Source organism: Syngnathoides biaculeatus, chromosome 12, assembly GCF_019802595.1.
Source record: "Syngnathoides biaculeatus isolate LvHL_M chromosome 12, ASM1980259v1, whole genome shotgun sequence".
Lineage (NCBI taxonomy): Eukaryota > Metazoa > Chordata > Actinopteri > Syngnathiformes > Syngnathidae > Syngnathoides > Syngnathoides biaculeatus.
Window position 1 is genome coordinate 24,259,201 of NC_084651.1, and position 72,089 is coordinate 24,331,289.

General features: G+C 42.2%; 1 long non-coding RNA gene and 1 other non-coding gene across 4 annotated transcripts; both read left to right on the forward strand.

Annotated features, from left to right (window-relative positions):
• Window positions 1-3,385: 3,385 nt before the first annotated feature.
• LOC133510029 (uncharacterized) lies at window positions 3,386-41,606 on the forward strand. 3 transcript variants are annotated; one of them, XR_009797497.1, is made up of 6 exons: window positions 3,386-3,482; window positions 16,498-16,606; window positions 20,815-20,914; window positions 28,533-28,643; window positions 37,751-37,898; window positions 37,978-41,606. It is a non-coding gene; the product is annotated as an uncharacterized LOC133510029 (long non-coding RNA). The 3 variants fall into 3 exon arrangements; XR_009797498.1 differs by lacking the exon at window positions 28,533-28,643 and adding an exon at window positions 15,593-15,850 and having other exon boundaries at window positions 3,399-3,482; XR_009797496.1 differs by lacking the exon at window positions 28,533-28,643.
• A 12,358-nt stretch (window positions 41,607-53,964) lies between these two features.
• trnas-gga (transfer RNA serine (anticodon GGA)) lies at window positions 53,965-54,037 on the forward strand. The gene has a single exon. It is a non-coding gene; the product is annotated as a tRNA-Ser (tRNA).
• The last annotated feature ends 18,052 nt before the right edge of the window (window positions 54,038-72,089 follow it).

Genomic DNA, 72,089 nt, shown 5'->3' on the forward strand with positions numbered 1-72,089 from the left:
GAATGCACAGAGCCTACAACTGAGTGTAGGGACTTTGAATGTTGGGACTATGACAGGAAAAGGTCAGGAGTTGGTTGACATGATGATTAGGAGAAAGGTTGATATACTATTCATCCAAGAGAGCAGGTGGAAAGGTAATAAGGTTAAAAGTTTCGGACCAGGGTTTAAATTATTCTACCAGGGAGTAGACGGGAAGAGAAATTGAGTAGGGGTTATTTTAAAGGAAGAGCTGGCTAAGAATGTCTTGGAGGTGAAAAGATATATAAGAAATATATTTTGTGCAGATGATGTAATCTGAAGGAGATTACTGACTGTAAAGTAGTGGTAGGGGAGAGTGTAGCTCGACAGCAGAGGATGGTGGTGTGTAGGATAACTCTGGTGGTGGGTAGGAAGATTAAGAAGACAAATGTAGAGCAGATAACCATGTGGTGGAAGCTGAGAAAGGAAGAATGTTGTGCGGCCTTTCGGAAAGAGGTGAGACAGGCTCTCGATGGACAGCAGAAGCTCCCGGAAGACTGGACTACGACAGCCAAGGTAATCAGAGAGACAGGCAGGAGAGTACTTGGTGTGTCTTCTGGTAGGAAAGGGGAGAAGGAGACTTGGTGGTGGAACCCCAAAATGCAGGGAGTCATCCAAGGAAAGAGATTAGCGAAGAAGAAGTGGGACACCGAGAGGACTGAGGAGAGGTGAAAGGAGTACATCGAGATGCGACGTAGGGCAAAGGTAGAGGTGGCAAAGGCTAAACAAGAGGCATATGAAGACATGTTCACACGGTTGGACACAAAAGAAGGAGAAAAGGATTTCTATAGGTTGGCCAAAAAGAGGGATAGAGATGGGAAGGATGTGCAGCAGGTAAGGGTGATTAAGGGTAGAGATGGAAATGTGTTGACTGGTGCCAGTAGTGTGCTAAATAGATGGAAAGAATACTTTGAGAATTTGATGAATGAAGAAAATGAGAGAGAAGGAAGAGTTGAAGAGGCAAGTGTGAAGGACAAGGAAGTGGCAATAATTGGTGAGGGGGAAGTCAGAAAGGCACTACAAAGGATGAAAAATGGAAAGGCAGTTGGTCCTGATGGCAGACCAGTGGAGGTATGGAAGCAATTTGAAGAGATGGCTGTAGAGTTTTTGACCAACTTATTCAACAGAATACTAGCGGGCGAAAAGATGCCTGAAGAATGGAGGAAAAGTGTTCTAGTTCCCATTTTTAAGGGCAAAGGCGATGTTCAGAGCTGTGGGAATTATAGAGGAATAAAGTTGATGAGCAACACAAAGAAGTTATGGGAACGAGTAGTGGAGGCTAGACTCAGGACAGAAGTATCTGCGAGCAATAGTATGGTTTCATGCCTAGAAAGAGTACCACAGATGCATTATTTGCCTTGAGGATGCTAGTGGAAAACTACAGAGAAGTTCAGAAGGAGCTACATTGTGTCTTTGTGGATCTAGAGAAAGCCTATGACAGAGTACCAAGAGAGGAACTGTGGTACTGCATGCTTAAGTCTGGTGTGGCAGAGAAGTATGTTAAAATAGTAAGTATGATGGCAGCAGAACAATGGTGAGGTGTGCCTGAGGTGTGATAGAAGAATTTAAGGTTGAGGTGGGACTGCATCAGGGATTAGCGCTGAGCCCCTTCCTGTTTGCAGTGGTAATGAATAGGCTGACAGATGAGGTTAGAATGGAATCCCCTTGGACCATGATGTTCACAGATGATATTGTGATCTGCAGTGAAAGCAAGGAGCAGGCAGAGGAACAATTAGAAAGATGGAGACATGCACTGGATAGGAGAGGAATGAAGATTAGCCGAAGTAAAACAGAATATATGTGCGTGAATGAGAAAGGTGGAAGGGGAAGAGTGAGGCTACAGGGAGAAGAGATAGCGAGGGTGGAGGACTTCCAATATTTAGGGTCAACAATCCAGAGCAATGGTGAATGTGGTAAGGAAGTGAAGAAACGGGTCCAAGCAGGTTGGAACAGCTGGTGGAAGGTGTCTGGTGTGTTATGTGGCAGAAGAGTGTCCTCTAGGATGAACGGCAACGTTTATAAAACAGTGGTGAGGTCCGCCATGATGTGCGGATTAGAGACGGTGGCACTGAAGAAACAACAGGAAGCAGAACTGGAGGTAGCAGAAATGAAGATGTTGAGGTTCTCTGAAGGAGTGAGCAGGTTGGATAGGATTAGAAATGAGCTCTTCAGAGGGACAATAGAGGTTTTGGAGACAAGATTTGAGAGAGCAGACTTCGATGGTTTGGACATGTGCAGAGGCGAGAGAGTAAGTATATTGGTGGAAGGGTGCTGAGGATGGAGCTGCCAGGCAAAGGCATGAGAGGAAGACCAAAGAGAAGGTTTATGGATGTGATGAGGGAAGACATGAGGGCAGTTGGGGTTAAAGAGGAAGATGTAGGAGATCGGCTTAGATGGAAAAAGATGACACGCTGTGGCGAACCCTAATGGGACAAGCTGAAAGGAAAAGAAGAAGATATTTTGTTGTCATTTTTATTGTTTTTTTTTTCATTTTAAATGATTTATATATTTGTATTCAAATCCTTTTAGTCCTGTAAAGCACAGTGAGTTACCTTGTTTAAAATGCACTATATAAATAAATTAGCTTTGCTTTTCTTTGCATATTGTGTTGTCTTTGTGATACTATTTTTGAGTAGTATGTATTTTCTGACATTAAGTGTCATTCATGTGCGGAAAGGTTATAAGTCTGATTTTTTTTTGCTCTTCATTTTTTTTTTGTCATCATACATAATGCATGTTATGTCCAGAACAGAAAGGGTAATTGAGATGTAAGAATAACACCAGAGAGCAGTAGATGAGAATGCATAATGAAACACCAAACTGGATCGTATGTTAAATATAATGACATGACTGAATATGAAGCAAGCACTGTCCTCTTCTTCTGGACTGCAACGCACACGTGCGGACACAAATGGACACGCACACACAAATTGTAAGCCGGCTGAGGAGGCCATGGTAGAGGTCCTTGCACATGGTTTGGCAGTGTGAAAATATACAGAATAAACTGCAGACAGGACTGGGCAGTGATGGTTTTGTTGTTCTGTACAGTTTTGCAAACACAATCAAACACACACAAGCACAGGTCAGAGAGCCCCAGTGGCATCAAAACTGGCAGGCACACTTCCGCTGTGCTCCAACAAGCCAGCATGCTTTTCTTTGCCACACTGCCAATATGCTTCCCCCTCCTCACACAAACACACACACAGCCCACTGGTTTTCCTTTGTCCCCTCCAATCATCCAATACTGTAAGCCCTCACAGGCATTGGAGACAATGAGAAGTTCAATGGGAAAAAGTGAGCTAATTTGTGGACATGTGCTTTGTTACTCTTTCAATAAAAATTCCCTATGAACATGACGATTACATAACTACAACAAAGAGGTTTTTGGCAAAACCTCAATCCCGTCTCCCTTGCACCCGTCCCTTTAGAAATTCTGCAGTGGATCATCAGCTTGGTAAAAACAGGTATCACTTTGGTAATTTAATATTGAAATAACTTTTTGTTGTATTATACACTAGTTTGGACAACACATTTCCCATTCCCCTGCGTTCCTTTTGACGCTATATTAGCCGCTAGTTAACGAGAGCTGTTTCAGGGCGTACATGAAACGTTTGTGGTCACGGAACTATACTGATGGGCACGTGATTGTCTTAAATGGAAATGGTGGTAGCTGCAGCAAAATGCGTATATTGTTTAGCAGATTCTGCAATTCAACCTTTCATTCTATATTTTTGATGCATTATACATAGTAGCTGTTTGGTTTTGCAGGGTTCGGAAATGCTAGACAGGCAGTCTGTTCATAGGCGTGGCTCAGTTTTGATCTAAATGGTGCTTGATAGCTTTTGTGCTTTGTTGTTTGTTTGTTTAATCAATGCGATAAAACTGAGAATTTATGACATTTTGTCCTATCTTTATCATCAGTTATGACCCACATTTGCTTAGAGTGGGCCTTTCATTTCCTTCTTCACCCCCACCCGCTTTTCTGCGCACGCACACACACACTTGCGAGTGTGCGCACATGCACAAATAAACACATACTTTCTAGGCCGGGCAGCTCCTGGCATTCACTTCAGGGTTTTGGCTTGTACCCCTTGCACTGTGGCACATAGACACGCACACATTCACTGTAAGATCCTGTTCATCAGCCTTTATTGTCCCAATCAAAGCCATGCCTTTCTGACCTCTTTTAATATTGAACACTGCAAGCTGGTACATAAGTTTGCCTCAGTCTATAAAAATTAGGAGCATTAGTGTTTTTGCATTTCTGTGCATAGGGATACACGCTTCTACTCAAAGTGGAGCTGGATTGCTGTGAGTTGCCCCTGACACTAAACTTAATTCTCTGAAGCAGGGCTGGGGATAAATATTTCAAGGTCATTCTGTTTGCTCTTTGTTGTCTTCTTCCGGGACTGTTGACTTTAATAGGAATATATGCATGCCTAACTAGAGGCTTTAGAAAAGAATCACCAATCCTGCTGTGTCTCCTCTGCCTATAGTCACAGGCTAAAAGATGAAAGATTACTTACAGTGGACAAATAACCATGTGTTCTAATCTGAGCGAGAGCAAACACAAGCCCTAACCCATGTGGCGTTTATTTGAATGTCATTGTTCACTTTCTCCTCTAGGGATAGATAAAGGATTACAAAGAAGGATTGTTTTATTAGGTCTAGCTATCCTATAAGATTTAACAATTATGAAGCATCCCAAATTTCCAGAAAAAAAATTGCCAAAATGTCTGAGTTCAAGTCCTCATCATGATTACAATCATCAGGCACACAGGTTTCCTCCCACATCCCAAAAACATGCAGCATTAATTGGGACTCTAAATAGCCATTCAGTGTGAATGTGAGTGCAAATGTTTATGTGTTTATATGCGCCCTGCGATTGGCTTCCGACCAGTTCAGGGTGTACCGCTCGTCTCGCCCAAAGATAGCGTGGTGAGGCTCCAGCAAACCTAGGGAAGATAAGCGGTACAGAAAATGGCAAGAGAGATTTCATACTTTTCATAACTTTTACAGGGAAATGAGATTCACTGCCTACCTCGGCTGCCTCATCCTCTCACATTCGGTATCCCTCATTTTCCATTCACGTCAGCTGCTGTTTTTTCTCCCTTTTTAAAAAATCACAGAAGTGCCAGGCACAAATAGAGATAAATAAGGAAGAAATGTGAAACCGGGTAGAAGTTGCAAGAGGGCCGTAAAATATGCAAGTCTCCCATGATAACCGTTGAGGTGCGGCAAGTTTATGTCTTGTAAGAAAATTTCTTTCGGCTTGTCCCTTCCGGGGTTGCCACAGTGTATCATTTCAGATGAACGCACATATATGTCTGGCACAATTTTTACACCGGATTCCCTTCCTGACGCAACCCTTGTCAGGGAGTGGAGGCCCCAGTGGGATATGAACACACAACCCCTGGTTTACCAAACCAGTACTCTACCCACTGAGCTACAGGGCCTCAAATGTCAAACTGAGACAGAAAATTTGTAGACTCGGTCTTAATTGACAAATGATGACGCAGATGCACCTCATGAATCTAATTTTTAGGTTCTTACTTTTCTATGTATAAAGATGTTAAAAACATTGTCTCTACCGAAAACAAAGATTGTATGATGATGAACCTGACCCATGAATAGATTATTTTATTTTCTAAGTGGTAAACAAGTGTCCTCCTGGTAAACCATACATCATAGTACGTGTCACTGTATACTCAACCTAGCTAGTTGGGATCTTTTCTTTCCAAAGTTAGTGAAGACAAAATTGTGAGGATGTATCTCAAGAACATGTTTAATGTATAAGAAGATATGTCATTTTGTCAGATAATGTAACATAATGAAGTTGATGCAAGTGTCCACTCCATTAAGTTGGCTGGCATGGATCATTACAGGCTGTGTTAGAAGACAGCCCAGAGCAAAGGACCCCTCATGATACATTCGCAAATGAATGCATGTTTACAAAAATGAAAAGAAAAGAAAAACAGTCTATGGGCATGGATGTGCATTTGGTCTTTGTGGTCTTTTCCAGAGTCTTGTCTGTAGTAACAATCATTCATCAATGTGTGTTTCTGAATTTGTGTGAGCATTCCATTATGAATAGAAAACACATTCAGGTGCATTCTTCACTGTAATCTGTACAAATTTCAATGATCCCTTGGTGTGTTGTGCTGCCATGCATATGCAAAGGCTTCCTAAGCTTCTATGTGTAGCAGCAGGAATGTCAATGCATGAAAGTGTGTTTCGGAGCAATATGGTGGCAGCCTCCATTCTGCGTCTCAGCTTGTCAGGGAAATATAATTTGCGCCTTCAGTGCTTTTCACCTGGCTCATATGCAGCATGCAAATTTATTTCTCTAATAATCAGACTGTGCGACGGCCCTCCTCCAGGATTAATGACAGCATTCCTGGGGCCTTTCCGCCACCCCAGACCACAGAAATAATACCACCATGCACACCCACAAACACACGTACACACACACGCACACGCACACACACGCACACACACACACACTGACGTGGAAAAATTGTGTTAGTTCTACATAGAAAAACGTCAGGGTATTTGTCCTGCTAGACATTATAATGGGCTGGTGCATCGTCAGATTGCAATGTCATTTCAAAAAACCTTGAATACAAATAATGGGCAGAAGGGTGGAGGAGGAGGGAAGGGGAGCAGGGGCACGGAGGATAGATGGTGCGTTCCCTAATCCAGTGGGCTAGTTATCCTTCATTTCAGGGAGAGTGGTGTAGTGGTGACACACATACACACCTACACACATAGAAAAGAGAAACACATGGCTCACTTATTAAAATAAAGTGTACTGCATTGTGCAGAGCTTGCTGCTTTCTTGGGACTCATCCCTTTTCTCGCCTTCTTTCACCGTTAATTAATCTTAGAGATTTTTTTTGCACCCCTCGTACTCTCTCAGCCCTCCTCAGCCCCAGCTTTCGTTTTTTTTTTTTTTTTCAAAGCAAACAGCCTGAAATATGGATACAAGTATTAATTATAACCCCGTGTGTGGGTGAGGATCAGTTTGCGTCTGCGTGTTTTTGCTATGGAAGAAAGAGAGGTGAAAAAGAAGAGGAAACAATGTGCCAGCGCCACCACCCACTGCCTGGATCTGTCACAAGTGCCTCGGAAGAGAAAGACGAGGAAACAGCGGGTGGAGGGAGATACATGTGGAGATGGTGTGAAAGACGAAAGAGAGGAAGAGCATGTGTTGGCACGTGTGTATATTCTGCTCTACATTTGCTCTGCTCCCACCTTCTGAAGACTGAATCCATTCACCTAAAAATGTTGTGTGGCTCAATCACAAGCGAGGTCATACAAAACCTTCACTGAGCGCGTTACTGTGCACTACCATGCGCCACAAAGCTGGTGAACTCCAGTTATGATTCTGCACCCTGACACGCAGCCACCGTTGGTCACTTATCTTTTTAATTAACATCTCACTCCCTCCTCAGCCTTTTATTCACTCTCCTTCCTCCCTGATTTCCCCCTTTTCCCCTTTTGTGGCTGTAATTCTTAGCGGATTTAAATGACGATTTTGGTCAATGCGCATTCATCTTCATCACTTGGAAGATGTGTCTATTATATTAAAAACTTACATTTAAAACATACGGAGAGTTTCTACTTGTTTTTCCTTTCGGCTTGCCCCGTTAGGGGTTGTCACAGCGTGTCATCTTTTTCCATCTAAGCCCTTCTCGTGCATCTTCTTCTCTAACACCCACTGTCCTCATGTCCTCACTCACAACATCCATCAACCTTTTCTTTGGTCTTCCTCTCACTCTTTTGCCTGGCAGCTCCATCCACAGCACCCTTCTACCATTATACTCACTCTCTCCCCTCTGCGCATGTCCAAACCATCGATTTCTGCTCTCTCTAACCTTGTCTCCAAAACATCCAACTTTGGGTGTCTCTCTAATGAGCTCATTTCTAACCCTATCCAACGTGCTCACTCCTTGAGAGAACCTCAACATCTTCATTTCTGCTACCTCTAGTTCTGTTTCCTGTTGTTTCTTCAGTGCCACTGCCTCTAATACGTACCACATGGCCGGCGTCACCACTGTTTTATAAACTTTGCCCTTCATCCTAGCAGAGACTCTTTTGTCGCATCGAACACCAGACAACTTCCGCTAACTGTTCCACCCCGCTTGGACACGTTTGACCCGTTGGATCTGTGATGCAGTCCCACCTCCACCTTAAATTCTTCTGACACACCAACGGCACACGTCACCGCTGTTCTGCTGCCGTAATACATGTCCTGTACTAATCTAACATTTCTCCCCCACACCAGAGTTGCACATGCAGTACCATAGTTCCTCTCTTGGTACTCTGTCAAAGGCTTTCTCTAGGTCTACAAAGGCACAATGTAACTCCTTCTGACCTTCTGTGTACTTTTCCACGAGAATCCTCAAAGCAAATAATGCATCTGTGGTACTCTTTCTAGGCATGAAACCATAATGTTGCTCGCAGATACTGTCTTGAGTCTAGCCTCCACTACTCTCCCAACACTTCATTGTGTGGCTCATCTTTATTCCTTTGTAGTTTCCATAGCTCTGAACATCGCCTTTGTTCTTGAAAATTGGGACTAGCACAGTTTTCCGCCATTCTTCAGGCATCTTCTCTCCTGCTAGTATTCTATTAAATAAGTAGGTCAAAAACTCCACAGCCACCTCTCCAAATTGCTTCCATACCTCGACTGGTATGTTATCAGGACCAACTCTCTTTCAATTTTTCATTCTGTTCAGTGCCTTTGTAACTTCCCCCTTACTAATCATTGCCACTTCCTGGTCATTCACGCTTGCCTACATAAAAAGTTATGGATATTTTATGCTAGGTAGATTGGCTTTGCTTTCTAAACAATTTTACAATTGAAATAATTAAAATGTAAAATCAATCAATTCTTGTGTCAAAATATGACCATTATAATTCCTTCACATGATAAGATTTTTTTTTAATAAAGTCAATCCCTTTTCTAGATCTAGATTTTTAAAAAGTGGACAGTTGCAGTTAGAGTTAACATCAGCCAACAGTATTGTGTGGAGTGAAAGTTAAAACATTGTTACATGGTGGTTTGATCCACAATTCAAGACTTGGGCCTGATCCTAAAAGCGATGAAAATTGGATGGACACGCCAACAGATTGTGCTCGATGTTGTTAGGGACGTTGCATGTGGTTGCGATGCTTTACAGTGGATTCCAAATATGCTAAATTGCATTTGCATTCATTCCAACAAATTGTGCTCTTAAGTTAACTCTGATGCTTTTTCCTACACATACATTTGTATTGTACGAGAAAATAATGTGAATGCTCTGATAATTTGGAGGAAATCAGCTTACTTACTCTCTCGCCTCTGGACATGACCAAACCATCGACGTCTGCTCTCTCTCACTTTGTCTCCAAAACACCCAACTTTGTCTGTCCCGCTAATGAGCTCATTTCTAAACATATCCATCCTCCTCACTCCTAGAGAGAACCTCAACATCTTCATTTCTGCCACCTCCAGTTCTGCTTACTATTGTCTCTTCAGTACCACCGTCTCTAATCCATACATCATGGCTGGTCCCACCACTGTTTTATAAACTTTGCCCTTCATCCTAGCAGAGACTCTTGTGTCACACCTTCGTCCAGATGTTCCAACCTGCCAAACTGGACTGCCTGGACCTGTTTCTTCACTTCCTTACCACAGTCACCATTTCTCTGGATTGTTGACCTTAAGTATTTGAAGTCGTCCACCCTCGCTATCTCTTCTCCCTGGAGCCTCACTCTTCCCCTCCCCTCTCATTCATTCAGAACTTGGGAAAGCACACACGAAAAAGCTTCCACTGGGAAAGGTCAGCACCAATTGTCAGAGCACTGTTGAACGGAGTTTTGTCACAGAGGATGTGTATTGAATCCTTCTTGTGACTATCTTCAAGTCAACCATTATAAAATTCAGAAGTTCCAAAATTGCATTGCTCAATAGAGCAAGATAATTTGTGTTTGTGTCATATTCAAAAATGTTAACTCAAGCAGAAAAGTTCTCCCCGTCTCCCATAATTTTGCATCCTCCACGTTGGGCGAGCAAAATTAATGAATTTGCATATACAGTACTCCTCTCAGAATGTGCAAAATCAACTGTGCTGAAATTTTGTTTATCAGACGCAATCTTGGATGAGCCCGGTCAGTAATCAGCTTCCATGTCTGTTTGCGTGAGCAATCAAGTTTGTGCCCACTTTTGCTTATGAAAACCTAAAAAGGTCCCATGCCATCAATGTCATTATTTTCTTTGACTCTTTTATTTATAAACATAGTGTAGGTCAAAATGAGTCAGTAACAAGGTTTAAGTTTGACATTGAAGGCGGTTTGTCAGTTGAATGTAAAAGGCAATAAACACCATAGTGGGTGGATTTCAAATCACCATCATAGTTTTCTCAATTAATATTACTTATTCACATTGTGGTTGATATCCATCCAGTCCACCCAGCTGAATGGCAAGACGGCATTCCCAGGTTTTAAGAGAGTGATTTTCATCATATACATACAAACACAATCTATGAAGTTATGCATACAGACCCATTATAAAAAATGTAAAATATTTCCATAATTCAATTCAAAAAGTTAAACTTCATAGATTCAATGTCCAAAATTTAAATAATTTCACATCTATTCTTTTCACAAAATCAGCAATTACAAAACAAAAATACTGTGACAAAATCGCCATTTACTTGTCAGTTTTTGCAGAAATAAAAAGAAATTAGGATCAGATTACATCCGTCAAAATATGGTGCAGTGATCCAAGGCGCTCTTTTCCTTTCTAGTATAAAGTGTGCTTCATTTTTGAATGGAATTATGGAAATAAATAAACTTTTCTGTGATATTCTAAATGTGTAAAAAATGGTCTGTAAGTTTTTTCCCAAAATATTTGATATTTGTAGTGGATAATGTAGCTATGGATGAAATGGTGAGGTTTGTGGTTACTCTGGACAAAATGTCAAGAAGCCATCAAAGTCATAAAATTTACAATATGTTCAAATGAAAATATACCCCTTGTTTTTTATTTTCATCTTTGTACGCTTTCAACTCAGGTCCCCTGTTAGTGGAACAGCAGTCCAAGACTTTATCAATTCTGGTTCACAATGATTGTTGAACAAGGATCCAAAGGGAGCTTTGCTATGATCGCTTGGCCACCACAAGGCACAAGACACTGAGGTATCGGCAAGGATAAATTAGAACAAAGTGTTTTTTAATGATAAATTTATGAATAAAAGCAATCTAATCATAAAAAAGAGTATTTACATAATGACTTAATAAGAAATCCAGCTTTCTCAACAGGTAGCATTTAAGAAAAATATCTTAAGAAGGCCATCCTGGACATTTCCAGTCCAAATTATCTTGCAGTTCGGATAAAAGGACAGCAAAGATTATGAAAATATATATATATTTTTAAATAATGGCATGAGACCTTTAAATAAATCACGTCCTTAGTTTATTAACAAAAATTTGGGACTGTAGGACTTAGGCCCTCCTATTCCCTGGGACATAACGATTACAATACAGATTTTCCTAAAATGTACACTATCACGGTTCTTTGATGGCCAATCGGCAAGTCTTCTTTCGTTCTCTCCTCCTTTAACACACAAAAATGTTGTTAATGTTTTGGATATACACTCTACTTAATCTTATCAGTCCTTTAGTTGGTCATTAATAACAGGGATGACTGATGCCGAATTTAACTTACCACAAAAACTAGAAATCCATACTGTACTTCAAAACCCATGGGTGGGTCCTGGAGCAAGAGTAATTAATTCATTCATCTTCATTTGTACTGAAAACCAGCAATGTCATCATGAAATCAATAAGAACAATATAACCAAAAAATGCAATGTTATCTATTTGAATTTATATATATATGTATTTAGAAAATGCACAGTCTATATTTTTACAAGCTTTAAGCTTAAAGTTAATTGTTCAGGAGTTAATTTTTTTTCCTGGTCTGCTACCGTGCAGGGCCATGTTTATGTACAGTACTTTGCTTTCACACCGCAGAATGGACGAAAGCTACTTTAGTGTGACACCGTGAACCTCACTCTTTGTATTTACTGTTTATGTGCGTGCCTCGCTTTGTGTGTGTGCCTTTATCAACTCAAACGTTCATACTTTCTACAAAACGGAGAAACTTCTTAGAAATGAATGAAGGTGGATATGCGCTGACCCATATGCAGCGGTGAGGGCGGAGAACAAGGTCTACACGGGTCAAACAATATACTGTAAATGCACTGAAAAACGTTTTTTTTTCTCCTTTTCTATAATAGCTTGTCAGGTATTTTTTACAGGTTTGCGAGCTAGACTAAAAGGCATGAAATGAAAGGAAAATAGAGTTTTGTGCTCAAAGACAATTTTACTTTTTATGCAAAGGTTTAAGTAAATCTGTTAACATTTCTAAACTATTAAAAAGTAGGGCAGCATGGTCCTAAGGACCCAGTCAAATCCAGCTTCACCTGTCTGGAGTTTGCATGTGCTCCCTGTACCCCCAATATCATACAGTATTTAAGAAGAACTGAAATTGTTTTGTACAGTGCTGTCAAAAAGTATTTACCCCCTCTTAATTTCTAATTATTATTTTTTTAAATATCTATCACACACATTTTACAATCATCAATTCGATTTTAATATCAACTGGAGACAACCCAGGGAAATGCAAAATGCAGTTTTCCAATGACAAAGATTGATTAAGGCATTGAAAAAAAGGTTAAAAGCCATTTCCAAACCTTTGGGGCTCCAGCAAATCACAGCAGAGCCATTATCCACAGAGAGAAAAAAACTGGGAATAGTGCCAAACCTTTTTAGGAGCGGACAACCAACTAAAATTACTCCAATAGTGCAATGATGACTCAACCAGGAGGTCACAAAAGAACCTCCTACAACATCAAAAGACCTGCAGGCCTTGCTAGGGTCAATTAAGGTCAGTGTTTGTGACTACCATCAGAAAAACACTTGCCAATAATTGCATCCATAAGAGACCTCCCAGGTGAAAAAAAAATCCTATCAGCAATGAGTATAGAGACTCATCTCACATTTGCCAAAAAAAACATCTTGATGATCCTCAAAACTTTTGGAGAAACATTCTGTGGACTGATGAGTCAGAAAGTTTACTTTTTAGAAGATGTTACATCTGGTGTAAAAATGGCAGAGCATTTGATTAAAAGAACATTACTCCAACAGAGAGGCATGGTGGTGGCAATGTGATGGTCTTGGGCTGCTTTGCAGCCTCACGACTAGGACAGCTTGTTGTGATTGATGGAACAATGAATTCTTCTGTGAAACAGAAAATCCTGAAGGAGAACATCGGTTTGCACTCTCAATCTCAAACGCTTGGATCATGCAGCAGGATAGCAATCTGAAACATACCAGCAAGTCCAACTCTGAATGGTTAAAAAAAAAAAATGAAGGTTTTGGAGTGGCCAAGTCAAAGTCCGGATTTAAATCCAATTGAGAGGCTGTGATGGGACTTTAAAGAGGCAGTTCATTCCAGAAAATCCTCCAATATGGAGGAGTTGAAAGAATTCTCCAAAGAAGAGTGGGACAAAATTACTCCGGGGCAACGCTTGGGTTTCAGTTATTGCTGCCAACGGGGGCACTACCTGAAATTAGGTTCGGGGGGCAATTACTCTTTGACAGAGGGTCAGAAAGGTTTGAATTTTTTGTGTAACCTAATTAATTAAATTGTCATTTGACAACTGGATTTTTTATTTGAAAGCTTTGTGTGTGATAGAGATGCAAAAATAAATAAATAAATCAGGAAGGGGCCAAAAACATTTCCATGGCACTCTAAATCAAATTTTCTACCTTGTAGGCTTACTTTTTTAGTACTTAGTACATAGTTTGACATGTAGAGCAACAAAGGTGGATGCATAATCTTTTCAAAATAAAACATATTATTCCAATAATCATTAACATAATTGTTGTTCAGTTGCTCTGTGCAAAGGTGGTACCAATGGCACAACGGACCAGTACCAGTCCATGGCCTGATGGTCGGGGACTCTTCATCTATGGTTCGCCAATGTCATGATACTGTATGTGTTTAGACATTTTGGATTTTATTTTATTTTACTGTGTTACGTGGAGTTCTCTGTTTGTTCCTGTGTTTGGGTCAAATGTTCTTTTCACCAAAGATCCCAATGAGGAGTCAATGTGAACGATAAAGGGCAAGGGGAGAAAATATTGGGAAAAATTAGGCATTTACTTGAGGTTATCATTTAATGGAGACATCAATTAAAGATGATGTCAAGTCATTGACAGGGGTTACAAATCAATATTCTTTATGGATGTATTATAAGTATCATATGATGTCCACTTTATGCTGAAGCTAAAGTGAAATTATTAAACTAAATTATGACAAGACTCTTCACAACTGTGCGAATGCAATAAGTAAGTTTTCCGAGACTCTCACTCCTCACTTGGAGCAAATATTTGTTGTAACTTGTAAATATGCACCCAGTATTGATAGATAGCTTTTGGATTATTTGGAATGAAAAAACAGTGTAAAACTATCAAATATTAATTTGTATTTTCTGGGTGTCCAAATTCATTGGACACAATTCCATTCTTATTTTTGCAGACTTTGCTTATGTAGAAACCACGAGGAAGTGTTGTTAAATAATTCTGTTGTTGAATACTGCAAAATATGAAACAGAATCAGCCAAAATAAGCATTCTTAAATTTTATGTACTGCTCCGTTTCCAGTTCAGTTCATCTTCCCCAATGTTTGTTCCTCACTCAATGATGTGCATTCAAGATAAGTTAAATGCTCCAGCGTGATAACAACTTTCAGATCGAAGCATAGAGAAGTGAAGACTTCGGAATTTTGCAGTGCCCATTTTCACACAAAGCTTTTCCATGGGTGCAAAAGCACAGGAGTACACCAAAATGCACTTTGAAAAGGCAATCTTATAGTTTGACGTAAACCTCACCTATGGCAAATTCACTCAAAGTATACCAACACCACAATAGCGTTTGCAAAACAAGTGTTTGGTGCATTGATGTTGCATTTATTCATAACAATAGTTCAACCACAATTCTTCCTAAGTCTGTAAAAGTGGAAGCAGCGGGCACAATGGCGAGTTGGGAATGGGTCTAAGAGGTCCGTGTAGAGTTTAGATGCTCTCTCTATGCTTGTGAGTTCTCTCCGTGTACATCCGCAAATAGTTCAAAAACCTGCACTATATGTTTGGTTCATAGAAGACATAAGATGTAAATGTGAACGTGAATCCAAGTATTGCTTTGCACATTAGCACTTGTGCTACTTTGTGATTTGCAGACAGGAATTATTATACAGATATGAATCAATGTACTTTTTGCATGAATCTGCAAACATAACTCCTGACAAAATATTTCTTCAACCAATGTAAAATATATTTTGGTTGCCTTGGAAATTACGCACCTGCAAATGCTTTATATGTATGAGGTGCAACAATGAACAAGGCTTGCAGCTATGCTAAGCATTCTGCCAAGTGGCAAAGTGCTTAGTATGTTGTGCAACAGCTCTCTCTACTATTGTGTTATAATATTTGTTCATATCTCTCACTCTGTGCTCGTTCAGGCTTTTTGGGTATCACACTTCTGTCACCATTTGTCAAGACTTAGAGTGACACAAACGCTTGATGAGTGACTGAAAGGAGATAGAGGATGGACTTCTTTGACAAAAGCTGCTGAGAACATTGACAAAGTGAACCAGCCGGTGTGGAGCAACTCAGCCAGAGCAGGAAGTCAGTGCAGAACACAATTATTCGTGCAAGAGCTGGGGATGCAGAAGATGTGGACTAAGATGCTGTACAAGCTTTAGGGGGATGATCAGAAGGTCAGAAGTCCATGTTTCTCAAGACTTGTTCGAGAAGATTGGGGAAGAAAAGAGACAAACACTGTGTTGCGGGTTTCTAAACCATTTTTCTTTGCTCCTTGTTTGTGTTTGTGCATCCTTCACTCGTGTGTGATAGCAAAACACACAAAAGCTGGAAAAAGAATAAAGAGAGAGAGAAGAGATCAATAATATGGCAGAATAGTACCAGGTTTTTGAGTGGAGCTGCTGTTTTCTTGTTTCCTTATCACACAGCATTCATAATGGAAGATTATAAAAAAGTGAAAGTACTGTATTTTGTTTGAACACATTAAATGACTTCTATATATATTTAATTTTTCATTTGAATCACCGTCAGAATGTCTTCTTTGCCCTGTTGTATGCACATGGCTTTGCTTTCCCCAGTAACCTTTAAAAGATCAATGACAGTGCTTTGTATTGGTTTAGTGCAATTTTTACCCATGAACTGTTGATGCATTAGGCATCTTAAAGAGGATACAGGGGAATAAACCTCAGCATGAGGAGTCACTCTGTACTAAGTACAATTAAACAAATATATTCTGTTTACTTTATTGCAGAATTCAGGAAAAACTGAAGGTTTTATATGCCACAGGGAAGACCTGACTTCTATACCTCTTCTGCAATTTTAGATGTCACACTTGTTTCAAATTCCTTGTGCATCAGCCGTGGCTCACAGAAAGTGGACAGTCCGGTGGTCATCATTCCTGAGTAGAGGACAACTCACTAGTGACCAATTAGGTAAGAGATGGCAAAGCTGCATGAGGGTGGAAAAAGGCCTATAATTGGCTGTGAAGACCGAGTGTGGCCAGGGTTTTGTTACTGTGAAGACCTGAGACAGGACAGCAATACCATTAATATCAAAGGGTTCCTTGCTTTTGCACCTCCTGAACTCCTGAACCAAACAAAAATACAGCAACAAGAGCTGGGAAGTCACAGAAGACCCACTTGTGAGCTTTCTGTGTGCTTTATGTTGTGTTTACAGTGAATCTGTCAACTAACTTTAATTTATGTCGTGAAAATGTGCAAGTAGTTCAAATAAAAACACCCAATGTGCAATATTTTGTATGGCTAATTGCTCACACTTCACCCACTACATCAAGTTCAGTGTGAAAAAGAGCAGAAGGAATGTAGATTTCATAATGTCTTCCATGTTCAAGTTTATTGTTTAATGCCTTATCAAAACCCACATTATAAAAAGCCATCATGTCACCTGTCAACGTTAATCTAAGATGAAGTTACGCATGCATTTAGGAGACCAGGATACTATGAACACCACATTTCATCCCAAATGAGTTTTTATTAAAATGTACGCTTAATTAAATTCCACAATGAGGCTCTAGTGAACAATCCAAGACAGCGGCGACTCTGATCCCCCTCCCACCCTCTTGTTTAAAGTAATTACGCTGGCCTGACATGAGTGAGCACACTGCCTGAGACCCTTCTAATGAGTTAAGCAAGAAAAATCGCCACAGTTGCCTTTGGTGGCAGCAGCTAATTGCCTGGACACGTCAAACCACCACTAACACTAAAATGTGGATTTCTTTATACATTTTTTTTTAATCACACCGATTAATTTCACATCTGACCATGGTCCCGTTTGGAGTGTGGGTAAGAATAAGAAGGCCAAAATATGTTTACTTAAAAATATGGACTCATTGTTTTAAAGTGCTGTAGTATGCTGATAATCTCCACAATGGTAGATAAATTAAAAGCAGCTGCTTACAATACAGAGAATTATTGATGGGCATGTAAAGTGTCGGTTAATGGATGAACAGGCCACTGCATACTCAATCAGTTAATTGAAGTAGCCCATAAAACACAATAATAGAAAAAACACATTTAGTGTAGTAAATGAAACTAAATGTTCAATACATATTTACGAATGTAACATGAATAATAATTATTTTAAAAATGTTGACTTGGATAATCCAAATACACCAACTTTATCATTCAGAAATGACATCTCAGTTTGCCTGCAGGCTGCAATATCTAATGAAATATATAATATGACAACAACAAAAAAAGTCAAAGCAATCCTGTCACTCATTCTATCATGGACACATCCATGCACAAAGAAAAACTCAGTACTATAGAACTATGCTGTTGTATCTATAAACATCTTCAATGTTCGTACTAACATTTGAAAATATTTCTCGACCCCCAAAACAGGAAAATCAGTGAGACAGCACATAATTATTCATGTTTCACTTAACCTTTAACATGCAGTACTATACAGTGCCCCAGCCGGTGTCTGCATATTGCTACCAGATTATTATGAGAATGGATAGACATTTGTCCTTGTTTACGAGCACCGCTAAAGCATCCTTGGCCATGCTTTCTTACACTCCACATGAATAGCATTCCCTGGACCCCGGAGGCTCCCAACTTCTCCTGAGACCTTTAAGTGTTTGTTGACAGAGTAACAGACTTTGGCTTGTTTAGCTTTCTCCACTGTCTAAAATTTAAAAGGTCACTCACAATTCCTTTGCAAGTTGCACCCCCTTGAAAGAGAAAGGAAAAAAAAAAAAAACAACCACAGGAAAATGCTCTTACGAGCAGACCCTGAAAGCTCTGGTTGAAAAAAAAAAAATGAATCCCTGCTGCCACAGTTACCAAGTTTACCAACATGTCTCTATGGTTCGAAATATCAAAATTTCTAGCAATGTGTGCCCTCTCAGCTAGTGAGGCAAACAAAGAAGAAGAGGGGCCTAACATAACTTGCTGGCTCGATTATAAGAAAGAAAAATCACTCTAAATGTCTTTGGTTGACATAAAAAGAGCCAAAAGATTTAGATAACATTCTCCATATGGTAGAAGGAGGACCCTGCTGTCAGTAACCCAACATGGGGGTAACTTAATACAATAGAATTAACCTGCACGCCGTGAATTATTCCCCTTGTTACTGCAATCGAGCAGCATGAACCCCTTGATTTGTGGTCCCTATTGTTGCTGAGGTGCTGCTCATTATTATGGGGTGTCTGGTTCAGGCCATCAGAGAGGATCTTGCTTCTGAGGTCTCTGTGGAAATCGGCAAGCCATCTCACTGCTTAGCAACCAAGCCCTGGGGCCTGCTTTGCGAAGCTTAATTTCAATGAGAGAGGAATGCACAGGATTGGCCAGACGCTACACAGCCTCCACGACCTCCACTCCTCCTCTTTCTGATTTACTAGAACAGACATTCACTACCCCACCCTGCTTTGCTGTTTCCGACTTCTGTCATCTGTTCTCCTGATGTCTTTATCTGCATCGTCCCTCTTCTTGTTTTCCTTTTGGCTTGTCCTGTTAGGGATTGCCACAGTGTATCATCATTTTCCATGTAAACCTATCTCCATCAACCTCCTCTCTAACACCAACTGTCCTCATGTTTTTCCTCACTTCATCTATCAACCTTCTCTTCAGTCTTCTTTGAGCGCTTACCTGGGAGCCCAGTCCTCACCATCCTTCTATCATTATGCTCACTCACCTGCTAGCCATGGCCAAATGCTTACAATCATCATCTACCCCAGTGGGGACCTAGGTTCAAGACCCCAACTGGACCATCCCTGGGACTCATGGCTGTGGTGTCCTTGATACATAGTTATTATGTCACTGATACCTTGAACTGCTTGCTGGGTGCTTCAGCTCCTCCTTGCTCTAGTGTGTGCATGTGTGTGTGTTCATTGTGATGGGCAAAATGCACAGAAAAAAATTTGTGTGCACGTTCATGACAATGATAATGATTCTTCTTCTTCCCTCTCCTCTCGATGTGTTTAAACCATCAAAGGCTGCTTTAACTTTGTCTCCAAATCATCACACATTGACTGTCCTTCTGATAGCTCATTTCTAATTTTATCCAAGACAGTCACTCCTAGAGCAAAGGTAAATTAACATATTTTTTATTATTCTTTACATTAACTACTTTTAATGTTTTTTTAAATGAAAAATTCACATTACGAACCGACATCCAGAATGAATTCATTTCATAAATAGAGGTACCATTCTCTCTCTCTCTCTCTCTCTCTCTATATATATATATATATATATATATATATATATATATATATATATATGTGTGTGTGTGTATTACAATAACAGCATTTGAAAAGAAAATGTTAAGACTTGACACATTTGTAGTATTTTGTGTGTTTTTCAAAACAGGTAGTGTGATGAAAATTTTCATTAGCTAATCACAAGAATAAACTAATCATGTTCATTCAAGAACTCTGGACGCTCTGCTGCTTGCTGTAAACATACTTTGCTTTCGGGTGATATGGTAGGGTTGCAGTGCTTCACTGATAAGTAAGGTTTTTGTTCCACACAACCACGCTTTTCTCCACGCTTCCAAAGGGCAGCTTTTTCAAAATAAGCTTTCCGTTTAGCCAAGCATTGCAGTCTCCATACTTCATCACATCATTAGCCCAATGCAATCTTCTGGTGCACTGACATCACAGGTGCATGAATGCTATCAGTGCCCCAAGTGTTCGCCATTCCTCCTCCAGGCTTCCTACCACAGTTACTGCAAAGTTGAAGTAATGGATAGTTGGATTTCAGGGATAGTAAACATTTTCCCTCCAACCTGGACTGAATGGACATGTGATGCAATTGTGGTTTCCTTTGTGGAGCTCTTATTGTTCACAAGAAACACTTTCCTCATACTTCATTCACACTTCTGTATTCTCTTTTTCACTCAACTGTTCAAGGGGTTTGACATTGCATACATGGAAACTCCACAAAATTGAAATGAAGGCATAACCACAGAGGTTAGTATTGCCTGGACTGCAGAAATTGAAAAGTGAATAAATGTCTTGGTGGAAAGGAAGATGGCAGAAAAAAATAGAATAAAATAAAATAACAAAAACAAGACAATAAATAGGCACATAGCATGTAAGTTATACTAATAGCAATAAATAAAATAAAAGTCCTGTGATAAACATTTAACTCATGGGTAAAAATTGTTCCTTTTGCAGTTGCTGTTTGTTCATGTGCGAGCAGACTGCAAGGAGGAGAACTGATGATAACCTGGGTGGTTGATGTCTTGGATAACACTGGGTTGCAAGAAAAAAAAATGTAAGTCCATGTTTTTTCACCTAATTTAAGACAAATTTGCAGTTTCAGTTTGAAATAATATTCGTGTGATTGCAATTTTCTGCAACAAAAATGACAAAAGGGAACTTGTTTGCATATTTAATAGCCTCATGGGAATTTGTAAGTTATGATTTCTATATAATTATATATTATTACTAATTATTTACAACTAATTATTGATAACTCCTTTATCAAATCCCACCACTAGATTTTATTTATCCTTTTGACTTACAACATGAGCTGTGTACTGTGTAATTAGTACTGATAATGACAACATTGATTTAAATTTGAATAATCATATGATGGTGATTGTTGAACTATTAAGTTGACTCACCTTTCAACATTCAAACGAAACTACAAATAAAGTGTATGAATTTATACTTTTTGTAAGACCACGAATTGCACATCTGGTAGAATGAGTCAAGTTTATATTGGATATGAAGCGAAATTAAATGCTTGGGTTTATCAGGTCACCAGTTAAGTCACCACTTTTCATTTCCTCCAAAATATGCACATCACAGCTCGTAGGGGGTCTACAGGTATTCAGCTTCCCCTCACAGAACCTTGGTGCTAAAAGTGATGCATGGTGCTTTCAGGCCTCATTTATTGTACTTGGCCTGCTCGCCATCACCATGATCACTCTCAGCCCAAACCTTGTCCTGTCTGCCATCAGTCTGGTCAAATTTTTCTCTCAGTAAGCATGAATTTTAATTTCCTCACTGTCACTTGGTCTTTGCTGTCTTTTTTTTTTTTTTTAATGTTCTGCGGTTCTGTTCCGACCATTGAGACCTCAGACACTTCACTTGATGCAAGTCTGATTTTACATGTCCCCCTCCAGCCATCAAACTTCTCTGAATTAACCATACAGGGGCTTTGGGGGAAATGTACTTTTGCTTGTATGCCACTTGTTGGGTCTCTGGTTTACCCAAAATATACCATCCATCCATTTTCTTTATCGTAACATTTATCCTCGCGAGCGTCACGGGGAGTGCTGGAGCCTATCCCAGCTGTAAACGGGCAGGAGGCGGGGTACACCCTGGACTGGTTGACAGCCAATCGCAGGGCACATCGAGACAAACAGCCGCACTTATAATCACACCGAGGGGCAATTTAGAGTGTCCAATTAATATTGCATGTTTTTGGAATGTGGGAGGAAACCAAAGTGACCGGAGGAAACCCACGCAGGCATGGGGAGAACATGCAAACTCCACACAGGCGGGCCTGGGATTCAACCCTGGACCTCAGAAGTGTTAGGCCAATCCCCTCCCAGCTGACCCACCGTGCCGCCCAAAAAATACCATCAAGTATGAAATTCAACCAAGAAAATCTTTTCGTAGCTTCTAAAATGCAGTCCATACTTGATTGATATGTGTAGCTGGTGTCAGGAGTAGGAGTATGTTGGTGTTGGCCTCTGCATGTGCGACATACACAGATCCACATACTAATTGAGAAGTGTACCTCAGCAGCTTGCTGATGCAGTGCTGCCTTCACAAGGGAAAATGCAATCATTGCTATGTGTTGGGGCTCAGATGTGCTATACAGCATTAAGTTTATTTATTTATCCAATTTACTTATTTATTCATGTATTCATTTATATATTTATTTCATTCGGGCAAAACTTGGTCCACCCCAGGTTAAAATGTTCGTGAAACTCATACTCACTGTTGGCCGAGCAATATACAGTTGTGTTCAAAATAATAGCAGTCCAATGCGACAAAACAGATTAATTCATGTTTTCAGTACATTTTTTGTATTGGTACATGTTAAACAAGTGACTAGTAGGTGTAGTAGATTCTCAGAAAACCAACAAGACCCAACATTCATCATATACACACTCTTGCTGTGCAATTGGGCATTTTGTTCAAAGGGGTGTGTTAAATAAAATAGCACTCTCCCAGTGACTTTATAAACTATTTTGTACAAACTTTAATGTTTCAAGGATTTATCAATCATTTGAATCACTAAACTAGTATTTAGTTGCATGACCACAGTTTTTTATAACGCCTTCACATCTGTATGACATAGAGTCAACCAACTTGATGCACTTTTCAGCTGTTATTCCACTCCAAGATTCCTGAATGACATTCCACAATTCATTTACATTTGGTGGTTTTGCTTCAGAAACAGCATTTTTGATGTCACACCACATATTCGATTGGATTAAGGTCTGGGGATTGTGCTGGCCACTCCATGGCATGAATGTTGTTGGTTTGGAGCCAAGACTTTGCATGTCTGCAAGGTTGTTTGGTGTCATTGTCTTGTTGAAACACCCATTTCATGGGCATACCCTCTTCAACATAAAGTGACATGACATTTCAAGTATTACAGTAGTAGATGTGCAATCCAAACCATGATCCATGGTATGTGATAAATAGGCCCCACACCTTAGTTGGAGAAAGATACCCATATCATGTTGCTTGCACCACCTTGCTTCACTGTCTTCACTGTGTACTGTGGCTTAAATTCAGAGTTTGGGGTCATCTCACAAACTGTCTGTGGCCCCTGGACACAATCAAGAACAGTTACTTTTATCCGTCCAAAAAATGTCCTTCATTTCTCTTTAGGCCAGTTGATGTGGTCTTTGGCAAATTGTAGCCTCTTCTGCACATGCTTTATTTTCACAGAGAAACTTTGCAGGGAATTCATTAGATGGGATTAGTTTCACACTGACGTCTTCTCACGATCACAGTACTTACAGGTAACACCGGACTACCTTTGATCATCCTGGAACTGATCATTGGCTGAACCCTTGCCATTCTGGTTATTTTACAATCCATTTTTATGGTGGTCTTCCATTTTCTGCCACGTCTCTGGTTTTGCTCTCCATTTTAAGGCATAAGAGATTATTTTATCTGAACGGCCTATCATTCTTTTCCATCTCTTTATAACGTTTCCCTTCTCCGATTCAAACTTTGAATCAAAGAACGCTGTTCTTCTGAACAATGGGTTTAACGACCCATTTTCCTTAGGCTTTAGGTGAGAAAATCATGTTCAACACATGCCGGCTTCATCCTTAAATAGGGGCCACCTGATTCATATCTGTTTTTCACAAAATTCCTAACCTCACTGATTGAATGCCACACTGCTATTTTTTCAACACACCCCTTTCAACAAATTTCCCAATTGCACAGCCTTAAGAGTGTGTATACCATGAATGCTGGGTCTTGTTGGTTTTCTGGGAATCTACAGCACCAACTAGTAATTTGTTTGACATGTAGAAGTAAAAAATATACTGAAAATATTCATTAATCTGGTTAGTCACATTGGACTGTTATTATTTTAAACACTACTGTACAGAGTAGGCTAATTAAGCTGAAACGGGGCCATCCTATCAAAACAGCAAGACAGCAAGAAAGGAGTGTGTAAAGTGAGGCATTTTACACAACATACTATAAATAATGGGAAAAGGAAAGAAATGGAATGCGACTGGCAACATGGAGGCCCAGGCACAGCATTTAACATCTTCACCCATGGCAGATCAATTACCTGAATTGTAATTGCAATAACTCCATAGCACTGCAGTCATGCTTGACAGTTTCCAGACCAGGTTCAGTAATTGCAGGTTCATTTCTGCAACAGCAAAGGGTGCAGGCAGACCAGGTAGGCTATGACTTATACAGTGCAACAGTGAATTGCTAATGCAATAAGAGGCCTCAGTTATGAGTGAATTTGTGGATAGCAAATTGGTGTAAATGCCAAACAGCCAGGGATAGTATTGCACAGGTTAGAACACTGGAAAGAAAGGAAGGAGAGGACAGAAGGGATTACATATTGAATGGAATTTATGTCAGAAATGACAATGTCTCATCCTAATACAGGAAATAGCAATCAACTGAAATACAATTGGTAACAGCTTCTGCTCAGTCATCCAAATGGCTACTGGCAATCATCTTCAACTAAACATGCAACTAAAACACTTTGTTTAGTGGTAGATAAAAGTATTTGGACACTGGCGTCTTTCCTGCTTAGAACAAGTGAGTCACTATATTATACAAATAATTCCTTTTAATTAATTTCTAAACCAAATAAAATTCATGACTTATGTACTTTTTATTAAGATTAAATAATAGTTTAACCCTAGAGAACCCATGGGCTCACATATAACCCGGTGTAATTAAGGGCCCACTGTATAAACACAGTGGACCACAGTTACTCTTTTTACCCTTAAAGCCCAACATCTCACATGTGTCCACCTGACAGTGACTGCTGGTTGGGATTCCTCTATACATGTTTCAACCTTCAACCTTCTGTGACATGCATGATTTCAAACCATGATGTCTTAGTGTATTACCAACACTCACCTTGGAAACGGTGGTCCCAGCTCTTTTGAGGTCATTGACCAAGTCCTGTTGTGTAGTCCTGGGCTGATTCCTCACCTTTCTAAGGATCATTGAGACCACACAAGGTCTTGCATGGGGCTCCATTCCGATTGAGATTGACCGTCATATTTAGCTTCTTCCATTTTCTATTAATTGCTCCAACAGTGGACCTTTTTGCACCAAGCTGCTTGTCAATTTCTCCGTAGCCCCTTTTCAGTGTGTTCAGACAGGTGTTCAAATACTTATTTGCAGCTGTATCACAAAAATAAATCGTTAAAAAAATCATACGTTGTGATTTCTGGATTTTTCTTTTTTGCTTATCTCTCACATTGGACATGCACCTACGATGAAAATGAGAACTTGCAATATAGTAGGGTGTTAAAATATTTATTTTCTTCACTGTATATTGTTATCACAATAAAACCTTTGTCCAAAACACATAAAGATTTGAGGAAATATCTTTTTTTTTTATCATAACATCCATCCATCCATTTTATTTACCGCTTATCCTCACAAGGGTCGCGGGGAGTCCTGGAGGTGGGGGAAACCCTGAACTGGTTGCCAGCAAATCGCAGGGCACATATACACAAACAGCCGCACTCACAATCACACCTAGTGGCAATTTAGAGTATCCAATTATTGTTGCATGTTTGGGAGTGGGGGGAAACTGGAGTTCCTGGAGGAAACCCACGCAGGCATAGGGAGAACATGCGAACTCCACACAGGCGAGTTCAGGATTGAATCTAGGACCTCAGAACTGTGAGGCTAACGCTTTACCAGCTGACCACCGTGCCGCCTAATACAATCTATAAATTATAAATTCAAAACTAACATTAACATTAAGTTTCCTCAAGTACCAATCCAAGGATGTTTGTCATTTTTTTAAATAAATTTGCGGAAATGTGCAAGGTCAATCGTCATCAAAGTGAGCAATCGCCCGACTAGTAAACACAAGATCCTTGTGGTGAACCAATTAGTCGATGTCCTCGTTTTCCCTAAAATTGTGATTTTATTAAAATTGTATATATGCATCCAAATCACAAACTGTAATATACTGCCCATGTGGATCCCTTAAGTGCAGCAATTTGGTTTTGTAAAAGTCCTTTGTTACATGGCCATTACGTATTTATGATAATTATTATGATTTGATGTTAGTTACAAATTTAAACCTACTTAAAGGAAGACATGCTATACATGAAGAGGTTTTACCCAAAAATTCTGGAGTTTTATTTCATGTGGTCAAACAGCAGCGGTATTTGAGACATAGCTCATTGTGTTTTCTTAGTTTAACACACAATTAGACGTTGGGCTACAGCTGGTATTTTTATTTTTATCTGAGATCATTTTCTGAGACAGCTGTCTTTAAAATGACGCTTTTCATTTTTTTTGGCACTGCTAGGCCATTCATGGTCAAGTGTGCTTCTGACACATAATATTTAAATGAAAAACATAGATTAATAACTGCTTTTGATTGATTGACACCTGCGGAATGTTGTGTAAGCAGCCTGAAGAAAGATCCATAAAAGTTCCCTCAAAACGACCACACTTAGAGCTACCGCTGCCCTTTAATGTGGTATCAAGGAAACCTAAGCCGATGTGTGGTTGAGCCTGGAGAGCTGAGGGGCTTTGTGTAATTCGGCGTTCCTCCACACATCTTGGGATGGTCCAAAACCGCAGGCCTTGACATATGCATCAGTTCCAAAACTGACTGCCAAGATTCAATGTGAGCAATATTTCTGTTTTTAATCCAAGAGTGCTCCACGAGGATTGCTAGCATAGCAAAGTGCTCAGACAAAACTATTTTATAAAGGCCTAAACCTACATGCCCCACTGACTGACCCAACCCAACCACCCACATCGCTATTTGAGAATTTACAAATGTTGATATTATTTTATTTGGCTGGGCAAAAATACATCTTATTTATCAACTGTCCAGACAAAGGTAATAATATGTATATAATGATTGTACAGTAACCTAAAAATCTTTTGCACCAAGACCCAACTTGACAATTGCGCTTCATGAAACAGGACTGTTAAAAAGGGTGGGTGGGAGTGTACTAGGAAAAACTGTTGACCATGGAGCTAATGGGCATGGAATGATGACAGATATCATGGCGTGGAGTGCTTGCAATGACTGGGAAGGAATTAATAAGTAGGAATGGGTTAATAGTGCATTAAGAGCCAGCAGGGAAACGACAGGAGTGTGGAAGAGAGAATCTTCTGAAGTCAGCTGTGAGTAATCAACCCATGGTGAGACTTCCACGATTACCATAACAGAGCAATTGTACGTGAAAAATGGATAATAGTATAGACAGAGAAGTGTGGCACTGGGTGTGTGTTTGAGTGTGTGTTGTGACAGTTCTGGAGGAGGTTTGAAATAAAAAAACCCTACTGGTTCACTAACTGGGTTGAGAACAAGCAGATGCATAGAACTGTTTGCTATTGTAGATAGATAGATAGATAGATAGATAGATAGATAGATAGATAGATAGATAGATAGATAGATAGATAGATAGATAGATAGATAGATAGATAGATAGATAGATAGATAGAGATAGATAGATAGATAGATAGATAGATAGATAGATAGATAGATAGATAGATATAGATAGATAGATAGATAGATAGATAGATAGATAGATAGATAATAGATAGATAGATAGATAGATAGATAGATAGATGATAGATAGATAGATAGATAGATGATAGATAGATAGATAGATAGATCGATAGATCGATAGATAGATGAACAGGCCCATTAATACGGGGATGATTCCTCAAAACAGTGTTGATGGACATGGAAGCCATTTCACAGCCATGGAGCAAGGAAAATGAAAAGACTTAGGGATATGATACAGCTAAAAATCGATATGGCCTTGGCTTTTCTTCGAACAGAGTGCATGAGATTTTTCATGTTATTTAGCATGTGGAATCCCTCGGTTGGCCTATTATCTCTCGATCAGCGTGCATTCCTCCTCTAATCATAGAGACATTTATCCTTGGGAAGAGAGACTATCCAGCCATTTGAATGTTCAGTTATTATGCAAGGGCTCAACCATAATGTTAATTTAATTATGGTAACACTGTACATGCAGACTGGGACGAGCTGTGTGCACCATGTTTTAGTATGGCCGACGAGGTTTCTCATCCGCACCGTGACTTCTGCACGTTTTTTGACAGTTTAAACTTTTTAGCAGGGATCGATGGCATTCACAGCTTGAAACATTTGCAGATGCCACTCCCTCCTACATTATCTTACATCCATCCCATTCTGTTCACAGGAGCCTGAAACAAGGTTGCCATAGGTGCCGGGAATATCATGTAAATGGAGCCTCAAACCACATAAGTGACACACGTTATCCAGAATGATTGAAGGGATACAAAACTACCAGGTAAATGCAGATTTACTCTATAAATCCATCCATCCACTTTCCTTTGCCGCTTATCCTCACAAGGGTCACAGGGAGTGCTGGAGCCTATCCCAGCCGTCAACGGGCAGGAGGCGGGGTACACACTGAAACTGGTTCACAGCCAATCACAGGGCACACCGAGACAAACAGTCGCACTCACAATCACACCTATGGGCGATTTAGAGTGTCCAATTAATACTTTATAAATCGAAAATGGTTACTATCATTTGATCTCAAAACCAAAATTCACACCCTTGTCTGTACAAAGGTGATCAGTGTATTTCTATTGTTCAAAAAACAACTGCACACTGTTAGCTTTCTCACCAAAGGGCCTTGTTACAATTGTACTACTAGTAGGTAAAGAAAACTTAACTAATAAGCTAGCTAAAAACTCTTAATTGTAAAATGTGTATTTTCTATTACCATTTAATGATTGTAAATGCAAGCATACTATTGCAACTTGTAAGTATACATGAACTAAGGAATGACTTTCAACTTACTCCCACTGCCAAAACAATGAGCTTACTTATGGCACTTAACAAAAATTCAGTGGGCTTTTTTACATGACATAACATCACCTGACAAACACGTTGATAAAAATATCAGATCGCAATTGAATTAATAATGTGATAGTAAATGCGTTACAATCCTTGTACAGGACAATTGAAGCAGAGGGGAAAAATCCACTGCTTGGAATATGAATAAGAATTTGGAGGAAGTAACTTTTAAGAAAAAAAAATCTCAATAAAGAAAGCAATGCAAACAAGAAGTTGGTGAAAGTAACTTATAAGAAAGAGAAAAATATCAATAAAGACTATGTGACAATGCTGCCTCTAGCAGAACTCCCCCACCTAATTTACTTATTTGACACCTGATGAGAGAAGCCTGTTTTTCTCTTAGCTTGTCCAGCATCACCCACACAGTTGCATTAAGACCCCAAACACCAAGCAGGTGGCAGAGAACATTGGGTGGCCATAGATCACATAGCAGAACGAATGACACATTACACTTTTGTGAATTACGTAAGAACGTGGACAAAATGAACAGCATGTGTGGTAATGTGGAGTGTCAAAGTCGTAGCCAGCTTGCATCTGTGTTTTTAGATACAGTCTACATTCTCTCTACACTTACACTCTTATAACTGCAATCTAGTCACATCGGAAACAAGCATAGGATTTAAAAAGATGACATTTCATAATACTTCTAGTGTTGTAAATAGTTTTCAAATATTTGTCCCATGTTTTGTTGATAGGGTCTGCAAAATGTGAAATAAATAATCTGATTCAGTACATTTCTACACGGGCCTTCACGCGTAAAATTTAAACACTTGCAGGGTTTTATACTATACAATACTCCAGCCTCCTCCCACATAGGTAAAACAGTTTCATTTGTGAAGGTGATTGTGCATGGTTCCTTGTCTATATTTGCCCTGCAATTAGCTGGCACCAAGTTCAGAATGTACCCTGTATTTCGCCTAAATTCAGCTAGGATGGGTTCCTCCTCACCAGTACTGAGGATGAGGAAATGGAAGGATGAATATATTAGCCAGTGAGCGCGTGCGCGTGCATGCGTGTGTGTCTCCCTATGTGCGTGTGTGGACCAAATGTGGTTATGTGAAGTGAGTTGGCATGAGGCCAACGAAGACATCCACAAGACAAACCAGTTGACAGTATTTGTGTGTCTTCTGATCGTTGCTGTAAATGTGTGTAAATACATTTCTTAGTTTTAAACTTCTTATAATATTGTGTGTGGTCCGTGACTGACCAAATAACCATATGGCAAAGACATTCATGCCAACATAGTCACTAAATGTACACACACAAAAAGACACACTTGTGGGACTAAATCTCTGCAGGCCTAATTTCATTCCTGGGCCACTGGTAGAACATTTGCCCACTGGCTGTGTCCCTGTTTGGGTGAAAGTCCAGGCTCAGACAACCTGGCAGCATGTGGTCGTTGCGCCTCACAGATGCCAGCTGATGAGCTCTAGGAGCATGAAAGGGAGAGTTTGTGTGTGTGTGTGGTTGTACTGTATATGTATGTGTTGGTGTGTTTGCACTTAGCTTGTGTGAGGTCTCTCCTTACTTTGGGCACCACATGCTCCAATCAGTGCATGTGAGAGTAGGAAAACCCTAGTCAAAGCTTCACATGCCCAGATCAAAACAAAAGCTTGTTGTTGGCCCAAAAATGTGCACGTGTCGACAGATGTCTAGCGCATAGCGGTCCCCTGAGTAAGTGGTTTGGAGTATCTGTCATACCTGAGGCTGCTGTACAGCTGTCTTATGAGCTGATCACTGTCCCTACTGCAGAGGGTTTGCTTGCAAGTGTGTAGGCATTTGTGTTTGCCGTCCACTATTACTTATAATGCATATTGGGTTCCTTGTGGAGGAGATAATGTTTTGCTTAAATCATGTCCAGAATCTCGATAGACCAGGGGTGTCAAACTCATTTTGGTCTGGGGGCCGCATACGGTCTGATCTGATGTCAAGGTAACCAGACCAGCAAACCCATAGCACAATTACATAGAAGTGACAATAAATATTTTATTCCTTTGTTTAAGTGCAAAATATATATATATATTGTAAGACTTGTTGAGAAAAATATCTACACTATGCCCAAGTTTAATATTTATTTGAGTGCGTTGTGCATTACAACTGATCACAGTGATCACAAGCCTGGATGTTGACAAATTCATCCATCTTTTTCTTATCCGCTTATCCTCACGATGGTCACGGTAATGTTAACAAAACAAACATCAAAATACAAAAAATATTTAAACTATTTTCCACATCTGGGAAGTAATTCTGAACACACAAATTCACTTCACACATTTAAAATATCAAGTTGTAATTTAAACAGAAAAGTAACAAAGTATATTTGCTACATGCGTTGTAAATGCATAAAATATAACATAAAATGTAAATTAAAAAAAAAAAAACATACACAATAGCGGCAAGGTGGCTTAGTTGGAAAGTGTTAGCCTCACAGTTCTGAGGTCCCGGGTTCAATCCTGTACCCACCTGTGTGGAGTTTGCATGTCCTCTCCGTGCCCGCATGGGTTTCCTCAGGGCACTCTGGTTTCCTTCCACATCCCAAAAACATGCAACATTAATTGGAGACTCTAAATTGCCCCAGGTGTGATTGTGAGAGCGCCTGTTTGTTTCTATGTACTCTGCGATTGGCTCGCAACCAGTTCAGGGTGCACCCCACATCCTGCCCGTTGACAGTTGGGATAGGCTCCAGCACTCCCACGACCCTTGTGAGGATAAGCGGCTAAGAAAATGGATGGATGGACATATATAACATGTATAGCATGGACAAATGATATTCAACTTAACCAAACGCTTTTGTAGTATGTCTGTTAACTAACACTGAATTGCACACTAATCAAGAAAACTTGCTCACAAAGGTAGGTAGTCACAAACATGGACAGCATTTTCGCAGCCAGTGCCGTACATTTAGGATAGGCTTGCAGGGGATACTTATAAAATACGTCCAAGCCCGGAGGTGCAAATTTGTCCCTCAATTCTCCATCACATTGGAAATCAATTATTTCAAGTTGCATGTTGACGGGCACATCAGAAGCCCTGACTGTGAATGGTGAGCGAAAAACTACAAATTCTTTCTCGAGTTTGCTAAAGACCTGAAATAGTTTCTCAAGATCCCAAAGTAATCCTGCAAACTAGTCTTTGTACTTTCTCAGGTCAGGATTAACACTTGCTGTACAGGGAACATGAGCAGGATCACCACTTGCCATCTGCACCGTCTATAATGTCAGCTTTAACTTGAATGGACGTATTATGTCATTATGCTGCATGACATTTTTTTTGTGTTCTTGCAACAATTTGTTTCGATTATTCAGGTGCTCAATAATATATGATATAGATGCTAGGTCCTAGAGCTATTGTGGACACTGTAATTCCTTAACAGCTTTACCTTTTTTTTTCCATGAAATGTCTGATTTCTTCACATACTGTAGATCAAAGACGTGCTTCAGCACAGTACCTTGGCTTAATCATCTTACTGCAGTCTGGTATGGCAAGCCATGGGTAATGTTACTGTCACTGAGAAGGCTGTCAACCTGACGATGATTCAGACCGCTTGCTCTGATGATATTAACATTTCGGACAACAACCTCCATGATGTGGTCCATTTTCAATGATTTGCAGCACAGTGCTGATACAAAATACAGTGAAATATCCAAAAGTCACTCCCCCCATTTGTGTCTTGTACTTTCTCTCCAAAATTTTTCCCAAGACCTGTCTTTTTCCTGACAGTTGATGGCGCACCTGTTGTAGCCACTCTGTGACAGACTCTGGCTTGGTACAACACGCCACCGTTAGCGCTGAAAATGTTCTTGGCTGTTGTGTTGTCGGTCATGGCGACCAAATCAACAAACTCTGTTGTGACAGTCAAGGTCTAATCAACCCCATGAATGAATGTGGCCAGTTGAGCGACACTTGATTATCAATGCTCTCATTGCTACAGAAAATGCCACAAATGGCCGCACTTTGCGCTTCATTTGGTTGTCAAAATATGTTGATACTTCCAAAATCCTCTCCGCTAAAGTATTTCTCATCAGGCTAATATTTGCAAAACCTTGTCGCTTCTCAGGACACACAATTTCTGCTGCCTTCAGCAAGCAAGTTTTAACGAACTCCCCCTCACAGTACGGCTTTGATGGTAATGCTATTTTTCAAGCAATTACGTAACTGGTTTTCACTCTGGCATCACTGTTCTCTTGGCTCTGGGTGAAAAAAGACTGCTGTTTCCTTAAACCCACCAACATTTCATTTATAATCTTTCTTCTTAGTTCTCCTTATAAACTTGTATTTTTCATTATGGTGAGTCTCATGATAGCGCTGTCACGACCCATCGGTACGGAGGAGGACCCAAATGCAGGACTCCGGAGATGCAGAGGCAGTTTGGGAAAAGTGTTTATTCGGTCCAAAGTTGGGGATCAGGTCATGTGGAGCAGCGGTAGTCAGGACGCTTATGGGGTTGGTCCGAGGACAGGCGCAGGTCGGTACACTAGGGTTCACGATCAAGAATACGGGAGTCCAGAAACGGGACATGAGTTGCGACAATCTGGCGAAGACCAGTTGTCCCCTGGGTCCTATAAATACAGGGGTTAATCTACAAGGATGAGGCGCAGATGTGCGCCTCCCAATCAGCGCCGTCGTGGTCGCCCAGCCAGGCCTGGGCCGGTAGGACCATGACAGGCGCCAAAGATTATATTCTTTGAGCAGCGAAACTTCCTGCGTATATACAAGGCCCAGAGGTTTCCCATCCACCTGCGTGAACAAATAGGAAGAGGTAAATCTTTCTTGGAAAATCTGACACTCAGAATACACTTTTCTCTTTTTTGACAAAGACATTTCAATGATGAGGGTGTCAGGGCCAAATTAAAAGCAGATGAAGTTCCAAGGATAGGCCAAAATGCCAAATACGGACCCAGAAGCCGTGTTGCTGCTATATGCTGTTAGTTATGTGGCAGTGGAGTGTGACATGTTGCCTACTCTGACTAAGACAGAGGAACTGAGGAACTGTAGATTTTTTTTAAATGTAAAAATGTACATTATGATGTAATGTTTATCCTGGGGCCAGACTGCACCCTCTGGTGGCCGGTTCCGGACCGCCGGCCATACATTTGACACGCCTGCGATAGACATAAGGCATCTTTTTGTCCTTTTTTGAAGTTATTTCCAACAAGTTTACAGATCGGGATGACCCTACATATTGATTAAGTTATAAATACCACGAATAATACCAAAACTCAACGAGTATAGGCCAGTGGCATCAAACACGGGCCAAAACCATAGGGAAAACACATTATCTGCTACTTTTCAGTATAAGTAATGGACCTTTCCGACCTGTTAATCACACAAACAATAATAGCCAATCAGATAGCCGCATTGTCTTAACCCCTGGCTTGACACACCCCTCTCGCCATATTGTCCCACAATGCCCCTAGTAACTACTTTCCACTTAAATAACATTCTGAAATTGGCTCTAGTCACAATTTGTCACTTGATATTAATGCATTTGTGAAGGCTAAAGGCCTTTTCACACTGCACTTGGCAATATACAAAACCTCCTCAACTTTCACTGTGTATGTGCTGAAGTTACACCAGCGCGCACATATGACCCAAGTGAACCTGAGTGGTTTAGATGAAGAAAATTAAGTGAAACGGAGGCTGTAAAAGAAACTGAACAAGCTTGAACTTGAACCTACAGTGATTCATCCATTCTATTCTTAATATATTTTAACTATTACAATATTAAACAGAAATGATTCCAGCAAGCCGATAAAATGCTGAATAGAAAGGGATGCAAGCCAGTAAATGCAAGAGTAATGTTGAAAGGGTGCAGCCAGAGCTGGGAGAAAGCAACTATTAAAAAGTACGAAGAAAAGATGACATCAATTCAGGACAGGAGGGAGGTCTTCAACACCCCCCACACCTCTCACTCTAAACAGTGTGATAATACTTTTTAAAAATGACTAAAAAGCTACACGCCTTTGGAATTACATCCCAGCTATCAGTAGCCACAAGCTTCGGTGCGAGACGCCGTGACAGGTGTACGTTTCAGCAACTTAAACAGGGCGGATTAAACCACTAGTGGCTCCTCTTCATATGCATTCCTTATGGGAGTTAAGGCCATTTGATATGCAGGGCCAAAGGCAAGATTACCGGCTCATAGGCCCATGGAGAGAGGTGTGCTGCAACTAAAAGCCTGGATTTGAATAATTGTGGCAGGGCTTAGTGCCTGGAATCAGCACAGAACAGAACCAATGGATTATTACACACACAGTCACAGACACACATACTAACTTTGAAACGCTTTGACTTGTCTGACTCAATAGCTTACAGTATCGCTGTGTGAATGTGTGTGTGTTTGAATTTGTGTCATATCATTCCATAATGTAAATGCATGCCAATGCTCTTCTTCTGTGCTTGTGATTATTATTTACAGAAGTGCCAGATTGCGTACAGTATCACTAGGCCAGAGTGAGAGTAAAAGTATTTATATTAAAGCGTCAGTCAACAGCAGTCCTGTATTTCCGTCTGCATGAGTATATGTATGTATGCCTGTGTGTGCGTGTGTGCGTGTGCGTGCGTGCATGTGCGTGTGTGTGTGTGTTTTCATTGCACACACCAAAGCTACTCTTCCAGGTCTGTACTTTTGACACTGGTTGAAGGCTTAGGGACGCTTGAGGTACCACACCCACACACACACACATTTGTGAAGCATAAAGAATAGAAAAAAAGATTTTACAGATTTCAAAAAGATTTCAATGACAAATGTTTTATTACCATACAATCAGTTTGGAAAATTCAGCAAACATACATCGCACTGATGTCAGCCAGTCATCATTTACAATCAAATGTAACAAACAATCCTGATTTTTGATAAGAATAACCTAGTTTGTTTGTAATTCCGATAGAACTCAGGTTAAGACGCTTTATTGAGATAGATCTCTGGCAAAAATGAGAAAAATACAATGGATAACAATTAACAGCAACAACAGCAAAGCCAGGGACACGGTTAACAACTGGTTAGCACATCTGCCTCGCAATTCTGAGGACCCGGGTTCAGATCCGGCCTTTTCTGTTCTTCCCATGCCTGCGTGGGTGTTCTCAGCGTACTCCGATTTACAGTTCAGGGTCTACCTTTCCTCTCGCCCAGAGTCAGCTGCGATATGATCCAGCACACCTGCAACCCATGTGAGGATAATCAGTCTGGAAAATGAATGAACATACAGCAAAATCAGCACATGATTCTTCCTGTGACTGCCTGGAGAAGGGGAGAACAATCTAGTGCAGAAATAACTTAAATATACTGTACACATACAGTATATGCACACATCATCGTGTACAAAGTAATGTAAAGTAAGACATTTTGAAACAGAACAAAATATGTGGAAAATGAAATGAAAGGCAAAACATTTAGATAATTATGACAAAACATTGCTGAATCAGATTGAAATCAATGTAGAGTTAGAAAAATCACACAACAAGCGGATCTAGTTATATTTAATGTATATGTAAAGCTATCAGACGAGATACAGTATGTGGGCTCTTCCTCACACAATCGCATTGTAACTACAGCAGCACACAACTTGATTGCCTGTGGCAAGTGGCAACATTGTCATTTTCTGGCAATTTAATTGAAATGATAACTTACTGAAAAATGGTGGCGTGAATGAGGTGCTGATGCCTTGATTGATACATTTGTTCACAATTTGTGCAGCCTCTTTACTAGTAATAGTGTTTTTTTGCCCATATAAAACAGGATTGGCCCACTGCTTGCAGTGTGGTCAGAGTTTCCCCATCTCTGCTCATGCTGCACTTCAAAGACCAGTTTGATGAACAGCATGCAGAACAAACATTCAAAGCAGATCAGGAAAGACTCAACCAAAGACTGATTTTTATTTTTTATTTTGCCAATTTTGAATTGATATTTACCTGATTAGACAACATGATTATTGCACAGGTGAGCCTGAGGCTTGCCACAATAAAAGGTAACTTTGAACTCTAAATTATGCAGGTTTTCTCTATTGTGCGGGCCTGGGGGTTCAGAAAACCAGTCAATATCTAGTGTGACCAACGTTTTCCTCATGCAGTGCAACACTTGTCACATAGTGTTGATCAGTTTGTCGATTGTGCCCTGTGGAATGTTGGTCTACTCTGCTTCAATGGCTGTGCGAAGTTCCTGGAACTGAAACACGCAGTAATATACGGTGGACCAGAGCATCTCAAACATGCTCTGTAGAGTCTGCAGGCCATGCAAGAAATGGGATGTTTTTACCTTTCAGGAATTTTGTACAGATCCTTGCAACCTCATACTACAACATGAGGTGATGGTCGTGGATGAATAACATAACAATAAGCCTCAGAACCTCATCACGGTATCTCTGTGCATTCAAAATGCCATCAATAAAATGCACATGTGTTTGTTGCTCATAACACACACCTGCCCATACCATAACCTCATTGCTACCATGGGCCAATCGATCCACAACGTTGCTATCAGCAAACCACTCATCCACATGATGCCACATATGCTTTCTGCCATCTGCCCTGAAGAGTGAAAACCGGGATTCATCCGTGAAGAGAACACCTCTCCAACGTGCCTGACGCCATCAAATGTGAGCAGTCGCCCACTCAAGTCGGTTACAGTGATGAACTGCAGTCAGGTCGGCACCCCGAAGAACGAAACAAGCATACAGATGAGGTTCCCTGAGACAGTTTCTGACGGTTTTTTTTTTATAAATGCTTTAGGTACGCAAACTGATTTTTTTTTTTTTTTGCAGCTGCTGTCTGGGTGAATGTTTGAGATGATCTGGGAGCTGAACATGGTGGATGTAGAGGTCCTGGGCTGGTGTGGTCATCCGTGGTCTGTGGTTGTGAGGTTGATTGGATGTACTGCCAAACTGTGTGAAACACTTTTGGAGACAGCTTATAGTAGAGAAATGAACGTCTGATTCATGGAGAACAGCTCTGGTGTACGTTCCTACAGTCAGTATGGCAATTGCACACTCCCTCAGAACTTGCAACATCTATGGCGTTGTCTTGGGATAAAACTGCACATTTTATAGTGGCCATGCTAAAGCACACCTGTGCAATAATCATGGTGTCTAATCTAATATTTGAGGGAAATGGCCCATTGTGTACAGTATGTACAACACATTTTAGATCTTGGAGTCCAGCTCACGAAAAATGGCAGCAAAAACAAAAGTGTCATGTTCATATTTTTGTTCAGTATATATAAGCAATGTATCATCGATCTTGAAATGTTGCTGACTTAGTCAAATTTAAGTCAAGCTGTCTCTCCAACTAATATTTCCAATTCCTTCATTTCAAATTTCATTTTGCAGTTGGAACGCTCACCCAAATTTTCAATAGTGAAAATAATCCGAGGTACATAAAGCTTCACCAGTACACACAAATTGTTAGAGTTAGTGAACACACAATTTAGCATCTGCTAGTTGGGATCATAGTAAAACATCACAATCCTAATAGTACACACACACAACATCTCCTCTAACATCTGACACAGTCTGTACAATTGCGCAATTTGCCGCCCGCTTTTTAGGATCTTAGAAAATCAATCCCGAAGTGATGGATTTTGTGTGATTTTAACCACATTTTATGAAAACTACACTTGGCTTATGCATGAGTCAAGTTGGTGGCAACATCTAAACTGTGAACATCAGCATTCATCACTAACAGAGAAAAAATATGCAAGAAACAAAAATTGCTGTGAGGCAATATGAAATGTCAAATAGTGCATGCAAAGCTGAAACCTCAACACACGCAAAATAGCCAAGTGTGTCCTCACTTTTTAAATGGTGTGACCGACACTTTGAATGAAGGCAGCATCAACACCTGCTGCTGCATTTCAACCAAGGAGAGTTAGGGAGTCAAGATGGAAAACAGCAATTGTAACACCCTGACACACACACACATTTGAATAATCCCATCCATCCATTTTCTGAGCCGCTTATCCTTACGAGGGTCACGGGAGTGCTTCAACCTATCCCACCTGACATCCGGCAGGAGCGGTGTAACACCCTGACTTGGTTGCAAGCCAATTGCAGGACGGATGGAGACACACAATAGTGGTATTCACAATCATACTTAGGAGCAATTTAGAGTCTTCAATTAATGCATGTTTTTGGGATGTGGGAGGAAACTGCAGTGCCCGGGAAAAACCCACACAGGCACGGGGAGAACATACAAACTCCACACAGGGGGGCAGTATTTGAACCCCGGTCCTCAAAACTGTGAGGCCAATGCTCTGCAGCTGCCAATTTGAATATTTTTTTTTGTAAATTTGACAATTGTTTATTTTAGAAGTCAGTGCCCTTCTATTGTAAGTTCAAACATGACATTACTTTTGTAATGTTGCGAATTCTCTGCCACTTGTGAGATCTCACTCTCTTTTAATACTAGAAACTGTATACTGAGGGCATGACTATAAAGTTGACGCTTGTAAGTGTACAACAAATTAAGATATGGAATTATTCTATGGATGGGTTTAGTGTATGTTTTTGTCTTGCTGATAATAGACATCCTGCAATCAGTACAGTATATTTATTTTGTTATGGCGACATACATGCGCACTTCCACTACATTTGCACCATCTAATGACATAATTCTAATGACCTTGGGTATGCCATGCAAAGTCACCAATCTATATATAACAACTAATCACGGACTACAAATGGGAAATACTGTAGTTCCAGTAAGTCTCTTTTACTGGTCCATTTACACTTTCTTGTTTTGAGGTCAGTGATCAGCGACATCTTTCAGCGTCACCATGGACACGGAAAACTTAGTACAATATTTTGCTACGTTTACGGAAATCCCCAGATATCGCCCTATAGGCCACTTCCTTTAAAGGCACTTCAATTCAATACATGTGATTGTGAGTGACTTATTCCTTTTTTTATGCTCATAAATCTATTTACTCCTTAGAGCATTGATTTAGTAAACCAGGGGACATTAGTTTGTATCTCACTTGGATCTCTAGTCCCCAAGAGGGGTTGCGTCAGGAAGGGAATGGAAGGGCATTCGGCATAAAAACTGTGCCAAAGAAATATGAGCGGCACAAGCCAAAAGAAACTTACTTACTTTTTACATTCTCTTTTATGGGCTACTATTTATATCTATGTTTTATAATACAGTATATTTTTCCTTTATTAAAAATCTAACAAAAAATGTTGGCCTTTTTTTGGAAGCTGAATGGATTAATACCCTTTCAGCTCATTTCAAAGGGGATAACTGATTTTGCAATTATAACAAGGAAAATTTAAATTCTCGGTTGGTCATGGACAAAATTAAACTCATAAGTCAAAATAACCACTCTATTACCTGATGTATTGTTAGGGACTCCAAATTAAGATTCAACTATCTTTGAAAGAAAGAATCAATACCACCCAAGTTGTTCATCTGAGCACTGTGACTCAAAATCCTGTGGCCTAAATCTTGTTAGTATAAGCACCTCAAAACACCAGCAACCTCTATGCTTTTGTTTCTGAGCCCTGTGAGTCCCTGAAGACAATGTATGGAAGCAAACTAATTAAAAGTAAATTATTCACAGGAAGAAAAAAAGTGAATAGAAATATGTGAATGAAGATGATTTATGATTGAAATTAGATAAAGAAGCCAAATTCCTCTTTTTTACCCTTCCATATGAGCTGAAGAGAATCTTTGATGAAAATACTATTTCATTTTTACAATGGAAGAGATACTCGTACCTATTGTGTGATGTATGTGGAGTGTCATTCCTCTTCTCTACCCCCAAAAAAGAACATCTTTTATTAAGGTGTGACTTTGTCATCCCCTTCTTATTTTGAGGGGATGGTAGCACACTCCTCGCTCTCATCTCTTCACTGGACTATGCCTTTTTCACAGATCCCGAGACAGACTCATATAAATCTATCAAGTCATCTGAGAGAAGCACAGGCTTTGGGTGTGATAATGACTTACAGGAGGGAACCAATGGAGATCTGCAAAACATCGACACACATTCAGGCTTACTCATACACACACATTGGTGTGCCATCCACACCTCTCCACTCAAAGAAAACTGTCCGATCCCCGCATTCATCCTATCCCCGACCATCCACAATCTATGTCAGCTGCAAAATTGAGGTGGCAACGCCCATCAGAACCATTATAATGTGGTGAAAGACAGCAAAGAGCAGGGGAGTTGGAGGGCATTGCCAGTCCTACTAAAAAGCCGAGGTACCATCCAGAGCTCCCAGTCTCAGTGGGTAGCAATGGGGAGTGGGCCAGCCAGGGTGGTAATAGAGTAAATAACTCAAATGAGTCAGAGTGTGAATTACTTCTTTGACGGGCTGGATGGAATCCTGCTGTGAGTCCAACCAGGGGGTCCAGCCAGGATGAGCCTTGAAAACCTGGGGAAATGGGTCTGTGATGGGCAGAGGCGGCGGTTGGTAGAGGCGGTGGGGACAATGGGATGCAGGTCATTGGGGGTGGGGGGGTGTCATGATCATTGGAGGTGTGGTGTGTGACAGTGTTTAATACAGATAAAAAAAAATGTATCAGGCAAATTTGTTGCTACATGTCTGGACAAACCATGCCACCCTGGGGATGGACCTGTTCTCAAATACAAGCCATGCTCATACAGGTGCATTGGACATATGTACTTGGAAGTTAGAAGGGCATTATCTGACATATCTGCGCTAATTAGGTCCATTACATTTGATATAGCTGAACTTGTTGCAAAATTAAATACTAGAAAGATAGAGAACAGTAACTGTATAGTAGCAAAGCCCAGTTTATGAGAACAAAACACACTTCCATGCAAAGGGATGGCTGGAGAAAAAAACTAAACAAAAAGAACAAAACAAAAAAGAATACACAACCTTGGTTTTCAAAGGGAAGAATATTTCACCAACTAATCCATTGGAAGAAATATATGAATACATCTTCCATCATTAAGTGACCTCCAAATAGGTTACATGGTCATTTCTATTCTGTGTTGGCCCTCAACTTCAGAGACACCTCTGAGCTATTGAGGGGCAAACAAAGACTTCAATGACACTCCCTTATTGCAAGAAGATTCTATTTATCATTTCAAATGTGACAACCCCCTTCACCCATCCTACTCTGCCAGTGGACAGGGTATGCACTCTCAGAACAAAAAATGTCCAGCAGGAAGGAAACTTGGTCTTCACAATCAAAAACATGGGCTACATGTCATCTGTATGCTGCATTGTTTCTGGGATGTGCTTCTCCTGTATGTGATCTTGTCCTGACCTTCACAATCTTCTTCCGTAATGTAATGTAGCAGGTTTGAAAGTGTTTTTAAAGTTAAATCAGACAAATGTTGCCAACTTGTCTTGTGGCAGTAGTGCAGCCTTGACAGGCAAATCTGTATAATCTGTATTTAGGGAGGGTATGTGAGGATGGCTGGATGTAAAATTCAGCAACGGCTAAGAAGACAGCATTTCAGCAAAAATGCTGTTTTGATATTCCACAAAGCAGGATTGCAAACTGTGGAAATTGCACAAGTAGAGTAGACAGAGTGAAGCAAACTAACCTTATTACCTTCCTTGACAAGAGGAAGAGTTTCATCGGAATGTACATGCATAGACTTTTCCAACATCTAACTTTGTATGCTTCACCTCACTTACAACTCGCACCAAAGCAGAGTTGGGCAAAATTTCCATCACCCATTGTACAATAAATCAAAACTATTCCAAAGGAAATCCACACACTGCAATCATGCTGAAGCATTGTCCTCATGACGGCTTCCCTTTCTACTTGTTAGATCTTTTTCTATCAGTCTCAAATTCCATCCTGGATCTCACATTGGAGGTTTGCTTAAATAGACCTCAGTGGATGGTACCAAAGCCTCAGAAGAGAGGTAATATATTGTTTGTTTGGCTGGATCTAAGGTGGATAGACAAAAGCTGTTTAGTACAGAGGTAAAACCAGAAGATATGAAATTTACAGTCTTGGTTGATGTATGTGTTTGAGCTGTGTCTGTCCTTGTGTCTTTGTGCGTGTGCATGTGTGTCTGTGTGTGTGTGTGTGTTAGCTTGGGTTTGTAGGAGAATCATGCCTATTCTTTTGTACCTCATAACATAAAAATGTATGAGGTGTCATTTTCCTCAAAATAAATAAATAAATAAAACACACAGCACTTATTAGTAGACAAATGCAGAGACTATTTTTTTCCATTTCTTTTATTGTTACAAAAACCTAGATGAGGTAAGTACAGCACTGATGTTCAATACATGATCATATTTCTCAATAGTATTGTTAGAATTTTTCTTTTGTATGAACAGACACGTTCAGAATCTGTTTTGTCTAGAGATCATCCGAAGTCAGACAAACTATTGTTTAAGTAAGTTGTTTATTTGTTTTTTCTTTTTTCTATAATGCATTTACATTGTGACATGATGACTCCTATTAATTGGTTCAATATTGCAAACTGTCATGATCCTGCCGCTTCAGCACGAGCTGTGTGGCTGCGCTGATTGGGAGGCACACACCTGTGCCTCATGCGGCCTGATCATTCCCCGTATATATAGGACCCGGTGACAACTGGTCCTCCGCCAGTTCGTTGAGCTTTATGTCCCGTTCCAGCACTCTCGTACTCCTGATTGACCCTGTGTGTACCGACCTTCGTCCGTTCTCCGACCAACCTTGCAAGCCTGACTCCTTGATCCTTCTGCCTGCGTTGATTGTTTCCCCGTGTACCGACTACTGCCTGCCCACTCATCCGTTCTCTTCGCCCGACGTCACAACTACCGCTGCTGCACCGGACTGCCTGTTTGATCCCCGACCTCTGCACACAATAAACGTGTCTCTTCTTGAACTACCTTGCGTCTTCCGAGTTCCTGCATTTGGGACCTACTCTCGTTTCTGATGGGATGTGACAGAACGAACTGGCCATCACAGGACCCAGCAGTAAAGACCCGGCGTCGCCGGGACCGACGCAAGGTAGTCCGTCTGGCGAAGGACCAAGCCTGTCCGATCCGGGTAGGCTCCCTGATGTCCTCCGATTCCGTGTCTTACGCTCCGCCAGTGAGGTATGAATACGTACCGAACACGACCCGTCCGGCTCCTCATATTCTTCTGGACTCTGACTTTTCGGAATATGAGGAGGACGTGATTTGTATGCCGGGCTGCCTGAGTACGACTCCGACGACTTTGATTTTGAGTCTCTTTGCCCGGCTTTTGATCCCAGTCAGTTTGCCCCGCCTTCCCGCGTTGCCAGCACCCGAGCGACTTCGCCCGGTAGATCCAAGTGCACCTATCGGTACGAGGGAACCCGCTTAGCCATCTACCCAGGACCTCCGCGTGGCGGCCAGAGGAGATGCCCCGGCCGGGCGCTTCCTGGTGTTTCTCGCTGCGGGGCAACGAAGACACCGTCCTCCCACTCCTCGCCGGCAACGGTGAGACCGGCAGACCCGCAGCTGGTGGCGAAGCTTCCAGCCCAGAGGGAGGAGGAGCCGTCAAACCACGAGGCGTTCTGTCATGAAATGCGGGCGCAGTTAGAGAGGCAGAGCGCGGAATTGGCGGCTCTCACGGCCCAGGTCCGGCAAGGATTGGCGAACCAACCGAGCTACGCTGACGTCGCAACGGCGACGGACTCACTGCTGACTCAGGTTCACGTTGCCGTGGAAACCGACCCGCCCCCTTGCCAAGTTCACGCCACAGTGGGAACAGACTCGCCACCTCAAGTGCATGTCGCAGTGTTGGCGGTTCCGAGCAGAGCTCACGCGGCAGTTGGAACTGACCCGCTCCCGAGACACGCCCACGTGTCAGTTTCGACTGACTCTCCGCCTACTCAGGTTCACGTTGCCCTGGAAACGGATTCGCCACCGCGCCACGCTCACGTTGCAGTTTCAACGGATGCTCTGCAAGCTCACGTGGCAGTGGGGACCGACCCGATGCCGCCTCACGTTGCTGTCCAGGAGGTGGCGACGTCTCCACAGCCGCCTCTCGTCCGTGCTCTGGAGTGGCAGTGGCGACCGGCCCACGGTCGCTCCCCGTTCCTGCTCTGTCAGCGACCGGCACGCCCTCACGTTCCTGTCCAGGAGGTGGCGACAGTTCCCCAGCCGCCTCACGCTCCCGTCCAGGAGGAGGTGGAGTTGGTGATGCTGCTGCTGCCTTCTCACGTTCCTGTCCAGGAGGCGGCGACGGGGTCGCTGCCTTCTCACGATCCTGTCCAGGAGGGGGCGGTACTGGCGCCGCCTTCTCAAGTTGCTGTCCATGAGGGGGCGGTACTGGCGCCGCCTTCTCAAGTTGCTGTCCAGGAGGGGGCGGTACTGGCGCCGCCTTCTCACGTTGCTGTCCAGGAGGGGGCGGTACTGGCACCGCCTTCTCAAGTTACTGTCCAGGAGGGGGCGGTACTGGCGCCGCCTTCTCACGTTGCTGTCCAGGAGGGGGCGGTACTGGCGCCGCCTTCTCACGTTGCTGTCCAGGAGGGGGCGGTACTGGTGCCGCCGTCTTCTCACGTCCCTGTCCAGCAGGAGCTGGGGAGTTCTGTGGAGCCACCCAGGAGCTGGAGAGACTTCGGGGTGGCGGTCAAGGCTCTGGTCCTTCTCTCCATCATCTTCTTCGCTCCTGAGTTTGCCCAGCCGCTTCAGGACCTGGCCTCGTTGGCGACCAATCCCTGGTCGTCGTGCAACGACGGCGTGGGAGGTTCTCGTCCGGAGCAGTGGCCTGCCTCTATCTGGTTCCTGCTTCGCAGTTTTGTTCCTCACAGAGGTCGTCCGCCCGAATCAGCCCGTGGGGACCCTGGTGCTTGGCGTCCGGGTCGTCCTCCTGACCTGTCCACCCGGACGCATCGTGTTTGGTGGCCTGGATGGCCACCAGTCTGGGGTTCGGGGGGGGGGGCGTGCCCTCCTCCGGACCCCCTTCCGCCCACCCCTGCCTGTGTTAATTAGTGTCTGTTTTTTTTCATTTAGGCACATCTGGGAGCCGTGCCTTTTGGGGGGGGGGGGTACTGTCATGATCCTGCCGCTTCAGCACGAGCTGTGCGGCTGCGCTGATTGGGAGGCACACACCTGTGCCTCATGCGGCCTCATCATCCCCCGTATATATAGGACCCGGTGACGACTGGTCCTCCGCCAGTTCGTTGAGCTTTATGTCCCGTTCCAGCACTCTCGTACTCCTGATTGACCCTGTGTGTACCGACCTTCGTCCATTCTCTGACCAACCTTGCAAGCCTGACTCCTTGATCCTTCTGCCTGCGTTGATTGTTTCCCCGTGTACCGACTACTGCCTGCCCACTCATCCGTTCTCTTCGCCCGACGTCACAACTACCGCTGCTGCACCGGACTGCCTGTTCGATCGCCGACCTCTGCACACAATAAACGTGTCTCTTCTTGAACTACCTTGCGTCTTCCGAGTTCCTGCATTTTGGTCCTACTCTCGTTTCTGATGGGACGTGACACAAACTGAATTCATCCATCCATCCATCCATCCATCCATCCATTTTCTTAGCCGCTTATCCTCACAAAGGTCGTGGGGAATGCTGGAGCCTATCCCAGCTGTAAATGGGCAGGAGGTGGGGTACACCCTGAACTGGTTGTCAGCCAATCGCAGGGAATATCGAGACAAACAGCCGCACTCATAATAACACCTATGGACAATTTAGAGTCTCCAACTAATGTTGCATGTTTTTGGGATGAGAGGAAACTGGAGTGCCCAGAGAAAACCCACGCAGGCACGGGGAGAACATGCAAACTCCACACTGGTGGGCCCGGTATTGCACCCGAAACCTCAGAACTGTGAGGCCAACGCTTTCCATCCATTTTATGAGCTGCTTATGCTCACAAGAATCCTGAAAGTGGTGGAGCCAATCCCAGCTATTTTAGAGCGGGAGGCGAGGTACAGTGTGAAATGGTTGCCAGCCAGTCGCAGGGCATAGAGAAACAAACAAACATTCACGTTCACATTCACACCTGTGGAGAATTTAGAGTATTCAATCAACCTACCATGCATGTATTTGAGATGTGGGAGGAAACTGGAGTCCCGAGAGAAAATCCACAAAGAAAAAGGGAGAACATGCAAATTCCATACAGGTTATCCGGGATTTGAACCCCAGTCCTTAGAACTGTGAGCCAGATGCACTAACCAGTCACTCCACTGTTCCACAAATAACTTCATAGAATAGTGAAATTCCCCTCACAGTTGTACAGAAGGACCATTTTCTATTAAAAATGTCCCTTTTTCTTTCACTTGAGCGGTCTGTCTTATGTCAAGGCAAAAAGAAATGAAAAAGTAACAAGTTCTTCCACATGACAGGGCTGCTGTGGAAAAAAAGGACGTTCAACAAGGACACATGTATACAATAAGCCCCACTTTTTTCTTTTTTTTATAAAGTGAAAGGTCACATGTGGACTGTATTTACCAACCAACACTCCCTTGAAATGGCTGCCTCTCTAATGAATTTGCAATTGTTTGGTCACCATTGTATCTGTGTGAAATGTCGGCGGTGCTTTCTGTGGACACTGACGCCACATATCCTCTGCTTAATGGTGATTGAAATGGGGATGCTGTCTGTCTTGGAAACCACTTAATGTCAACATGTCAGAGGTATCAGGGGGGAACTAAGTCCAAAACTACTGGACTGTCAAATCATAAACGCCGTGGGGAACAGATTTCTCAGGGATCTGCAGGCGATGAAAAGAATCAGTAGAGGTTTTGACAGGGATTTCATTTGGCATGGCTCACGTCTCCAAATTAATCCCGTGACAAAATTATGGTTTTCTTTTATCCCCAATAGTCCCATTTCCAGGGCTGCGGTGTTGGAGATCTCAGGGAGGGGATTGGTGATCAAAATTAACGAGCATCCAAAATAGGTGGGAACATTTTGATTTTTATGTGATTTAATACACGAAATTCGAAACAGGTTTGCCCCCTTGGATGTGTTGTTTTATGCAGATACAATTTCTCACTAAAATACCTAAAAACTAAAAAATAGATAATAGATAAAAAATGTACTCATAATATATATATATATATATATATATATATATATATATATACCCCAAGTTTATAGTGTATACATTTTGAAGGTTTCAACTTAAAGTTGTGTAACTATTTGATGCTTTTGTGATTTGATGATCAGATAAACTCCTCATACTGTACATTAAAATATTGTCACTAAAAAAATTCTCCATTCATCAGAAATGCTGAAACTTCTACTGTAATTACTGAGTCTCAAAAGCAGCATAGTTCATCACCAACAGAGGGATCAGGACAGAGGTGAGAAAGCGAAAGCTAAAGATAGCTGGTGCTTGGTGAATCATCTAGTCATTCCCTGAAATACTGTTTTTGCCTGGGAGAAATTTTCTAAAATATAATATAGTGATTCTATTCTATTTAATGAATGTTGAACTTATTTTAGAATTGGTTTTCAGCTATCTCTGTACCCATGTAACCCCCCTCAAATATATTTGTATTTAAGTTCAGTGTCAGAGTTGACACCTTCAAGTAGTAAAATTGGCACTGAAAGGTGATTAACACAAGTGAAGGGAAGGAGGAGGCAAGGTGGTTGTTTAGTCACCAAAAATGATTTATTTGTAAAGAAAAAAAACAAGGAATGTGAAAAATCTAATTGCTAAATTAACAAGTTCCTCCAAAAAAAAAAAAAAAAAAAAAAATTAAAAAAAATAAAAATATATATATATATATATATATATATATATATATATATATATATCTGAGTAACACTTGCAAGAAACATTTGCAAACCGAAACGGAATACATGACAAAACTAACTCCAAGGCACCTAATGTAGCCATGAATGAAGTCATTTGGGATCATAAACATACAGTAAATCATTTGGTCCAGTAAAGTCAGGTTTGTTGCTGTCCACACAACTGCTGTCTCTTCCACAGAAAAAAAATCAACAACTCACAGGGGGGAGGCAAGGCATGCATATGGGGAAAAAACATGATGGTGATAGAGTGACAAATAGAAGAGAGAGAAACACAAAGAGAATAAGATATGGGCTGTGATGCATACTAACGACATCATTACATACCCCTCCCAAACATGTTTACTACCCAGATAGTTTCCCCTCCTCATCCAAACGGTACCCCGTCCAACCTCTGTCTTCCCTTCATTTGCTCAGATCTTTTGTTTCCACTATATCTTGTTTCAGTTCAAATGCAAAATGTGGCTAATTTTAGAGTATTTACATAACATCCTGAGAATAGCAGTTTATAATTTATGATGTTCCTATTGCATTACAGCGTGTATGTGTGTGTGTGTGTGTGTGTGTTTCATCAATTCGTGTTTTGCTTGGGTGTTTGTCTAGTGGTCCCCTCAGAGTAGCCGCTCTTTTTGCCTGGCATTGAACTTGACCCTGTGCAACCCTTCTATAATGAGTGGATTGAAAACATCTCACTTTGGAATGCTGTGTGGGGAACACAGAGTGCATAGTTGCCCTCACTTCCTGCGCACTGACTCTGTGTGTGTGTGTGTGTGTGTTGTGTGTGTTTGTGTGTGTGTGTGTGTGTGTGTGTGTGTGTCTGTATGCGTGTGTGTTTGACAGAGGAAGGGAGGGGGTCAATCTCTTTGGAAAAAAAACACAGATCCTATATTATCCTTTGCTATAGTCCACCTCTACATAGAGACCATGTGCTGAAACAAATGCAAAAAAAAAAAAAAAAAAAGCTCAGACATTGTTTCATCTTACTGAGAATCTTAACAGGAAAAAATCCATGCATCCATTTTCTGTACCGCTATCCCTCACAAGGGTCGCAGGGGAGCTGAAGTCTATCCCATCTTTCTTTGGAAAAGAGGCAGGGGATGTACACTGTGAACTGGTCACCAGGCAGGTGCAGAGGACATCTTAACAACCATTTACACTCACATTAACACCTATGGGCAATTTAGAGACTTCAACACACCATTAATGTGTTTGGGAAGGATAGAGACAGATAGAGCCATCTCTCAATCAATTAATTGATTAATTGAGAGCGAGAGAGGGAGACAGAGACGGAGAGAGACACATAGAGAGAGGAAGAGAGATACGGGGTCAGAAAATAAAAATAATAAGTGTCCCACCCATCCATTTTCTTTCACTTCCGGAGGGTAATTTTGAAGGGGCAGCATCTTAAACAGGGAAGTCCAGATTTCCGCTCTCCTGAGCAACTTCATCCAGTTCTTCTAGGGAATGGGTGGGCAAATCTTTTGGCTTAGGGCCCACATTGACTTTTAAAACAGGATAGCCAAGCCATGACCAGATGCTTACAGATCAAAAATAATTTAAAAAATGGCATTATTGTGTTAATACTTTGATTTATTTTAATAGCAACAGTGTTGTTTTGTTGATTACCTTTTTAGCCTATACTAATCTAACACTAAATAGTAATCCCTAGTTTTTCGCTGTTCATGGGGACCAGAACCCCCCGAGAAATGTGAAAAAACGTGAAGAAGGACCCCCTGCTCTCACTGCTCCACACGCTTGCGGAATCCCGTCTCACTCTTTCTTTCTTTAGCTCTCTCTCTTTCTCTCTCTCTCTCTCTCTCTCTCTCACACACACACACACACACACACACACACACACACGGCAAAAGAGAGGCTCATAGAGGCTTTAAGTTCACTCACCTGCAGCTTTGCCACATGATGATCATAAACACAGTCCTTGAATAAGTATGCGCAGGCATCTTCTTCCAAAAAAGGCCTGTTCCATACAAACTTGCTACTGCCTCACTGATGAGGTTAGGAAATTCTAGGTCACGTAACAACAATCAATACCATACAGGGGCACATTTCTGAGGCCGTATCATTTTTTATCTTTTTCGAACCAGCCTTTGCTGGAAACAAAAGCCTTGTCCTTGAGTGGGCAAATCACAATGGAGGGTCCAAAAAGGAGAAAAGTGCCCTGTCTGGAGCCCTGGACATCACAGTAGGTACCACAGTGGCCATTTGCTCCACAAAGTGGTTGTTTGCTCGCGCTGGATCCCAAAAAGGATAAAAGTGCTTGCAGAGTTACCATAGATTGGGCACCGCGGAGGGAGCTTTCACTGGGGCACAACACTGAGGTGCTATTGTAAATGCATATTCAGAAAACGTTATTGCTTAAAATAAAGTTAGCACGAACACAGCACTAACATACAGTGCATATGTGAGATGGTCAACAGCGTGGACAAGACAACGCGCAAAGGGAAGTTGCTGGGTGATGATGAAGAACCAATCAGTCCAAAGGATAAAGCCACTCATGCTCTCATTGGTCGATGCTGCGCCGGGAAACAATCACATGCCTTGTATCAACGTGTCTTCCCGCAATAAGTTGATCAGGCTATATAATCATGTTTTTTTTCCTTTGTATTAATAAAAACTCGCAAAGTGCTGAAACCATGAAAAGTGAAGCTTGAAGTAGTGAGGGAACCCTGTACATCACAGTCAGGTGTTAATTTTGTTGTGGCAATTCTCAAACACATCTGATGTGTCATCATTCAGCTGGGATTTTTGGATGTTTAATTGATGGTCATCACACTAAGTCTATTCACACACATGTGAGGAACCAAACACTACCAACATCCTCTCTGCCATTTCCTGGATTTTTGAAAAATTTTCTGCGCTTAATGAAGCATAAAACTCATCCAGTTTGAGAGTTGAACTTCGCTTTTTGGACAGTATCACAATAATAATTTCCCTCTATAATTCCTGTGGCGCTCTTTCAGGGTCTTGTGTGACTGAATCTTGGATCGGAGTTTTCAGATAAAGATGTTTTGCTGAGCCTGCAGCCCTGATTTTAACCGCTGAGCCATAGCCATCAATTCCTGCTTTGATTGATAGTTAACATGATCAGCATGCTTTGTAGAAAAGTGACACCAGAGGTTATATTTGCCTAAAACCGCAATGGTTTAATCATCCCCAGGCCAGCCGAAAGGTAGATTTTTGAGCCTACTGCCGTTGGGACGGCGTGGAACACATCCTCATTAAATGTTGTGCTTATAATGTTGGTAAATGTTGACAGGTGGAGATTGTCCTCTAATTTTAAAGTGCAAAAATAAAGAAACTATGCGCCTAACAAAGTAACTGTGATCATCACTGCTCACAGCCAACCATGGCTAAGTTGTGAATATGTAAGGCTGATGGGACAAAAGAGTTTTTGAAATTTTTGAGATGTTGAGATTTTGTTGAGCAGTTTGTGAATACTGCAGAAACCTGCTGCTGAACATACATACTCATCTGCCTGATGAAAGTCTCGTGTAGATGGTTATGGGTGTTGCACAGGATTTCAGTTTTTGTTAATTATGATTTATTTTTTTAGCCCCTCTACACAGTACCTTTATTTACCTTTTTTGTAATCAGTATTTCTGTGAGAATACCTTGCACTTCTTACCATTCCTTGTCCTTGGACTTTGGCCTACCTGCTCTATACAAGTACTCCACCACGCTAAACACCCATTGTGACAGAGTGATCAGAGCAAACAAAGATCCACCGGGAAACATGGCGTCAGCTTGCATGCCATCGCTCTGCTCACCTTCACCATCAGACTACTGAGCAACCCACTCCTTAGCCAATAGGGTCTCATTTCTCTCTGTTCTACTTGTTCTTGTGATAGTTTTTCTGTCCACACATCTGTGTTGCATATTTTACTAAAGTGATTATTTCAATTTTGAAGATTAAGGCTCCAAAAATATATAACATGCTTCCAGATGACAACTCAGACCCTGATTTGGATTCTTCCCGTTCCTCCCCTTAAGGGTTGTCTTGTTCCTCTACATATCTGCTGCCTTTTGCCCTCGCTCATGTTTTCCCCCTCGAACCTTTACTTGGATTCCCACTATAACTAATTGTTTGGAATAATTGTGTGGTGGTAAATGGAGGCACTCATGTAGAGGTGATTGTTGCTTTTTCGCTCTTGTTTGCATCATTTTGCCCCTTGGATGTCTTGTCATGGCATTCCAAACCTGTTTCTTATCTCATGCCATGCCTGTCACTTTACCTCTCATGGTGCAAGTCTGTTCACCCATTAATGTTGGCTCACCTTCTTTCATGCCTGCCCTTATTTCTTTTTCTTTCTTTCCTTGTTTTTTGTTAGTTGGTGTCCCTTAACATTTATTGCCATAAGATGATCAGACTGATGCAGACCTAATTCTGTGTCTGTGGCAGCTCAAGGCCTTTGTTTTGACTCCATGGCAGTTCAAGAGATATGCTCCAGCAATTCTCATTGCAATGATCTGGCCGAAACAGTTGCAACAGTTACCTGTCCACCTTGCAGCAACACATGTCCTGCATTCGCCATTAGCTGCTTTGGCAATGGAAATTTTCCACCCGCCTTTCTTCCCTATGTTGTACATCCTGCTAGCCGTTATTCTGGTGGCCTGTCTGACACCAAAGACACTCACCATACTAATCCTGGTTGGCCAAGTCCTCTTTTTTTTGAATCAGCTTCTAGAAATAATTAGACATGCCTCCTTCTAACCTTTTTTTGGGGGGGATCTGGATACCCAAAGAGGGTTGGAGATGGGGGTTGAGAGAGCAGGGCTCATTATGACAATGTTACGTCAAGTCATTACTAAGGTAATGTTATAATTGGTTTCATGTGTTTGGGCCTTCTAATATTGGAAGTAATGAACTTTCTTCTCAGTAGGGACTTTCCATTTTTGTGAAAAGAAATAGTATTATGGCAAATTCTACATTTTCTGCCATGTGTTTAAGCAAATTAGTTTGAACACATAAGAATGGATGTGTTCTGGAATACATTTGATTCAATAAGTACAGGGTATCACCATGTCATTATATTTTAATATACAGTAGATTCATAGGGGTTTCAGGCGAGGCCCCGTAGCTCAGTGGTTAGAGCACTGGTTTGGAAAACCAGGGGTTGTGGTTTCATATCCCACTGGGGCCTCCACTCCCTGAGAAGCGTCAGGAAGGGCATCCGGCGTAAAAATTGTGCCAAACATATGTGCGTTCATCTGAGATGACACGCTGTGGCGACCCCGAAAGGGACAAGCTGAAAGAAACACACACATAGGGGTTTCAGTAGGATCTCATTTCAATTGTGACATGATATTTGAGCATTTCATAAGTTAAACCACAATGCATGAAAGCATCTTGTGAACTAAAGAAGAGCTTGGTGTCTATCAAAAACACCTTCATTTGATCTCAACAGTGGCCAAAATTAGCTGGCATAGAACCTCCCTGAACTGGGATTTGTTTTGCCTGTATGTGACAGTCTGCTTGCAATCGTTGTCACTACCTGGTTTTGTTTTCTATGGTGGGGAGTCTCTCACATTTCTTTGGTCACTTTTTTCTCAATTTTGGCACTTGTTATTTTTTTCTTTTTATCTTGTCTACTCAGGATCTTTGTTTGCCTTTTGTTTGTTTTTTTTGTTTTTTTGGTAAATATCTTTTGGAAAAAACTTGCACTCCTGCCTTGCCTTGTTCTGTGTCACTAATCTTTTACCTGCACTGCACCACAACAAAACCTAAATTAGAGAAGCCTAGTGAGCCGTGTGAAATTCTGGTTTAAAAAAAAAAAAATTGTGGGGGATATTATTTGAAATTCTGCCTTCTATATCAAAATGTTAAAACACTAATTACTAAGTGAATATAAAAGTGACATCAATACAAATGACGGGTGGGCTCATACATTTGTGAACTATTTAAAAGTACTGTTTATTTAGATCATGGACTTTATATTCGGTGTTGAATTGAAAGCCACTTAAAACCACTGGTATACTCTTTTTTTCCTTTACCTTCACATACTTTTTTATTAATGTAAGATAATACAAAATATGATAAAACATTAAAATGGCTGTGATGGGGTGTGTGAGTGTCTGAGGGAAAACATGTCCAGTGGACCTGACAGAGTATGACGTTGCGCTGTGTTTGATCTTAATCCTGATCTAGCTGTCACCATCTATCACAGAAACAAACACACACGCACGAACACTCTCTTACACAACCACACAAAAACTCTCATATCAGTGGGAGGAGCCAGAGACAGCACCCTAGTGGGGCTTACGAATAATAAACAGAAATAAATTCTGGTACAGGTAAGAATATACAGTACACACATGCGCACGTGCACACACACATACACGCACACTTCCCATATAACCTCGCCCCAGCACTACCTTAAACCTCCTCTTCCTGCAGCCTCCATGTTTATGCATCGCACCCTGTTTCATATGTATCGACCACATCAGTCCCTCTGTTCTCACGGGAACTGATGACACAGGCTGCATTAAGAATGATGGCCCTCTTCCAGATCACTGTTCTGTTGGTGTATTTATACACAAAGGAATTCCTGCTTACTAAAAAAAAAAAAAAAAAAACATACATACTAAGTGAGTGATGTTACAAACATTTCCCTCTGGGACTTAATTATGTAAGCAACCTGACACAAAAGATATGAGAAAAAAATAGTGTCCAGCTCACCAACTGAATAGGACATGAGGATGCAGAAATGTCAAAAAACATACTTGGGATCTGTTGGGATCTTTCTATTTGGAAAACCATGTTTAAAATATACAGTCAACAAATGTCTTCACTGAACTTTTCAGTGCTTTGTTCGGAGGTGTGTATTTACTGTGTAACACGTTCACTAAGGACCCAATTCTCCCTTATGAGTTGATCAAAAAAGTGTGTCCTTTTCTGACTGTGCATATTCTCACATCCATTCAAATTTGTTATTTGCACACCCTCGGATTCTTGGTGGAGCAACCCCAAAATGTTGGCTTTCCGTGTCAAACCTGGCCCTGCAAACAAGCTGTACACCTTGTCCCGAGAACTTAAGCACTTTATTTCTTCTGCACTTCAGAGACTGTCCAGCACCCCAAAAAGGTGAAACATAAAATTGCATATTTTGATGCAGTTTGGCTGCCATTTCCTGGTGACAGCCCAGAGGCAGATGACTCCTTGGCCGGAGGAACCAGCGGCGAAGGACGATCCGGGCGTAGTCTTCCAACGTGGAACGTAGGGTGCACCCTCATCGACCTGGGTAGTCTAAGTGATACAGCGACCGGGTTAATGATTTTGGTGATCGGGAACGCACCAACGTGATGAGACTAAAATTTTAAATTGAGGGTGTTATGTATAATGTGGTTAGCGGCTATGCCCCACAGGTAGGATGTGACCAAGAGTTGAAAGAGAAATTCTGGAAGGAATAGATGAAGTAGTTATGAGCATCCCAGTCAGCGAGAGACTTGTTATTGGTGCAGATTGTAATGGACAAACTGGTAAAGGAAACAGGGGCGATGAAGAAGTGATGGGTAAGTACGGCATCCAGGAAAGGAACTTTGAGGGACAGATGGTGGTGGACTTTGCAAAAAGGATGGAGATGACTGTAGTGAACACTTATTTCCAGAAGAGGGAGGAACATATAGTGACCTACAAGAGCGGAGGTAAAAGCACGCAGGTGGATTATATTTTGTGCAGACGATGTAATCTGAAGGAGGTTACTGACTGTAAAATAGTGGTAGGGGAGAGTGTAGCTCGACAGCATAGGATGGTAATGTGTAGGATGACTCTGGTGGTGGGTAGGAAAATTAAGACAAAGGTAGACCGGAGAACCATGTGGTGGAAGCTGAGAAAGGAAGAATGTTGTGCGGCCTTTCGGAAAGAGGTAAGACAGGCTCTCGATGGACAGCAGAAGCTCCCGGAAGACTGGACAACGACAGCCAAGGTAATCAGAGAGACAGGCAGGAGAGTACTTGGTGTGTCTTTTGGAAGGAAAGGGGAGAAGGAGACTTGGTGGTGGAACCCCAAAATACAAGGAGTCATACAAGGAAAGAGATTAGCGAAGAAGAAGTGGGACACTGAGAGGACTGAGGAGAGGCGAAAGGAGTACATCGAGATGTAACCTAGGGCAAAGGTAGAGGTGGCAAAGGCTAAACAAGAGGCATATCAAGACATGTACACCAGGTTGGACACGAAAGAAGGAGAAAAGGATCTCTACAGGTTGGCCAGACAGAGGGATAGAGATGGGAAGGATGTGCAGCAGGTAAGGGTGATTCAGGATAGAGATGGAAATGTGTTGACTGGTGCCAGTAGTGTGCTAAATAGATGGAAAGAATAGTTTGAGAAATTGATGAATGAAGAAAATCATAGAGAAGGAAGACTTGAAGAGCCAAGTGTGAAGGACCAGGAAGTGGCAATGATTACTAAGGGGGAAGTCAGAAAGGCACTACAAAGGATGAAAAATGGAAAGGCAGTTGGTCCTGATGACATACCGGTAGAGGTATGGAAGCAATTTGGAGAGATGGCTGTGGAGTTTTTGACCAACTTATTCAACAGAATACTAGCGGGCGAAAAGATGCCTGAAGAATGGAGGAAAAGTGTTCTAGTTCCCATTTTTAAGAACAAAGGGGATGTTCAGAGCTGTGGGAACTATAGAGGAATAAAGTTGATGAGCCACACAATGAAGTTATGGGAAAGAGTAGTGGAGGCTAGACTCAGGACAGAAGTAAGTATCTGCGAGCAACAGTATGGTTTCATGCCTAGAAAGAGTACCACAGATGCATTATTTGCCTTGAGGATGCTCGTGGAAAAGTACAGAGAAGGTCAGAAGGAGCTACATTGTGTCTTTGTGGATCTAGAGAAAGCCTATGACAGAGTACCAAGAGAGGAACTGTGGTACTGCATGCGTAAGTCTGGTGTGGCAGAGAAGTATGTTAAAATAGTACAGGACATGTATGATGGCAGCAGAACAATGGTGAGGTGTGCCTTAGGTGTGACAGAGGAATTTAAGGTGGAGGTGGGACTGCATCAGGGATCAGCTCTGAGCCCCTTCCTGTTTGCAGTGGTAATGGATAGGCTGACAGATGAGGTTAGACTGGAATCCCCTTGGACCATGATGTTCGCAGATGATATTGTGATATGCAGTGAAAGCAGGGAGCATGCAGAGGAACAATTAGAAAGATGGAGACATGCACTGGAAAGGAGAGGAATGAAGATTAGCCGAGGTAAAGCAGAATATATGTGCGTGAATGAGAAAAGTGGAGGGGGAAGAGTGAGGCTACAGGGAGAAGAGATAGTGAGGGTGGACGACTTCAAATATTTAGGGTCAACAATCCAGAGCAAGGGTGAGTGTGGTAAGGAAGTGAAGAAACGGGTCCAAGCAGGTTGGAACAGCTGGTGAAAGGTGTCTGGTGTGTTATGTGACAGAAGAGTCTCTGCGAGGATGAAGAGCAAAGTTTACAAAACAGTGGTGAGGCCGGCCATGATGTACGGATTAGAGACAGTGGCACTTGAAGAAACAACAGAAAGCAAAACTGGAGGTGGCAGAAATGAAGATGTTGAGGTTCTCGCTCGGAGTGAGCAGGTTGGATAGGATTAGAAATGAGCTCATTAGAGGGACAGCCAAAGTTGGATGTTTTGCTGACAAGGTTCAAGAGACCAGACTTTGATGGTTTGGACATGTTCAGAGGCGAGAGAGTGAGTATATTGGTGGTAGGGTGCTGAGGATGGAGCTGCCAAGCAAAAAGGGCAAGAGGAAGACCAAAGAGAAGGTTTATGGATGTGGTGAGGGAAGACATGAGGGCAGTTGGGGTTAGAGAGGAAGATGGAGGAGATGGGCTAAGATGGCAAAAGATGGCACGCTGTGGCGACCCCTAACGGGACAAGCCGAAAGAAAAAGAAGAAGAAGAGGAAGGGAACGGACCAAGTTTGCGGGATTCCATCCGCAGAGGAAGATCCTTAGTGGAGAGCCACACTCGCTGCCCCACCCTGAGTTCTGGTGCAGCTCTCCTCTTGCGGTCTGCTGCGGACTTGTAGATATTGCCCATGCGCAGCAGCGTCCTCCGGGCTGCCTCCCAGGTCCGTTTGCAGCACCGTACCACCACCAGGGCCAACAGAACCGCGGAGTCTGCGGCCAATGAGGGAAACAGAGAGGGAGGATAGCCGTGCACAACGTGGAGTGGAGCCATACCTGTTGAGGCGGAGGGTAGGTAGTTGTGGGCGAACTCAACCCATTTGAGGTGCTGGCTCCACGTGCTCTGGTCCCTAGATGCTAAGCAGCGAAGTCCGGTCTCTAGTTCCTGATTTACCCTCTCTGTTTGGCCGTTAGACTCCGGATGATGGCCCGAAGTCAGACTGGCCAAAGCGCCGATGAGGGTGCAAAATTCCTTCCAGAAGCAGGCGCTGAATTGCGGACCTCTGTCCGAGACGATGTCCCGGAGGAACCCGTGGTAGCGGATGACCTCGTCCAACACCAGCTGGGCTGTCTGCTTGGCTGACGGGATCTTCGGAAGTGGCACGAAGTGAACCATCCTGGAGAATCGGTCCACCACAGACAGCACAACTGTGTTACCCCGAGAGGGCAGCAGGCCGGCGACGAAGTCCAACGCGATGTGGGACCACGGGCGGAAAGGGATGGACAGAGGCCGCAACTCACCCACCGGTCGTAAACGGGACGTCTTATTAGCCGCACACACCAGGCAGCCATTGAAAATTCCTTCACGTCTTTGCTGAAGTGGGGCCGAAACAGGGTGCAGGTGTGTGTCGATTAATTGGCTGACCACACCCAACCTGGGGAGGATGCCAGGAGCATGACATAGCCCATAATGTTCACTGGCCGTAATATGTTCCTCTGGCATACAGTACAGTATTATATTGATTGGCAAAAAAAATGTTTAATTAGTTCATTTTTGTTTAATATGAATGTAATTATTACTAATATATTATTATTAATTATTGGGGAAAAAAACGGCATCTGTAATATACATTTTGTATAGGAAATATAATTGCAGGAGAGGAACCGATTGGATAATCCATCTATCCATCCATGAGGGTTGTGGGAGTGCTGGAGCCTATCCCAGCAGTCAACTGGCAGGAGGCAAGGCAAATCGCAGAGCACATAGAAACAAACAGCCGCACTCACAATCACACCGAGGGGCAATATAGAGTGTCCGATTAATTTTGCGTGTTTTTGGGATCTGGGAGGAAACTGGAGTGCCTGGAGAAAAAACCCACACAGGCATGGGGAGAACATGCAAACTCCACACAGGTGGGTCCCGGATTGAACCCGGGACCTAAGAGCTGTGAGTGTGAACGCTTTGCAGCTGAGCAACCGTGCTGAAATTGGATAATAATGACCACATATTTATCTACTTACTATCTACTAAATCCCTGTATGTGTTTGCTTATGTTTTGACTCAACATCACCCATTTATCTTGAAGAAACAAGCACTGAGGATGATCAGCCACTGTCGAGGTGTGGTCGTCAGGCAGCTGAAAGATAGGTTGTCATTGAGGCTTGGTTATCAGGGGGCCGTGGATTAGTTGCTGAAGAGGCATGCTCATCAGGCGACCGGGATCGTCGCTGCCGCGGCATGGTCATCAGGCGGCCAGGGATCGGTCGCCGCCGAGGTGAAGTTGTCAGGCGGCTGGGGGTCGGTCACCACTGAGGCGTGGTCATCAGGCAGCCAGGGTTGGGTCGCCACCGAGGTGTGGTTGTCAGGCAGTCGTGGGTTGGTCGCTGCGAAAACAAGAGTGGGAAGCGGCCGTGGATTGGTCCCGTCGATGCATGGAAGTCAGGCAGCCATGGAGGGGTCGCTGCCGGGACAGGTGGCTGTGGAGGGGTCGCCGCCGAGACGGGCGGCCGTGAAGGTGTCGTCACCAAGCCATGAGCGAGAATCGGCTGCACCTGGGCTTGCCACCAAGGCGTGGACTTGGATCGGTTGTGGCTCAGTCACCACCGAGGCTTGGACGTGGATCGGCTGCAGCTCGGTCACCATCGAGGTGTGGACTTGGATCAGCTGGGGCTCGGCCGCTACCGAGAAGTGGACGTGGTTCGGCTGCGGCTCAGTCGCCACCAAGGCATGGATGAGACTGTGGTTTGGTCACCACAGATGTATGGACGGGAATCAACAGTTGCACGGTCGCCACCAATGCATAGACGGGAATCAACTATTGCTCGGTTGCCACCGATGCATGGACGAGTGTTGGTTGTGAATCTGTCACCGGAGAAGAAACAAGTGGACTCGGCCGGTCGATTAATCCATGCTGAAGCTGGTCCATGAGAACCCAATGTTAGCATTTCTCTGCTCCAATTGCTACTGAATACACCAGAAGAAGGCAGCACAGCCTGCTGCATCTTAAGGGCTGCAAACTCTTCGTCCCTCTGGAACAGAAGCTTTGTGTCAATCGGCTTAGAGTCCGCTGGCTTGGTCGTCGGCGAGGTGTTGGCGGAAGTCAGCTGAGGCTCGGTCACCAGCAAGACGTGGATGGATGTCGGCTGCGGCTTACCTATTGCTGGACCGGAAGCCAGATTCCATTGTGGCTTGGTCTCACGGAAATCTGCTGTGGTTCAGTCGCTGGAGAGGTGTGGACGGGTGCCTGCCGTGGCCGGCGAAACCGCATTTTCCCTGCTGGGTACTGTTCTGGCCACTTCGTTCTGTCATGACATGCTCTAAAAACTTTGCTAGAGAGACACAGAACATCCTAATTAGAGTCCAAAGCCACCTCATCTGGCTCCTTTCAATGCTCCTTTCAATCTGGAGGACCAGTAGCTCTATACTGAGCCCCTGCCAATTGACTGAGCTTCTTGCCCTCTCCTAAGAGAGAACCTGGACAACCTGAGGAAAATCATTTCAGCTGCTTGTATGTGTGATCTTGTTCTTTTTGTCATGACCTACAGCTCATGAACACAGATACCTAAGGGCGGGAACGTAGATGGATCAGTAAAATGAAAGCTTCTCCTTATAGCTTAGCTCTTTCTTCACCACGACGGACCACTACAAAGTGTGCGTCATTAGGGACATTCCACCCATCCACCCATCCATCCATTGCCCGTTCCATTCTCCCCTCACTCATAAACAAGACCCTGAGATACTTGATCTCCTCTGATTTGGCCAGGCTCTAATCCCAGACCTGCAGAGGGCATTGCACTCTTTTCTGACTGATGACCATGTGCTTATTTTCATCCAAACTGCTTCACACTCGGCTGTGAACCACTACTGTGAGAGTTAGAGATAATGGTATGATGAATCAAACAGAACTGCATCAGTTGCAAAAAAAATCTGAGATTCAATACTGAGGCCAAGAAACCGGACCCTTCTACGCCTTAGCTGCATCTACAAATTCTGTCCATAAATGTTATGAACAGAATCGCCAGCCCGAGCACCACCCAACCCTCACCGTAAACCCATACGACTTACAGCCAACAATGCCAACCAGACAAACAGCAACTGGATAGCATGTATCTGGATGTGCAGTACCCCATAATTCCATTGCATCACCACAGGACTCCCCGAGGGATAGAATTGAACGTCTTCTTCAAGTCAGCAAAATGAATGTAGACTGGTTGGACAAATTTCCATGCCCCCTTCAAGGACTCTGCAGAGGATGGACAGCTGGTCCACAGTTGCACGGCCAGGACGAAAATAACACTGCTCATCTAGAATATAAGATTTGACTTCTCAATGGACCCCTCTCTCCAGAACACTTAAATAGACCTTCCCAGGGCTGTGGAGTGTGAGACCCCTGTAGTTGGAACACATCCATTGGTCCCTTTCTTAAAACGTGGGGCCACAACCCCAGTCAGCCAATTCAGCACTGTCCCCGATGTCCATGCGATGTTGAAGAGGGACATCAACCAGGACATCCCCACATCATCCAGACCCTTTTGGAACCCAAGGCAAAGCTCATCCCCCCTTGGGGGGCTTGCCACCGAGGAGCTTTTTAACTACCTTGGTGACACCTACACCAGAGAAGGGGGAGCCTGCCTTAGAGAAAACAGACTCTCCCTCCTCCTGGAAGGTGTGTGAGTTGAATTATGGATGTCTGTGAAGCGTTGTCCCCACAGACTCAAAACATATCGAGTTTAGATCAGCAGTGCCCTATCTCCCCGATACAAAAGTGTTGATGGTGCACTGCTTCCTCTTCCTGGCATGCCAGATGGTCGATCAGAATTTCCTAAAAATCATCAGCATTCTTTTCTCCATGGCCTCTCCAAACTTCTCCCATGTTTTGGAGACCAACAAAGCTGCATTCCATTTGGCCAGCAAATACCATACGCTGCCTCAGGAGTCCCACTAGCCACGAGGACCTGTAGGACTCCTTCTTCAGCTTGATGACATCCCTCATCACTATTGTCCACCAATGGATTCTGGAGTTGTCACTACGACAGTCAGCGACCACCGTACAGCAATAGTTCCTGTCATTTCTGAGAGGTTATATTGTTGGTACCCAGAGCCAGGTTTTTTAGCCAGGGATTGGATCCCCAAGGTCACCTTGGGCCACCAACCAGCTCAGACACCACACGATCTTTAAGGCCCCTCCCACAACTGGTGAGCCCATTGAAGTGAAGACCCACGTTTCCCTTTTGGGCTGTACCTGGCTGGGCCACATGTGCAGCCTGCCACCAGTTCTTCGCCTTCAAGCATCACCTGTAGGCCTGGCTCCAGAGTGGAGCCCCAGTGACCCATGACCATGCAAAGGTAAACATTTGTTAATGTTTATATAGTGTGGAAAAGGGAGGCATCTTGACGGCTGGTCTTGCTGCTAACACCAGGTTTGTGGTAATTAGCAGGTCACGGTCACATAATGGTGAGAAACTATCAGAAAAGATTGGTATATGGCAAAAACTGATGACAAAAAAGGACAGTCCAACATTTGAAAGTATCCAGGAATCGTTGCCTCTTATTTTTTTAGAAGAGAAACAATCTTATCAGCAAGAAAAAAATGTAAACAGAGCCAAAGCAACCAGAGCGAGGGAAAAAGTGTCTGCACTGTATGAAAGCAAGAGGGAATGTAGATATCCTCGCAGGAGAGAGTGTAGGTTTCTTTAGATGTGGCTGACCCTTGCACACAGAGCTGACTGGTTGCATATTCTGATAGCACTGGCAGAGTGTTACTCACATTCTGCCTGGTAACTGTATTCCCTGGAGTTCGTGTCGATAGCATGCCCATATTTGTATTTATTTATTTTTAATCTGTTTCTTGAGAAAATGGTAAAGATAGCTCTAAAAGTGTCCAACTGGACTTTTTGTTTTTAGGGCATCTGAAGAGCACATTGTTGATGATGCTTTCAGGCAGATTCGAGACACTCTGTAATACCGATAATACATAAAAAGTAACATTTTTCCCGAGTTTTTTTGTCTTATTTGTCTCTGTGTGTAAGTATTTGTTTTTCTCTCAAAATCATTTATCACTTAAGCCACTTCCCTCCTTCTCACTACTAGCCCACAACCCAGCAATTATTCTGTGTTTATCAACTCTTTATTATGGTCCCTCGCATCATCATTTACAATGCAAGCATCTGCTCATTGCTGAGCCCAAGCATGGGGCAAATTGCTTTTATAGGGAAAAAAAATAGCGAGTGAGAGAACACACATGGGCACCCTCAGCAGGAACTGCGCACAAATCAAGACATACAGCCCTGGACGATTTAAAATAGTCATTAACACTCCTGAAATAAAGACACAAAACCAAACAAACACTTCACTTCTTCTAATAGAATCAAATGATTATCTGGCCACCATCAACACACTCACAGTGTGTCCCAAAGTTTTACAGCTATATCGTCAAATATGGCCAATTGTCTGTTATATTGATGTACTTTTGTTATGCTTTATGCACATATATTAAAGTATAAAACTACTGTTTTGTAGGTTTTTATCATGTCTTAAAACAATGCAGCCCTATGGGGGCACAAGCCAGTGCAATCTGTAGGCCGGTCCCAAGTTTGAATAAATCCAGAGGGTGCGTCGGGAAGGGCATGCGGCGTAAAACTGTGCCAAACAAATATGAGCGTTCATCTAAAGAATACCATACTGGATAGGTCATGGCCAGGTGACCAACGCCCGCCCCCAGCACCATCAACCTCCAAGGCATCGATGGAAATTCAGTTATTGTGGGTCGAAGAAAAAGAAGACGAGGAAAGCGGATTCATCGGCAGAAGAAGAAGAGGAATGCACAGAGCCTGCAACTGAGTGTAGGGACTTTGAATGTTGGAACTATGACAGGAAAAGCCGAGGAGTTGGTTGACATGATGATTAGGAGAAAGGTTGATATATTGTGCATCCAAGAGAGCAGGTTGAAACATAGTAAGGCTAGAAGTTTAGGAGCAGAGTTCAAATTATTTTACCATGGAGTAGATGGGAAGAGAAATGGAGGAGGCGTTACTTTAAAGTAAGAGCTGGCTTAGAATGTCTTGGAGGTGAAAAGAGTATCAGATCAAGTGATGAGGGTGAATCTTGAAATTGACGGTGTTATGTATAATGTGATCAGAGGCTATGCCCCACAGGTAGGATGTGACCAAGAGTTGAAAGAGAAATACTAGAAGTAACTAGACGAAATTGTAGTGAGCATCCCAGACACAGAGAGTTGAGCTCAGTGCAGATTGTAATGGATATGTTGGTGAAGGAAACAGGGGTGACTGAGAAGTGATGGTTAAGTACAGTATCCAGGAAAGGAATTTTGAAGGACATATAATGGTGGACTTTGCAAAAAGGATGGAAATGGCGGTATTGAACACTTTTTTCCAGAAGAGGCAGGAACATAGAGTGACCTACAAGAGCGGAAGTAGAAGCACGCAGGTGGGTTTTATTTTGTGCAGACGATGTAATCTGAAGGAGATTACTGACTGTAAAGTAGTGGTAGGGGAGAGTGTAACTCGACAGCATAGGATGGTGGTGTGTAGGATGACTCTGGTGTAGGTAGGAAGATTAAGAAGACAAAGGTAGAGCAGAGAACCATGTGGTGGAAGTTGAGAAAGGAAGAATGTTGTGCGGCCTTTCGGAAAGAGGTGAGACAGGCTCTCGATGGACAGGAGAAGCTCCCGGAAGACTGGACTACGACAGCCAAATTAATCAGAGAGACAGGCAGGAGAGTACTTGGTGTGTCTTGTAGTAGGAAAGGGGAGAAGGACACTTGGTGGTGGAACCCCAAAATACGGAAAGTCATACAAGGAAAGAGATTAGCAAAGAAAAAGTGGGAGACTGAGAAGACTGAGGAGAGGCGAAAAGAATACATCGAGATGCGACGTAGGGCAAAGGTAGAGGTGCCGAAGAGGCATATGACAACATGATGTGAGACATAAAAGAAGGAGAAAAGGATCTCTACAGGTTGGCTAGACATAGGGATAGATATGGGAAGGATGTGCAGTGGTTGAGGTTGATTAAGGATAGAGATGGAAATGTGTTGACTGGTGCCAGTAGTGTGCTAAATAGAAGGAAAGAATATTTTGAGAAGTTGATGTATGAAGAACATGAGAGACAAGGAAGAGTAGAAGAGGCAAGTGTGAAGGACCAGAAGTGGCAATGATTAATAAAGAAGTTAAAAAGGCACTAAAGAGGATAAAAATTGGAAAGGCAATTGGTCCTGATGACATACCTGTGGCTGTATGGAAGCAATTTGGAGAGCTGGCTGTGGAGTTTTTGATCAACTTATTCAACAGAATAGTAACTGGTGAGAAGATCCCTGAAGAACTGAGAAAAAGTGTGCTAGTTCCCATTTTTCGAACAAAGGCAATGTGCAGAGCTGTGAGAGCTATCGAGAAATAAAGTTGATGAGCCACACAATAAAGTCATGGGAAAGAGTAGTGGAGGCTAGACTCAGGACAGAAGTAAGTGTCTACGAGCAAAAGTATGGTTTCATGCCTCGAAAGAGTACCACAGATGCATTATTTGCCTTGAGGATGCTTGTGGAAAAGTACACAGCAGGTCAGAAGGAGCTACAGTACCATATGAAAGTATTTGGTCCCCTTGAACTTTTCAAATTTTTGCTACATTTCAGGCTTCAAACATCAAGATATCAAATTTTCATTTTTCATCAAGAATCAACAACAAGTCGGACACAATTGTGAAGTGTAATGAAATTTATTGGATATTTTATACTTTTTTAACAAATAAAAACTAAAAAGTGGGCCCCTTTACTTTCAGTGCAGCAAATTCACTCCAGAAGTTCAGTGAGGATTTATGAATGATCCAATGTTGATTGACCATGATAAATAAAATCCACCTGTGTGTAATCAAGTCTCTGCATAAATGCACCTGGTCTGTGATGGTCTAGATTGGTTCTGTTTAAAGTGGAGAGAGCATCATGAAGACCAAGGAACACACCAAGCAGGTCCGAGATACTGTTGTGGAGAAGTTTAAAGCCGGATTTGGATACAAAAAGATTTCCCAAGTTTTAAAAATCTCACGGAGCATTGTGCAATGGTGTGCAATTAAATGGAAGGAGTATCAGATCACTGCAAATCTACCAAGACCCAGCCGACCCTCTAAACTTTCACCTCGAACAAGGAGAAGACTGATCAGAGATGCAGCCAAGAGGCCCATGATCACTCTGGATGAACTGCAGAGATCTACAGCTGAGGTGGGAGAGTCTGTCCACATGACAACAATCAGTCGTACGCTGCACAAATCAGGCCTTAATGGAAGAGTGGCAAGAAGAAAGCCATTTCTCAAAGATATTCATAAAAAGTCTCGTTTAAAGTTTGCCACAAGCCACCTGGGAGACACACCAAACATGTGGAAGAAGGTGCTCTGGTCAGATGAAACCAAAATTGAACTTTTTGGTCACAATTCAAAACAATATGTTTGGCGTAAAAGTAACACAGCTCATCACCCTGAACACACCATCCCCACTGTCAAACAAGGTGGTGGCAGTGTCATGGTTTGGGTCTGCTTTTCTTCACTAGGGACAGGGAAGATTGTTCAAATTGATGGAAAGATGAATGGAGCCAATTGCAGGACCATTCTGGAAGAAAACCTGTTGGAGTCTGCAAAAGACCTGAGACTGGGATGGATATTTATCTTCCAATAAGACAATGGTCCAAAAGATAAAGCCAAATCTACAATGGAGTGGTTCACAAATAAACGTATCCAGGTGTTAGAATGGCCATGTCAAAGTCCAGACGTGAATTCAATCGAGAATCTGTGGGCAAAGCTGAAGATTGCGGTTCACAAACGCTCTCCATCCTACCTCATTGAGCTCGAGCTGTTGTACAAGGAAGAATGGGCAAGAATTTCAGTCTTTCGATGTGCAAACCTAATAGAGACATACCTCAAGCAACTTGCAGCTGGAATTGCAGCAAAAGGTGGCATTACAAAGTATTAATGAAAGTAAAGGGGCCGAATAATACTCCACGCCCCACTTTTCAGGTTTTTATTTGTTGAAAAAATTTAAAATATCGAAGGGAGAGGACGGACTTAGAGTTTACATCAATGTTGCCTTGTCCCAGGCCTCTATTCTGCTCACTCAATACTGTTCACCATACAGCTTATTGCTCTCTTTATTCCTCCATACTCCAGCTATAACAAGAGTGAGGTGCTAAATGAGCTATGCCATCATATCAGAGAACAGCTGACATCCCACCGAGATGCTTTCCTCATCCTTGCTAGGCACTTCAACAATGCTGACCCAAGTCTATTTACAAAGCGCCAGTCTAACATTGATCTACCAACACTGGGAAATAACACTGTAGGCAATGTCTTTACCTCCCTGAGAATAGCCTACAAAGCTCTTCACCTGCCCCACTTCAGCATCTCGGTCCGTCTTACTGTTATGCGAATTCCAGAAAGTCTTCCAACCGTTTAGGAAATAAGTACATGTGTGGCCAGAAGGTTCCCATGAATCACTTAAAGAATGTTTTGCCAACACAGACTAGATAACGTTCAAACAGGCCACCACCTACAACTCCATCGCAGACCTTCAGGAGTACAGAAAGAATGTTACTGCCTACATCAGCAAGTGCATAGATGATGTCACCACCATTAAGTCCATCACTGTCCATGTAAATCAGAAGCCATGGCTATCAGGGAAAGTCTAAAGAGTACTGAAGATCTAGATTCCAGCATGTCTTTTAGATCTGGGGATGAGGAGGGCCTGAAGGCAGCCAGTTTCAATCCATCCGGTGGCATTAAGGAGGTCAAGATGTAGTACTCAGTTCTTGGACCTCTCCTGTTCAGCCTGTATACACTACCCTCGGGTCAAATTCTTCAAAAGTAAAATTTTGACTACCATAGTTATGCAGATGACACAGTTATATTTAGCAGTGTTTCCAGATGACTACAGTTTAATTGAGGTATTGTGCCACTGTCTAAATCAGATAAATAACTGGATGAGCCAAATTTTTTTTAACTAAATCACAACAAAACTGAAACAAATGTGTTGGCAATAAAGAAAACAGAATTGCTGTTGGTAAAAAGCTGGACTCTCTAGCTTAAAAACCAAAGACAAAGTCTGAAACCTTGGTGTTCTGATTGATTCCAACCAGACTTTCAACTATCATATCAAATCAATCACAAAAACTGCCTTCTACCATCTGAAGAACATATCTAGCAAGAAGACCAGGAAAATCTCATCCATGCTTTTATCTCAAGTAGACTTGACTACTGTAACGGTCTTCTGACTGGATTCCCAAAAAAAACAGTATTAAACAGCTGCAGCTCATTCAGAATGCTGCAGTTTGCGTTCTGACCAAAAGAAAGCAGTCAGAGAATATAACTCCAATCCTAACGTCCTTGCACTTGCTTTCAGTCATCTTTGGAATAGATTTGTTGAAAAAGTTTAAAATATCCAATAAATTTTGTTCCACTTCATGATTATATAATAGATCAAATATTTTATGTCTTTATGTTTGAAGCCTGATATGTGGCAAAAGGTTGAAAAGTTCAAGGGGCCGAATATTTTCATAAGGCACTGTACATTGTGTCTTTGTGGATCTAGAGAAAGCCTATGACAGAGGGGGGACAAGGGGGAAGAGTGAGGCTCCGGGGAGTAGAGAGCACGAGTGTGGAAAAGTTCAAATACCAGGGGTCAAAAGTACTGAGCAATGGTGAGTGTGGTAAGAAAGTGAAGAAACAGGTCCAAGCAAGCTGGAACAGCTTTCGGAAGGTGTCTGGTGTGTTATGTGACAGAAGAGTCTCTGCTTGGATGAAGGGCAATGTTTATACAACAATGGTGAGGCCATCCTTGATGTACGGATTCGAGATGGTCGCACTGAATAGACAACAAGAAGCACAACTGGAAATGGCAGAAATAAAGATGTTGAGGTTCTCGCTAGAAGTGAGCAGGTTGGATAGGATTCGAAATGAGCTCATTAGAGGGACAGCCAAAGTTGGATGTTTTGCAGACAAGGTTTGAGAGAGGGGAGTTTGATGGTTTCCACATATCCAGAAGTGAGAGAGTGAGTATATTGGTAGAGGAGTGCTGAGGATGGAGCTGCCAGGCAAAAGACTGAGAGGAAGACCAAAGAAAAGTTTTATGAATGTTGTGAGGGAAGACATGAGGGCAGTTAGTGTTCAAGAAGAAGATGTCGGAGATAGGTTTAGATGCCAAAGATGACATGCTGTTGCGAGCCCCAACGGGACAAGTGAAAGGAAAAGAACTATCATGGCTTAAAACATCCAGTACTGTACAAAGTTATTGTGAATTATAAAAAAAACAATAATTGAAAATATCCCATCTTATCCAAACTTCCCACAATTGTGTGAATGAATGAACATTGTTGACATACAGTCTTCATTATAGGTGATTTGCTTCAATGAGGTGCAAGGAATTCTCCCAGAAGCCTGTTCTCATACAGTGAAGATACTTTTTTTTACTCCTTGCTTTGTCTCTGTTGGCATTTTTTCTCTTTCTAAATAGCTCATTTTATTCTTCCAAGGAAATTTGAATAAGGTTTTCAAACTCATCACAGTCCATAATCTGCTCTTATCGAGGTACCTGATAATATAAGGTTGAATAAAAACTCAGGAAATGCAGATGACGCAGTTATATCGAGCAGTGTCTCTAAATGATTACAATTCGATTGATTTTTTGTGTCACTCAAACATAACTAGATGAGCCAAAATGTTCTTTAATTGAACCACAACAAAACTGTGATAATTTTTTTGGCTATAAACAACAGAGAAATGCTGTTAGTAAATACCTGGACTCACTCTGTTTATAAAACGGAGACCAAGTCTGAAACTTTGGTGGACTAATAGATTCCAACCTGAATTTCATATCAAATCAATTACTTAACCTGCTGTCTACCATCAGAAGAACATGTCTAGAGTAAGGACATGAATGTGCCAAACAGACCAGAAGTTCATCCATGATTCTATCCTAAGTAGACATGACTATTATAATGGTCTTCTAAATTGACTTCACAGAAAGAGCCTTAAACCGCTGCAGCTCATTCAGGTTTAGACCAGAACAATGCTACTGGTCTATGAATCACAAAAAGCTTTATATCCTTAAAGCATGAAAGAAATGCTAAAGTAATATAAACTCTGTAGGGCTCTGAGATCAACTGACTCATGGCAAGTAGTGGAGCCCAAAGTTGGGAGTCCAAAGTAAACATGATGAAGCAGCATTTATGGAATAGTTTGCCAACAAAAGTGACATAAGCCCCAAGTGTGATGGTTTTTAAATCCAGCTTGAAACGTTTTTCCTTGGTGTTTTTTCAAGCATTTCCGCTTTTAAATTATATTTCTTTCACTGTTTAGTCTGACTTGTGTTTTATTTTATTTTTTTAAATATTCAAATGTTTTTTCTTTCTTTTTAAATACTTTAATCATGTAAAGCAGTGTTACTTTGTGTATGAAATTTCAATCCATCTATCCATCTTCTACTGCTTTTCCGGGTCGGGTCCCGGGGCAGGAGCTTTACCGGGGATGCCCAAACTTCCCTTTCACTAGCCACTTCATCCAGCTCTTCTGGAGGGATATTAATCCCACAAAATGAATTCTGGTGCAATTTAGTGGGCTTTACTGATGTATTAGCAGTTTCGCAGTTTTCGACCATTTTTCTATGTGCAAACCTTTCGTAAAAATGGCCCTCAATATGTTTGTCTCATTCATGTTTGTGTGTGTTGATGTGAAAAATATCTTAAAAAGATAGCTCACATTGAAGCATATGTACATTTTGTAGCTTTGTTGTTATGCTGTCCTGAATCAAGTAATTGTTTACACTAACGCACGCACACACACACGGACAGTGGTCACCATTCTGTCAGAAGGCAA